At 35.4% G+C, this 72089-nt stretch overlaps 3 protein-coding genes and 2 non-coding genes across 5 annotated transcripts; 3 read left to right on the top strand and 2 right to left on the bottom strand.

The window, feature by feature from the left end:
- The first annotated feature begins 1838 nt into the window (after positions 1–1838).
- LOC133034427 (uncharacterized) lies at positions 1839–2459 on the top strand. Its single transcript, XM_061109512.1, has one exon. It carries the CDS (start codon positions 1839–1841, stop codon positions 2457–2459), a length of 621 nt encoding a protein of 206 aa, XP_060965495.1.
- A 12149-nt stretch (positions 2460–14608) lies between these two features.
- Positions 14609–15721, bottom strand: LOC133034428 (uncharacterized). Its single transcript, XM_061109513.1, has 2 exons — positions 15481–15721; positions 14609–15408 (listed from the first exon to the last, which is right to left on the bottom strand). The coding sequence occupies exon 2, from the start codon at positions 15404–15406 to the stop codon at positions 14609–14611; it is 798 nt and encodes a 265-aa protein (XP_060965496.1). The 5' UTR covers positions 15407–15408; positions 15481–15721.
- A 48568-nt stretch (positions 15722–64289) lies between these two features.
- Positions 64290–64601, bottom strand: LOC133034429 (uncharacterized). The gene has a single exon (XM_061109514.1). It carries the CDS (start codon positions 64599–64601, stop codon positions 64290–64292), a length of 312 nt encoding a protein of 103 aa, XP_060965497.1.
- Positions 64602–65606: 1005 nt separating this feature from the next.
- Positions 65607–65713, top strand: LOC115721547 (small nucleolar RNA R71). The gene has a single exon (XR_004012562.2). It is a non-coding gene; the product is annotated as a small nucleolar RNA R71 (small nucleolar RNA).
- Positions 65714–68662: 2949 nt separating this feature from the next.
- On the top strand, positions 68663–68769 carry LOC115721556 (small nucleolar RNA R71). The gene has a single exon (XR_004012571.2). It is a non-coding gene; the product is annotated as a small nucleolar RNA R71 (small nucleolar RNA).
- The last annotated feature ends 3320 nt before the right edge of the window (positions 68770–72089 follow it).

A 72089-nucleotide genomic window follows, 5' to 3' on the forward strand; every position in this document is an offset into this window, starting at 1 on the left:
CGGCTGGGTATGTATGTGCAAGAAGTTGAATTTTTCCTTTGATCTTCAAGCTATTTCTCTTCCAATCTAAGCAGTCTTCAAGCTAGGTTAGCTCCTCTTCTTTGTTTCTTTAAAAATATGGTGAATTTATGATGAAATAGTTGATGCATGCATGATTGTTAGTTGTTGTTGCTGCTGTGAATTTGTTCTTAATTTCATAGGTTTAAAGCTTGTTAGATTAGGGTTATTTAAGTTGTTTTGAAGCATGATAGTTAAGTTGAGTAAAGCTTTGGTTTTTCTATGTAAAATATGTGATTTTTGAAGGAAATGGTTATGTTTTGTTGCTGTGATGTTGTGGAAGTTTGTTTGTGTTTCCAGAGGTTATTCTAAGCTTGTTTATGTAAGTTTAGATGGATTTGATTGCATGCTAGCTAAGTTTGCTCAAGTTTGAGTTTAGAACTCAAAGCTTGAGCTCTAATGGTGATTTTTGAATTTGTGCAATCTGGGTGGTTTTGATGCCTTAGAAATGTTCTAGGGGTTATATGGAATAGGTCTGGAAAGTTTGAGGTAATTTGGAGTTGATTTGAGCAAGATATGAAAATTTGATTGTTGCTGCCTGCGAGGAACCGGAATTCCGGTTGTGCATCCGGAATTCCGGATGGGGGTCCTGAATTTTCCAGAACCGGAATTCCGGTTGGGCAACCGGTCTACCGGTTGGGGAATTTTCAGAAACCCTAGTTTTCCTCGTTTTTATGTTTTAGGGGGTATTGCCATGCTTTTTATCGATAGGGAAACTTTTAGTTCCTAGTTTAAGTCCCCGGGAAGTGATTTAGCGTGTCACTTATAGTGTTGTGATTTTTATGGTTTAGGAGCCTGTAATCCGCCGCTCAGCTAAAGTTCCAGTCAGGTTGACCGGCACACCTAAATTCGGAATCCAGGTAAGATTAGTATAACAGTATGCATATGTAGAATACATGTTTAGCGTGCATGTTCGAAGCCTGTTAGATTACATTAGTTATGTATGTTGGCTTCGAACCATCCAACCCTGTCACGTCGGTACAGGCTGGAGTATGACCAGCAGCCGGAGTATGACCGGTTCGACCGATCAGGCTGACACTTGGTTGGTGGTTCCGTACTATTGACGTATCCCGTCGGTACAGGCTGGAGTATGATTAGCAGCCGGAGTATGACCGGTTCGACCGATCAGGAGGATATAGTAACACGTCGGTACAGGCTGAAGTATGACCAGCAGCCGGAGTATGACCGGTTCGACCGATCAGGTTGTTACGTGTCAATAGTACCGTCCCTATGAACGTTCAGAACTCAGTACCATGTTGGACATGGCAGTAGTGGCTCAGTACTGTGTTGGACACGGTAGTAGCGGGACTCAGTATCGTGTTGGACACGGCAGTTAGGGTTATGATCAGGGGTATGGGCGTCTGATCATGACCGGGATTATGTATGAGTATTATTATGCTTTTCTTACTGAGTCTGTCGACTCACAGTTCTACGTTTATGTGTAGGTAAAGGCAAGGCTAGAGCTGATGGACCGTGAGCGAGCTTGTGAAGATTGTACATGTCGGGGCGGTTAGGCCTGGAGCGTACGATCATCGGGACAGCGAGGCTGATTTTGTAGCTGGTCGCTAGGCGACATTATTTTGTATAAACAGTTGAAACTTTTTGTAAATAATTTTGTAATCGGGATCCCGAGTCTTTTGTAATATTATTTTCTAAGTTTAATTAAAAAGCAAAAATTTTAATTAATCACGTTTTTCCATAAACCTCGTTGATTAGCAACGAGCTGCACAGCATGTTTAAAAATCACGTAATACGCCTATGTTAGTTAGGGTGTTACAAAGATGTACCAGGTGGTCTCTAAACTTAAATCTCTTAAACCGGTCCTAAAAGAGATTAACAAAGCTGGTTTTTCTAATATGCATACGGCTGTACAGAGAGCTAACGGTGAATTAGAAAGTGTGCAACAACAACTACAGCAAGACCCTCTTGATGTTGTGAAGATTGATGGAGAAATAGCTGCTAGAGCTAAGTTAATTCAAGTGCAGCAGAACTATACAGCTTTTTTACAGCAGAAGGCTAAGGTCACTTGGATACAAAATGGTGATTTAAATACTGCAATTTTTCATGCAAGTATTAAGCAAAGAGCAAGACAAAATCAGATTTTCTCCATAGAAAGCAAGCATGGCACTAGAATCACTGATCCAAATCTGATCTCAGCAGCCTTTGTTGATTACTATAAGGAACTGCTGGGAACAAGCTTGACTAACAGAAGACCAGTGCTAAAGAAGCTTGTGAGCAGAGGAGCGGTTTTGTCCACACAGCAAGCTGAGAACCTGATGATGCAATTTACTAAAGATGAGGTTAAAGGTGCACTATTTGACATTCCTGGGAACAAAGCTCTAGGCCCGGATGGTTATTCGAGTTTCTTTTTTTCAAGATTGTTGGGAGATAGTGGGAGATGACATTTTTCAGGTAGTGACATCCTTTCTGGAATCAGGTAATCTCCTTAAAGAGATTAATGCTACAATCTTGACATTAGTGCCTAAAATGAAATGTCTTAACACAGTTAAAGATTTTAGACCAATAGCTTGTTGCAATGTGATTTATAAGATTGCAACAAAGCTTTTGTGCTCTAGAATCAAACTCATTCTCCCTAATTTAGTTTCCTTGAATCAAGGAGGCTTTATTAAAGGGAGATTCATAGGACATAATAATGATTTTCCAGGATTTGCTGAGACACTATGGGAGGAAGAATAATAAGCCTTCTCGTATTATCAAGTTAGATCTGCAGAAGGCTTATGACACTATAGAATGGGATTTCATTGAGGAAATGTTGCAGGGCCTCTTATTTCCATCTAAGTTCATTAATCTGGTCATGAATTGTGTGAGAACCCCTCGATTTTCTCTGATGTTTAATGGTACTTTGCATGGATATTTTGAGTCAAAAAGAGGCCTTAGGCAGGGGGATCCAATGTCTCCTCTTTTATTCGTGTTGGGAATGGAATACCTTACTCGAATAATGGGGAGAATAGGAGACAAAGCAGACTTCCACTATCATGATAGATGTGCAGCCATCTCACTAAATCATCTTGCATTTGCAGATGATGTGTTACTCTTCTGCAATGGGGATGCCAAGAGTGTTTATTACTTACTACAGGGCCTTAAGCTTTTCTCTGAGACATCTGGATTGAATCTAAATGCTACAAAATCGGCCATGTACACAAGTAATATGCCTGATGATCAAGTTAGGAGAATTATGTCTATATCTGGCTTCCAGCATCAATCCTTGCCTTTCACTTACTTGGGAGTTCCAATTGGTGCAAAAAAAATATCAGGGAAAGACTGTGAGATCCTGGCTGAGAAAATGACAGCAAGAATCAAAATGTGGAGTTCTAGAAACCTCTCCTTTGCGGGGAGAGTGGTTCTCATCAACTCAGTATTGATGGCCATTCACTCTTATTGGTGTCAAGTACTAATTTTGCCTAAAAAAGTTGTGTCCAATATTGAAGCAATTTGCAGGAACTTCCTATGGAATGCCAAAGCTGAGTATTATGGGCCAGGTGCAATTTCTTGGGACTTTATATGTCAACCAAAAGCTGCTGGGGGCATAGGTTTCAAGAATATTGGTGCTTGGAATAAAGCGGCAATGGGGAAGTATATTTGGGCGATTGCTAACAAAGAAGACAGCTTCTGGATGAGATGGATCAATAGTGTTTACCTTCATGATGGTGATTGGTGGGCCTATGAAACACCAAGCCAAACCAGCTGGTATTGGAGGTGTTTAGTGAGGCTCAAGGACCAATTCAAAGCAAATAATCAGTCCATTGTACTACAACAATACAACATCTCTGCAGGGTACAAGATTTTGGTACAAACCCCATCTAAACTTCAATGGACAAGGCAAGTTAGGAGCCGTTTTAATGCTCCAAAATATTGTTTTATTCTCTGGCTTGCAATGCACCAAAGACTCAAGACCAGAGACCGATTATGCAAAATGAAGATCATCACCGATCCAATTTGCTTGCTTTGCTGTGACAAGGCTGAAACTCCAGAGCACCTTTTCTTTGATTGTCTGAGAACTAAGGAATGTTTACAGGAAATCAAGAGGTGGCTGGGTTGGAGAACAATACACACAGGTCTCACTAACATCATCAAATGGCTAGGAAGATCAAAGGAGTCAAAGTCCAAGCTGCTAGTGTACACAACTGCTGTAGCCGGTCTGGTTTACAGCATATGGCAGCTCAGAAACAAGGTTTTATGGACCAAAGAGGAGCAATTAATCCCAGCCCTACTCAAGGAGTTAAAAGCTAATTTGAAACTTAGAATTGAGATGTTTTGGCCAAAAAAAGTTTCAAAGAGAGATACACAATGGTTCCAAAGTCTGTAAATATATTATCAATGTATAGTTGTTCTTTATTTTAGGCCCTTTATTGGGTGCTATTTGGGTGTAATCAATTGTTTTTGAGCTAATACAATTCCTGATTCATCAAAAAAAAAAAATATTGATCGAGGTTTTCGGCAACCAATATAATAATAATTAAGAAAGCTATAAGGAATTAATGAGAGAGATTTTTACGTGGTTGGGGCACTAATGAGCCTTAGTCCACGAGTCTGTATATTTATGATAGTATTTATTACATAGAATGTTCTTGGTGGTTTTTCCTCTCTAGTTCTTATGAAACCCAGAATTCTCGACCCCTGCTTTAATGAGTTTGGGGGGTATTTATAGTGTTTTTGTGGGGTGATCCCTAGAATTGAGGTACATGTCTTTTAGCAATTCTCAGTAAAGGCACACATTCCCGATGGATACATCATAGGAAATGCATGGTCTAATCCCTAGGCTTTGTAGGGGTTTAGTGGACGTAGTCCTTTATCCTTCTTGACTGATGTGATTCCTCATAAAGTAGTCGTCACTAGGCTTACTAATCATAGCGTAGTAGCTGCAGAAAGGGGGTTACGCCGTCAGACTTTAAGACATATGGCAGTTTCAATACGCCTTCTCCCATGCGTCATTAAATGCGAGGTGACTGTTCAGATAGGATCTGACACCTCCCGGAGAGGCTTTGTCGTAGCTTTGCTCTCCGGGAGCATGTGAGACTCACACGTCTTCTCCGGGAGACACGTCTAAGGCTGATCCCTTTGGCTAAAGAGACTTAGCAGAATTATCTTAACATTAAACCCCCTTCAGTCTACGTGTCATCATCCGGTTGGTCCACGTATTTTGGACAAAATCAGGGCAACAACCATAATCTATAATAATAATAATAACATTAAAAAAAAAATAATAAACTAAATAATATGCTACAATATGTTTACCCATATAATATTATTAATATACATATAATACTATTCACAAATAATTAAATATTAAATTATCTCCAATATAGTTTAATTATTTATCTAACATTATACGTACACAGCCTCAAAATAAAAGAAATTTTATTGTCACTAAAAAGAAATCTCATACTACACTAAACTCATAAATATTCAAGATGATAAATTATCTCCATTAGCAAACAAAATAAACTAAGTATATAAAAAAAAAATTAATTACCCTACAAGAAAATAGGATATTACAATGAGGCCTTGATTGGTGATAGGGCTGAGAACATTCTGTTGCAGCCGTTGGTTAGCACCAAGCCCCCGTGTATAATTTATCAAAGATGCTTTATCGATATCTTTAGAGTAAGTGCTTTGTCTTGTCTTCTTCTAGCTTAACTTTCTTTTGTTGTATCATCACCTGAAATTGTTTCTTTTGTCTTTAGGCTTGTGTTGGTTATGCCTACACCATGGATAACAAACACAAGAAGGTGGTGAAGCTTGTTGAGAAGCATGGGGTTGCAGAAGACTAAGATATCGCTGCTGAAGACCGTGTGACTATTCTGAAGGAGAAAGTTGCTTCTCTTGAGAATGAGATGACCAAGCTTCGAGAAGTGGCTAATGGTGCCAAAACTCGAGAAAGCACTTTGAAGAAAAACTTAGTGGCTGCTCAGAAGAAAGCTTCTCATCTTGAAGACTCTTCTCGTGATGCTTTGAAGAAGCAGGCTATTATGACTGATTATCTAAGAGACCAGGTCAAGGTCTTGGAGAAAAAAGTGACTACTCAAGAAAGTCAGGCTCCATGCGAACACTGACCCTCCTATCAGCATGCGAGAAGAAATGTAACTATCTTTGGGCGAGTAATTCACGCATCCTTGGTTGTGCGGTATACCTCCAGAAACGGCTGGGCGTGTCACAGTGACTCAAGAAGTATGCATTTTCGAGCATAACCCTGAAGTTACTGCGAGACACCCACCGTTTCGAGACAACCTACCAACCAAAGAGCACGATCATTCGAGTATTAACGCACGTCAACAAATGGCTGGGTGTATCTCAGTATCTCAAGGGACATATATTCGCATATATAGCCATTAGAATACTGTGACACACCCACCATTTGGAATGGCAATTAATGCTCTCACCACTCAGCCCGCGGCATGTAAAGATTCTAAAAAGTCTAGTCAACAGTTAAAGCGGAAATAAGTCCTGGAAATATGCGATTATTCAAGCTGTTCAACCGAATACCCGCGAACAATCAAATTGTTCATCCGAATGTCCGCGAGCATTCGAGACGTGAATCAGTGCCTATGAATTGTATACGGTTATGTCAGTTTACAGGTCCTACACTATGAATGTTACCCAGTTTCATAGACCCAGAACACATAAATACCCACTAGCATACACTCCTAAAAGTTTTCAAAAACATCCTAACCCAGAAAACAAAGCACATTATCTCCAAAAACAGAAAGCGAAAATGCAGTGATTTAGAAGCTAACCTTTAGTTTTGATTCCTGCGGTTATTCTCGATCACTTCTGAGAATGAAAATGTTATGGAAAGTGGCAGAAAATCTGGGAGTGGATTTTGTCTGAAGTATATGCACTGGAGGGAAGTTAAGAGAAAAGAGGGAAAAATGGGAAATTTGATTCGTATCAAAGCGTTTAAATACCCATAACCCTTATTAATTGGGATCGTGACACGTGGCAGTCAGAATGCCTAAGGTCGCCCAATCTAACGGCCAATTATGGCCACGCCTACACGAAAACCGAAGGGTTTTGTGACGTGGCATCCTAGAGATAATGAAAATTAATCATTACAGCCGTCATTTTTCGAAACCCTCGATGGGACAACCAAAAGGTCACCTCCTCGTGACAACCTTTCACCTGTCTCTCGAGCAATAGTTTCCCTCAGTGACCGCTCTAGTCACGTCGCGAAACTAGGGGCATGTGTTATAGTGAGATTTCTCTCACCTAGAAACTCGAGACCAGACTCCTCTTTAAAAGGACACGTGTATTCAGATTCCCAATGAAAGCTGAAATGTCCGTGAGAGACTTCTCGAAGTTTAGACCTCGCCCAGGATAAAACCAGCGAGATATTGCGGGTGCGACCCAATTCACACCGCATAACCATAATCCTCATCATGCAGGGTAGACCCAACTCGCATATGTCAGAACATGTGCGAGTGCCTCCCTCTATACCTCCGCGACGAGTATGGAGACCGATGCCCTATGAGGTAGTTTTGGTCTCAGCGACCCAACAGCCCTAACAGACCAGTATAAGTTCGCATGTCCAGATGTTACCAGTTTCAATATGCGACGTCTACAACGGGCGATTACTTAAGGACGCAGACGTTCCAAACGTATGTGCGATCCTGCGAGCTCAACAGACGGTACATGAACGGTCAACTCGCAGATGCGAAAGACGCATACGTTGATGAATTCAGTAACTGTCATACATTTATTAATGTTAACGTTGTTTGAGTTTAGTCATTGCAATTCAATGTGTAAATAATGGATTAACAATAAATGTGATCCTCATGTAACCGATTGGGCACCTGCTTTGTATATAAAGGGGTGATCCACCGTGAAAATGCACCTACGAATCCCTTGCTACAGTGGACTAAGCAGAACGAAATCTGACTGAACCACTATAATTCACCGTCTCATTTATTTTTCCAGCTTTGTTGTTTACTCTCGCATTCCTATTCGAGTACTCGCCATTCTAGGTTGAATACTCGCATTTGTCATCTCTCAAATTATTCTCTCTTTTTCCAGTTAAATTGTACTTTTTGGTGTTGCGAAATATCAGTAACAACATTTGGCGCCGTCTGTGGGAACCCGACTGTAAGATTCTATTCGCTTCAAAGAACATCACTCAACATGGCTGGAAATCACGCTAACGGAGCTAACAATGAATCCATCAACATTGGAACGATGAGCGTACCATTGCCTGGAACCGGAGTGCCACCTGTAGACGTCATCAACGGCGGGGTAGGGAGGAGCAACATCAGACCACTCAACCTATTTCCAGAAACGACTGGTCCTCAAGTTGGAGGCACGTCCACACCACCAGCAACCATGCACTTTCCCCCTGTCACCCCGGCGGTCGTGTCCGAAGGAGTGGTCCAGCTCACGACTGATCAATACGCCGCAATCCAGGATCAGCTGCGAGCACTACAAGCCGAGGTGGATGGACAGAGCCGAGCTCGACGCCCTCCTCGGGTCCCTGCCGTTCGTAACGAAAACCCTCAGGTAACGGTTTCTCGACGTCAAACTAACCATGCACGCAGGGAACGACGAACTGATCCTGAAGTCTTGGACTTGAATCACCCGACGTCAAGAGACCAATACGCAAGGTTGCCTAACCAGAGCGCACAAACCGACGAGGATCCTGAGCGCCGCAACCCTCGCAGTCGTCACCCTCGGGATAACGACGCAGAGTCAGCCTCTTCATCCTCGCATGACCGTACTCCAAGCAGGTATACGAGGTCTGGCTCTGTGCAAACACAGCAAGGAGGACGCTACCGCGTGCAGGGGTGATCTGCGTGATCATCTCAATGCAGTCTTTAGGGCGCGCTCCCGCGGCCCGCATAACACGGAGACGCTCCATGATCCCCATACGGGCGATCAGGGTGTCAACACAGTTAACAACCCGCCCATCGCGCCGATCGCGACCACTGGGATTAATATCCCTTCGAACCTTGCCGCAGTGGCTGCAAGCCCCACTGTTATAGCAACTCCGCCTCCTGCGACAGGAGGAATCGACCAAAGTATGCTTCTGCAAGCTTTGAAGATGCTCGAGCAGCAGCGTAAGCCCATATACAAGCTGCACGGCACCTTGCCCTTTACCGCAGAAGTGCGGCAGGCCCAACTTCCAAAGGGGTTCCGTTTATCCGAATCCCTCAAATATAAAGGTACTTCTAACCCGTTAGACTACCTAGAAAAGTTTAACACCATAATGGAAGTGGACCAGGTGCCGCAACTCGCGAAGTGTCGCATTCTCGCGGCCACACTCGAGGAGAATGCCCATGATTGGTTCACCCAATTACCAGAGGCATCGATATCGACATGGGAGAACTTCGTCGATCTATTCCTCACACATTTCCAGGCCACGATGACGTATAGGCCACCCTATACGACTTTGGCGAACATCAAGCAAGAACCTGGTGAGTCTTTGCAGAATTATTTCAAGCGTTTTAACGCTGAAGTAACAAAAGTTGAGAAGGCCCCCGAGTCTTCGCTTGTTTGTATGTTAATAATAGGTGTCTTGCCAAGAACCGACTTTTGGAAAGAGCTACAGGCCCGAAGGCCAGAATCCTTGGTAGAATTCTTCGCCATGGCCGAACCTCATAAGAGAATCGAGAACTCCTTGGCGGAATTGGAGAAGGGCAAGAACAAGCGGCGATCACCCATACTGCGGTCGCGGTCCCGCAGTCCGCGAGGAAAGAATTCCAGGGGCCGAAGCCCCAGAAGACGCAGCCCACGCAAACCGCGGAGCCCGAAGTTGGCCAAGTCGCCTCCAAAAAGGAGTCCTCGCCCAAAGAAAAGGAGGACCTCGCTTCGTCAATTATACTTAGAACTTCTTGCCGTACCTCGAGACCACATCTATGCGGTTGAGGAAAGGAACGGCGTCTTCAAGCCGCCCCCATCGGGGAAATCGCGACCGAAGAGACCCCAAAGTTACGTAAGTACCACAAGGATATCGGCCACACTACCCTTGAGTGTTGGGTCTTGCAGGACGAAATTGAAGAATTGATCAGAAGGGGAAAATTCGACAAGTATAAAAGGAGGGAGGAAAGTCACTCCCGAGCGAATGACAAGGAAGAAAACCAGAATGCGAGTGGCTCCAGAGCACCTCGCAATATCCTGACTATAATCGGAGGACCACACATCACAGGCGACTCTCGCAAATCACAAGAACGATATGCCAGAGAAGCCAAAGAGAAGCCGCTTACCAATGTGAACAATCTTGGTGAACGGCCAGAGAAGCTCTTCAAGAGAGAATGTGAGGACATTGTCTTTATGGAGAGCGATGCGAGATGGGTCCACCACCCGCATTCTGACGCACTTGTGATAGTCGCCAATATAGGTGGAGACAATGTCCATCGCATATTGGTCGACAATGGAAGTTCAGTGAATTTACTGAACTTCCAAGCCTTCAAGCAAATGGGGCTACAAGAAAAAGATTTGCGGCCAATGACATCGAGCATCTACGGTTTCACGGGAGATGTCATAGCTATCAAAGGGATGATCAAACTCCCAATCACTTTGGGAACCGCCCCAATAACTGCCAAGTCGATGGCCGACTTCGCAGTAATTGATCAATACTCAGCATATAACGCCGTAATTGGACGGCCAATTCTGAAGGAGATGAAGATCGTAACTTCGATCTATCATCTAACAATGAAGTTCCCTACTCCCTCTGGAGTAGGATCAGTGAGGGGAGTCCAATCTGACTCTCGAGAATGTTACAATGCAGCTGTCAAGCTCGCGGAAAAAAGGACAGTGAATGTTATCCACCTTTTGGACGCACCACCACCTCGCCAGGAGATCCTCAGGATCGAGGAGGTACCGCACATAGACAAACCGGACTTGGATCCGAGAATCCTTGATCACACCGCCGCAGCCCAAGCCACGGAAGATACAATCGAGGTACCTATAGATCCTGTAGATAATAACAAGGTTTTAAAAATTGGTTCTAGATTAAACATACAGTTGCGAGAACAATTAACAACTTTTCTGAAACAAAATCTTGATATCTTTGCCTGGAAACATTCAGATATGGTCGGGATATCTCCACAGGTCATGTGTCATCGCTTGAACATTGACCCTGAAGTGCGAGGTGTCCGACAAAAGCGCCGCAAAATGGACCCCGCGAGGTACCAAGCGCTGAAAGAAGAAGTTGACCGCCTCCTTGCCTGCGGCTTTATACGGGAGTCATTTTACCCCGACTGGTTAGCCAATCCGGTACTCGTGCCAAAGCCCAATGGCTCATGGCGTACATGCGTTGACTTTACAGATTTGAACAAAGCCTGTCCCAAAGACAGCTTTCCTCTTCCTAGCATCGACCAGCTTGTCGATGCCCTTTGCGAGCCACGCACTTTTAAGCTTCATGGATGCATACTCGGGATACAATCAAATCCCGATGTACGAACCAGACCAAGAACATACCTCGTTCATTACTGATCGAGGATTATACTGTTACAAGGTCATGCCTTTTGGTTTAATAAACGCAAGTGCGACTTATCAAAGGCTAGTGAATATGATGTTCGCAGATTTGATTGGAAAGACAATGGAGGTATATGTTGACGATATGCTCGTAAAGTCGCAACATGCGGAGGATCATATCACGCATTTGCAGGCCATGTTCGACATATTGCGACGATATAAGATGCGTCTAAACCCCTTAAAATGCGTCTTTGGGGTGGGTTCCGGAAAATTCCTCGGTTTTATGGTGAATCAGCGAGGAATAGAAGCCAATCCTGCGAAGATTAGAGCGTTGGTAGAAATGCCGTCTCCGACTAAGCCAAAGGAGGTTCAGAGCCTCACAGGTAAAGTCGCGGCCTTAAACCGCTTCATATCCAGATCCTCTGACAAGTGTAAAGAGTTTTTTCAGATCCTGAAGGGTAACAAGAGGTTTCAATGGGATGAGAAATGCGAGAAGGCTTTTCAAGCGTTAAAAACGCATCTGGGGCAACCTCCGATTCTTTCAAAACCGTTGCCCAGAGAGGTCTTGTCTATTTATTTAGCAGTCTCCGAGTATGCGATCAGTTCAGTACTTGTTCGCGAGGACCAAGGACGTCAGCACCCAGTGTACTACGTCAGTAAGCGATTATTGGACGCCGAGACGCGTTACCCTCAGATGGAGAAACTAGCTTTTGCCTTGATAATATCCTCAAGAAAATTGCGACCTTATTTCCAGGCTCACAGCATTGAAGTTTTGACAAACTTCCCCTTAAGACAGGTTTTGGCAAAGCCAGAGGCATCGGGGAGATTATTAAAGTGGGCTATGGAGTTGAGTCAGTTCGACATCAAGTATAAACCAAGAACCACGATCAAGGGGCAAGCCCTAGCAGATTTTATACTTGAGTTCCCGAGCACAGAGGTAGCGGTTGTAGAGGGTGGAAATGACATCGCCATGATAGACAAAGAGGTATGGACATTGTATGTCGATGGGGCCTCAAATAATGAAGGTTACGCGGATGGGATATTGTTAATCAGTCCCAATAATTTCAAGGTACACGCTGCTCTACGTTTCGAATTCTCTGCATCTAACAATGAAGCCGAGTATGAGGCTTTAATCGCAGGTCTGAAATTGGCTCTTGAGATGAAAGTCGAATACCTACAAGCATTTAGCGACTCTCAAATCGTGGTATGTCAAGTAAGTGGAGAATACCTAGCGAGAGGCGGAAGATTGGTTAAATACTTAGCCATCGTTCGCGAAATCATGCAGAAATTCAAACATGTAGTTGTGTCTCGAGTACCGCGTACTCAAAATGCCCATGCAGACGCCTTGGCCCGACTGGCCTCCACTAGAGAAGCCGAATTACTCGATGTAATTCCGGTAGACGTATTGTCTCATCCAACCATAGATCGAGAAACAATCACGGAGATCGATGACGTTCAGGAGGTTACCTGGATGACCCCTATCCTCGCATACCTTGACAAGGGGCTCTTACCTAATGATAAAATAGAAGCAAGGAAATTGCGACAACGAGCAGCCCGCTATGTGATATATGACCAGAGCTTGTATCGCAGAAGTTTTAGTCAACCACTTCTCAAATGTATCAGTGGAGAAGATTGCGGTTACATACTGCGTGAAGTACACGAGGGAATTTGTGGCAATCATACTGGAGGTAATTCCCTTGCCTTAAAAATTATGCGGCAAGGGTATTACTGGCCAACATTGCGACAAGATGCCCTCGCATTTGCAAAAAGGTGTGATAGATGCCAGCGAATAGCCACTTACACACACCAGCCCCCGAGTAACCTCCATTTTATCACGAGTCCCTGGCCCTTTGCAATATGGGGAATTGATTTAATTGGCGAGTTACCCAGGGGAAAAGGCGGAGTCAAATATGCTGTAGTCGCGGTTGACTATTTCACAAAGTGGGCTGAAGCGAAAGCACTCGTGACCATCACAGCAACGAAGTTGCGCGAGTTCGTCTACACTTCCATCATCTGTCGTTTTGGCATTTCGCACAAGCTCATTTCAGATAATGGGAAACAGTTTGACTGTAAAGAGATGCGACAGCTATGCGATGATTTAGGAATTAAAAAAGCCTTTTCTGCAGTCGCTTACCGCGAGCAATGGGCGGTGAAGCGATCCAACAAAATAATTAAGCACACCATAAAGGGAAAATTAGAAAACCGCAAAGGGGCATGGCCAGATGAATTACCGCAAGTCCTATGGTCTTACAATACAACCCCTCGATCTACAACTGGCGAAACACCCTTCTCACTTTCTTATGGGTGCGAGGCCATGTTACCAGTAGAAGTTGGGGCAGGATCCTTGCGTAGAGATGCTTTCGATATCTCGCAGAACAGCGAGAATCAGTTGTTTTGCCTTGATCTTTTAGAAGAAAAGCGTGATAAAGCGCAACTACAAAACGCGGCTTATCAACAACGAACAGCAAGGTACTTTAACTCGAAAGTAAAGATAAAACCTCTGCGAGTAGGAGACTTGGTCCTTAGAAAAGTAATGCCAAATACCAAAGTCCCAGCCCACGGAGTCTTTGGAGACAATTGGGAAGGACCATACAAAATCGCAGATCAAATTGGTGATGCCACTTATCGACTCGCAACACTCGATGGAACCGCGATTCCACGAGCATGGAATAGCGAGAGCTTGAAATTTTATTATCAGTAATATTCGCGTTATTCAGTTATGATAATTCGAGTACTTATACTTAGATATTTTTTGTTCCAAATACTTCCTAAGTATAGGGGCATGGTACCCGCATGTATTACTGATTGCTTGAATAAAATCACTTATTAAGTTTTTCGAGTAATTTGATTTACCGAGTTTTTCCTACTTTATTACACCAAGCTGTAATTAAAATCGCATATAATTGCATTCACACCAAGCTGTGATCAAAGTTAAATATATATAAAATCGCAAGTACCCGTGTACTGCGTAAATATTAAAATGTAAGCTATCCCTGCGAGGATAGAAATTTGTCCAAAAAGTAAGATAAAATTCTCTAAGTACAGAAGTGCGAGTACCCGTGTACCGCATATATATAAAAAAAAAGAGTAAGAGTGAAATTAAACAACAACATAAGATAGAAGATAATCAAACGCCTGGAGCGATGGGAGTAGTCTCATCAGGAGCAGCCTCGTCTGCAATCTTGCTCACGACTTCATTCTCGACCTCTTCAGCCTGTACTCCCTCGGTTTCATCAGGAAGGTTACCCTGAGTCTGGGTAGGAGACATCGCGCGAAAGGCTTCAGCCATTTCTGCAGCTTCGGCTCCAAGCAGTGAGAAGTCGAAGTCAGGGACCTTGGAAAGAGTAGTGTAAATGTAGTCAGACACAGCCTGATCGTACTGTTTCTTCCCACTCTCTTTCTCAGCCTCCAAGTCGCGAGCCATCTCAGCGATCGTGTCCTGCGACTTCTTGAGCTCGAGCTCCACCTGTTCTTTTGCCCTGTTGACTTCCTCGAGCTCCTTCTCCTTGGCCTTGTTAAGCTCCTCCATCCTCGCCACCTCCTGCTTCAGCTTCTTTATGTTCTCTTGAAAATGGACGTTCTGCCTCTTCAGCGAATCAGTTTCCTTCGAAGGAGTAGCCGCGGCTTTCATGAACAAAGCCATGGATTGCACGGCCAGTTCAGTAGATCGAGAAGCAAGATCCTCGTAAGGAATCTCAGCCAGTAATTTTTCCTGCATGGCCAGAAAATCGCGAGCACGAACAGGAGAGTCGATGACGACTTTCTTCCCCTTGTCCTGAGTAGTCTTAGCCAACTTCTTGGAGGAATCTGCAGCAAGCGAAGTCATCACATCGCTCTTCCTCTTCTGGGCAACGACCGGCGAAGTCGCTGGTGTTCCACCCTTTTGCTTGATCTTCAGGACAGGGGCAGACTTCAAGAAAGTCATGTCTACAAGCACAAAGAACAGATAAGTAAAAATCACAATCCTACCCGTCAATTTATAGCAAAAGGACGAATTACCTGAAGTTTGTCGAGGAGTTTGCTTAGAAAGACGTTTATCTATCCGCTCCTGCTGTTTCTCAGATGGTTCTTTATATACTGGCTCCCGTTGAAGACTCGCGTTCTCAGGGATCAGTTTGTGTTCTCGCAATTTGGCAGTCGTACACAGTAATCGCCAGTCGCGATCTTGTACCGGAAGACTCCCAAGAATTTCAGCTACCCCCTTCTTATTCGCGTCAAGCGTTGGTCGAGCTGGTCTATCTGCGATGACAACAAAAAAAAACGAGTTAGCAAAAGATCTCGAAAAACAAAGTAACAGATTTTATCTAAGTCAACAAATATGCGACATACTGGGTCTGCGATTAAAGTCGGTCCTGATCCCAGGAACCTTAAAAACATAAAACCATTTCGACTTCCAGTCGCCCATGTTCGAGACCATCCCCTCAACACTGTTTATTTCAGAAGTCGCCCATTTACTAAAGCAAAAGAAGCCATTATGAAGACCCACGCTCTTTATGTCATAGAAGTAACTAAACTCCTCTACTGACGGAGCCCTATGGGCGTACTCCATGTACATCGCATAGAATGCTAGAACAGTGCGATAGCTGTTGGGTGTTAGCTGAAAAGGCGATACGTCATAACGTCTGAGAATGGCTGCGACGAAAGGATGAAACGGGACTGATACACCACATCGAAGAATGGGTATTGAGATGACCACGTCCTCTGTAGGGATGATCGCAGGGTTGGTGAACGGAAGATGCGCTCTCTGAGAGGGTTTGGGACTTTGAAACGCGAGTCGCAACAAATTCAACCTGACGAAGGTAGTGAAGTCAGATTTGACAACTCTCGAGACTAGGTCTTCGCATGAGAAAGGTTCGTTCAATTGGGAGTCGTCGACCGAGTCCGTCCCGCTCCCTTCCGCTTCCTCTTCTTCCTCACCTGATTCGCGGACCGGAGTAGTCCATTCCTCCTCCACCTCCTCGACCTCGATGTCGGGAGCGTGTCTCGTATGGATGAGGTAGTCGCGTGCTGACACTGTGGATTCGCTATCTCGGATATCGATTGTCCCAGGTTCAGCGAGCTCCTGTACCATCCTCTCGATGTCCACAGAAGACATCGGACCTAACTCTATCTCCGCAGCCTCCATTTCGGAGATGTCCGTAGGGAGAAAACTGTCTCTCTCTTGTGACGACTCCCCGTCAAAAGCGCGACCTCCTGAGCCGAGCTGCTGGCTGTCCGATAGATCGCTCATCTGAAAGATAGAAGATCTTTTCAGCGTGATGGATGTGTGAAAAAATAAAGGTAAGTGATCTCACCCGCAGTAGAGTATAAAAGTCGCATTCTACAAGAAAGTCAGGCTCCATGCGAACACTGACCCTCCTATCAGCATGCGAGAAGAAATGTAACTATCTTTGGGCGAGTAATTCACGCATCCTTGGTTGTGCGGTATACCTCCAGAAACGGCTGGGCGTGTCACAGTGACTCAAGAAGTATGCATTTTCGAGCATAACCCTGAAGTTACTGCGAGACACCCACCGTTTCGAGACAACCTACCAACCAAAGAGCACGATCATTCGAGTATTAACGCACGTCAACAAATGGCTGGGTGTATCTCAGTATCTCAAGGGACATATATTCGCATATATAGCCATTAGAATACTGTGACACACCCACCATTTGGAATGGCAATTAATGCTCTCACCACTCAGCCCGCGGCATGTAAAGATTCTAAAAAGTCTAGTCAACAGTTAAAGCGGAAATAAGTCCTGGAAATATGCGATTATTCAAGCTGTTCAACCGAATACCCGCGAACATTCAAATTGTTCATCCGAATGTCCGCGAGCATTCGAGACGTGAATCAGTGCCTATGAATTGTATACGGTTATGTCAGTTTACAGGTCCTACACTATGAATGTTACCCAGTTTCATGGACCCAGAACACATAAATACCCACTAGCATACACTCCTAAAAGTTTTCAAAAACATCCTAACCCAGAAAACAAAGCACATTATCTCCAAAAACAGAAAGCGAAAATGCAGTGATTTAGAAGCTAACCTTTAGTTTTGATTCCTGCGGTTATTCTCGATCACTTCTGAGAATGAAAATGTTATGGAAAGTGGCAGAAAATCTGGGAGTGGATTTTGTCTGAAGTATATGCACTGGAGGGAAGTTAAGAGAAAAGAGGGAAAAATGGGAAATTTGATTCGTATCAAAGCGTTTAAATACCCATAACCCTTATTAATTGGGATCGTGACACGTGGCAGTCAGAATGCCTAAGGTCGCCCAATCTAACGGCCAATTATGGCCACGCCTACACGAAAACCGAAGGGTTTTGTGACGTGGCATCCTAGAGATAATGAAAATTAATCATTACAGCCGTCATTTTTCGAAACCCTCGATGGGACAACCAAAAGGTCACCTCCTCGTGACAACCTTTCACCTGTCTCTCGAGCAATAGTTTCCCTCAGTGACCGCTCTAGTCACGTCGCGAAACTAGGGGCATGTGTTATAGTGAGATTTCTCTCACCTAGAAACTCGAGACCAGACTCCTCTTTAAAAGGACACGTGTATTCAGATTCCCAATGAAAGCTGAAATGTCCGTGAGAGACTTCTCGAAGTTTAGACCTCGCCCAGGATAAAACCAGCGAGATATTGCGGGTGCGACCCAATTCACACCGCATAACCATAATCCTCATCATGCAGGGTAGACCCAACTCGCATATGTCAGAACATGTGCGAGTGCCTCCCTCTATACCTCCGCGACGAGTATGGAGACCGATGCCCTATGAGGTAGTTTTGGTCTCAGCGACCCAACAGCCCTAACAGACCAGTATAAGTTCGCATGTCCAGATGTTACCAGTTTCAATATGCGACGTCTACAACGGGCGATTACTTAAGGACGCAGACGTTCCAAACGTATGTGCGATCCTGCGAGCTCAACAGACGGTACATGAACGGTCAACTCGCAGATGCGAAAGACGCATACGTTGATGAATTCAGTAACTGTCATACATTTATTAATGTTAACGTTGTTTGAGTTTAGTCATTGCAATTCAATGTGTAAATAATGGATTAACAATAAATGTGATCCTCATGTAACCGATTGGGCACCTGCTTTGTATATAAAGGGGTGATCCACCGTGAAAATGCACCTACGAATCCCTTGCTACAGTGGACTAAGCAGAACGAAATCTGACTGAACCACTATAATTCACCGTCTCATTTATTTTTCCAGCTTTGTTGTTTACTCTCGCATTCCTATTCGAGTACTCGCCATTCTAGGTTGAATACTCGCATTTGTCATCTCTCAAATTATTCTCTCTTTTTCCAGTTAAATTGTACTTTTTGGTGTTGCGAAATATCAGTAACAACATATCTCCATTAGCAAACAAAATAAACTAAGTATATATAAAAAAAATTAATTACCCTACAAGAAAATAGGATATTACAATGAGGCCTTGATTGGTGATAGGGCTGAGAACATTCTGTTGCAGCCGTTGGTTAGCACCAAGCCCCCGTGTATAATTTATCAAAGATGCTTTATCGATATCTTTAGAGTAAGTGCTTTGTCTTGTCTTCTTCTAGCTTAACTTTCTTTTGTTGTATCATCACCTGAAATTGTTTCTTTTGTCTTTAGGCTTGTGTTGGTTATGCCTACACCATGGATAACAAACACAAGAAGGTGGTGAAGCTTGTTGAGAAGCATGGGGTTGCAGAAGACTAAGATATCGCTGCTGAAGACCGTGTGACTATTCTGAAGGAGAAAGTTGCTTCTCTTGAGAATGAGATGACCAAGCTTCGAGAAGTGGCTAATGGTGCCAAAACTCGAGAAAGCACTTTGAAGAAAAACTTAGTGGCTGCTCAGAAGAAAGCTTCTCATCTTGAAGACTCTTCTCGTGATGCTTTGAAGAAGCAGGCTATTATGACTGATTATCTAAGAGACCAGGTCAAGGTCTTGGAGAAAAAAGTGACTACTCTTGAAGATCAGACCCTTCTCGATGTAATCTACTACAATGGCTTGTGCTTTAATGCCATTTATAAGGCTTGGGCTGCAAATGGTGGAGCCAAGTCGTTTAACTAGGAAGGTTTCCCAGACGATGGTGTGCCAAACTTCATCAGGCAATGTGAGCAGCGATTTGATGCAAAAAATCTCGAAGAAATAGACTTCAATATGAATGGTAGTGAACTAGTTGTCAGAGAAGCTTCAGGAGTTGAAGGCTACAACCCTCCTTCTGTTGGTGAGGTGCCTCCTGGGAGTAACGTCACTAATTTCTTAAAATTATCATTACCATGAGAGTACTTACACAAATGTGCAATTTTTTTTTTTTTGAATGCTCATGTAACAAATGGCTCTCGTATACCATAACATAACCTATGTGCCCCCCAAATGATCAAAGAAGTGCCTTCATTGGTCACTTTCCATACCAAATCTCCCTGGGGCTTCTTGATCATGAATCTTGAGTGGTGTCACATGTGTATCGCTCTCCAATTATCTAAGGATTCATGGGTAGCAGTGTTTAACTCACTTAAAAAACAACTGAAATTATCTCAAGACCAACTCACAGCTTTACTCAGCACTTAGAGAGCGTCGCCAGGTTTGTGAGTTGTAATTGATTAATTTAAATGAAGTACCAAAAAAAATTTACTTATGCTTTTTCTCATTAAATTAAATACAATTACATTACTGTGAGCTAAGTTGAAAGAAGAAATAATACACTTTGAAGTAGTAGGTGCATAATTTCTTCTTCATCCAAGCTTAGTTTAAGTGATCCTCACTAAGCTAATTCCCTGTTTGACTTTTAGCATAGGAGCCATACCTTAACAATGGACCTCTTAACCTAAGGACAACTTTGTATCATCCTATCAGTCAAGGGGCGATTGATTCACTTACACGAAGTAAGGTGAATCTCATTATGAAGTGAGCTATTTTGGAGACAGTTGCTTTTATTGGTACTACCATCGTAGATGCACCCTGTTCCAATACCTTAGTACTGACACTAGATTCAAGTTGTAGTCATAACGTCTTAACTTGTAATTTTCGGGTTCAAGTGCTTCAACCCTGACATATGGTCCTTCCAAATTAGGCCCGAGTACTCCTACAACTGTGTCTTTCATATTCAGGAATACCCATCGTAGCACCATGTCTCCAGGCTTAAATTTCCTATCTTTAACCTTGGAGTTGTAGTGTTTTGCGACCTTTTAGTGATACGCCACCTTTCTAAGCTTAGAACTTTCTCTTATCTATTCCATTCCATCTAGGGATTTGACCAGCAGCTGATGATTGCTTTGCTTGTCGTATGTAAGCCTTCGATGGGCTGGAGGTTTGAGCTCTATGTGTATTATGGCTTTGTACCCATACGGTTAGAGCGAAGGGAGTGTTACCTATTGTTGTTTCTTCTATAGTGCAATATGCCCATAGTACTTCGGGCAGTTGTTCGGGCTAATTCCCTTTTGCTTGCTCTAAGAACTTCTTTAGCGTATCCTTAATATGACTGCTTCAACTTTTCCATTTTCTTCTATAGTGTGATGGTGGCTAAGGGCTCTGCTTTGGCCCACTTGGTGAAGTAGTCGACTGCTACCACGGCATAGTGAACTCTGCCTTTCCCCTTAGGTAGTGAGCCTATGAGGTCGATTCCCTAGACAGTAAATGGCCAGGGTGTTTGCATACTTTTGAGTTCATTTGTGACAGCTCTGGGTATTTTGGAGAACCTTTAACATTTGTCACACTTTTTAACATAGCCCATTGAGTCTTCTGTCATTGTTGACCAAAAGTACCCTTGTCTCAAGATCTTCTTTGAGAGGCTTTGCCCCCTAGCATGGTTGCCAAAAAGGCCTCATGTACCTCAACCATGAGGAGTCCAACTTCTTCCTTCGTGACACACCTTAGAAGTGGCATTTAGAAGCTTCCTCTGTACATTACTTCATCCATGATGATGAAGCGAGCTACTTTCCTCATTGGTCTCTTAGCTTCGTTCTGGTCAGTTGAAGGAATACCTTGTTTTAAATATTGTGTAACCAAGATCATCCATGATGGAGTGTTGTCAATCATTAGGATATGCTTTGAGTCCTCATTAATACTCCATTTGGGGAGGTATTTAACGGGAACAACACTAAGAGTGTCAAAATCTGTAGTGCTAACCAGCTTGGCTAGTGAGTCTGCATTGGCATTTTGCTCACGCGACACTTGTTTGATGGAGTAGTGCTTGTACTGGGCTAGTATCTTTAGCTTTACTCAAGTATGTAATCATGTCTGACCCTCGAGCTTGAAACTCACCAAGAATTTGATTAACAACTAGATGTGAATCATTGTAGATCTTTAGTGATTCGACTTTGATTGCTAGTGCTAACCGTAGTCATGCTAGGAGTGCCTCATACTATGCTTCATTGTTGGTTGCAATGAACTCAAACCCCATAGCACTATAAGTTCAAAATCATTTTAGAGTCACTAAGATGAGTCCAGCACTAGAACCGTGCTCGTGGGAGGAGCCCTCTACATATAATTTCTATTAAGGTTCAGTGTCCCTCTAAGCTGCAGTCTCAAGCGTATGGACCTGGTCTTCACATACCATGGGATCATCTTTGTCAAGGCCTTTGCATTCAGTAATGAAGTCTACTAATGCCCGCCCTTTGATTGATGTTCGAGGCTAGTAGGTGATCTAATACTGACCTAGTTCAACTGCCCACTTGAGTAGGTGCCTTGATGCTTCTGGTTTCATCAGAACTTGCCTTAGTGGTTGGTCAATAATCACCTTCACAGTGCGAGCTTGGAAATGTGGCCTTAGTATTATGGAGGCACAGACCAAGCAGTAGGCTAACTTCTTAATGGGGGATACCTTGACTCGGCCCTAATGAGACACTTGCTGATGTAGTAGACAGGGTTTTATATTCCTTCATCTTCACGCACCAAAGCAGCACTGGCTGCATGCTCGGTGATTGCCAAGTAGACGTATATTTCTTCACCATCTATTAGCTTTGATAGGATAGGAGGCTTGGCTAGATGATGTTTGAAAGCTTGGAAGGCTTGCTTGCATTCATCAGTCTATTCAAATCCCTTGTTGCTTCCTTTAAGTAGATTAAAGAAGGAAACAAGCTTGTCTGCTGACTTTGAGACGAACTTGCTAAGCGCGACAATTTGTCCTATGAGGCTTTGCATGTCTTTTATTCACGACGGTGACTTCATGTCTTGTAAGGCCTTGACATTTTTCGAATTCACTTCAATACCTCTTCAGTTGACAATGAATCCAAGAAACTTTCTTGATTGGACGTCGAAGGCATATTTTAGAGGGTTGATCATCATTTTATATTACCATAGTATATTAAAGCACTCCTCTAGATCTTTGATGTGGTCTTCAGATCTTTTTAACTTTACCAGCATATCATCAACGTAGGCCTTTATATTGTTCCCAATTTGGTTATGGAACATATAATTGACTAGTCTCTGATAAGTTGCACCTGCATTCTTGAGTCTGAAGGGCATTTCTTTGTAGCAATAAAGCTTGATGCCAGTTTGGAAATTCATCTGTTCTTTGTCTGGTGCGTGCATACTAATCTGGTTGTAACTAGAATATGCATCCACGAATGTGAGGGTTTCATGGCCGGCTATCGTGTCCACTAGTTGATCAATTCTTGGTATTGTGAAACAATCTTTAGGGCATGCTTTGTTGAGGTTGGCAAAGGCGGCGCAGGTCCTCCACTTTTCATTAGGTTTAGGCACCAAAATAGGGTTGGATACCCAAATTGGGTAGAAAGCTTCCCTAATGAAGTTTTTCTCCCGTAGTCTTTCAACTTCTTCCTTGAGAGCTTTGGAGCGCTTTTTGTTAAGGAGCCTGCATTTCTGTTGTACAGGTTTGAAGTTGACTTTGTCTATGTTGAGGGCATGACAGATGACCTGGGGGTCGATATCGATCATGTCCTCATGCGACCAAGAGAAGATGTCTTGATTTCTCTTGAGGTAAGCCATGAGAATCTCACTTAAGACCTCCGTCAGGTTTGTTCTAATCTTGACAACCTTGGTTGGGTCCAATGTGTTGAGAGGAAGTTCTCTGAGTTCCTCGGTCGGACCAACGCCTGAGTTAATTTCCTCAAAATAGGGGTCAATATTGTCCCTGTCTTGGGCGCACCTTCAAGTGGCTTTAGGTGTCGTCTCTGCCTTCTTTGTAGTTTGATCTCCAAAGGTCTTTGTTGTATCTTCTGATTTTGTAAGAGAGGCCTTGTTGGGTTTTGTGCCTTAAATAAAATCCATTTCAATATAACCAGATTTACTAATTAATAAAAGATCAAAAATCGCTTTTATGTTGCATAGTTCACATAATTTATTTCATGATTATGTTTAATGTATAAATTCTATTAAGTCCAGAACATATATAAATATATAAATATTTGTTCATGATTATAGTGTCGTCAGGACAGTGGAATATAATCATGATTTTATGTTCAAAAGTTTGATTCTCATGATTTGGCAGTTCACTGGATTTAGACTGACATGATAATCAATGATAAGGTATACTTACACCTTGGATAAGTGTTATGTCCTTTCTAGGGCATTGTATTATTTATGTTCTTTGAGGTGTTCATGGAAGCTAACAAATGGTTTTGGTAGATATTTAAATCTTGAAAACGTGGTGGTTCAATTGAGTGGGAGCGCTGATCATAGATATGGAATCTATAGCTTCTATAAGTATTTAGAAATGAAACGATGATTTCCTTCGGGCTTGGTTGAATAGAGATAAATGATTGAGGCCTCATTTCAATAATTATATTAGTTTACTGAAGTATCATTTATAGGCAGCTAAGTGTTTCATGGATAAAATACATTGAAGGGTAGAACGGTAAATTTGTTCTTATTCAGTGTAGATCATCTATAGAGGATCTTTGACTATTAGGATTGTAATAATAGATAATCATAACGAATCTATATCGTGGTACATATAGATCGTTCTATATAATTGAGAGTGCTATTCAATTCCAAATCTATAATGGCGCAAGGCGAAATTAATAAGTTAGAGAATTTACTTGGTGAACTCTAGATCTACTTATTGAAAGCTTGGTTATATAGGCCCATGGTCCCCTCACTAGTTGAGATAATACTGCTTGCAGACTCAGTTAATTGATTTTAATTAATCAATTTTAATTCTAAAATTAGACTATGTCTTATTATGAATATTCACTAAGCAAGGGCTTAATTGTGAAAAAAAGAGGTTTTGGGGTCTATTTATTAATTTAAGAGACTTTGTATGGTCTAATTAATAAATAATGTAAATGGTAATTTTATTTGATAATTAATTATAATTATTAAATAAATAGTTTTGGCATTTATATGATTGAATTAGAAAATATGGTATTATTGAAAGAAGAATAACTGGTTGAAATAAAGTGGCAAAATTGTAACTAGATAATGGTCCCTTTATGGCCGACCCTTAGTGTGATTTTTTGTCCAATATTTTATTCTTTTTTAATCCATATAATTCAACCCTAAGCTCTAGTTGAAACATTATAAAAAGAACATGATACTCTCATCTCATCCAACAGAACACTTACCATCAACCAAATCAAATCTAGTTTTCTATGTTAGACAACTAGTAGATGAGAGAGTTCCTTCTATAGTGATTTCGCCTTATTCATTATATTTCATACTCGAACCCTTAGTGATAGAATGTCATGCCCACACATAGCAAGTCAAGTACTCAATCATAGTGAGTAAGACGGTGGTAACCAACCCGAAGGAGAGAAAGAGATCCAAGCTCAGATCTTGATAATACTCTGTGACAGAAAGGAACAAGAGTTAGAGATCTGAGCGGAAGTAGTCATTATATTCTGCTGCAACCAATTTAAGGTTTTCTAAACTCTTAAGTGTTTAATTTCATTATTTTAGAGATATTCATATTTAGGATGTTAATTAACATACTTGTTAGAAAATCTAGATCCTGGTAAAATATTCCCAACAATTGGCCTCAAAGCCATGGTAATGATTTACTTTCTTGAAAATATAGATTTAAAACAATGAATATTTTTTATTGTGTTGATTTAAATGTATTCATGTTAGTTTATGTGTTATTTGATGAATGCATGTGATTTACGAAATTTTTCCATGAAAATAATTTCATTCTGACTCTAAAAATATTTTATTTGGATTCCTTGTGAAAAATTAAGCAATTTTGGTTTTTACGGAACTCGATTTTGATAAAAATTGAAGAAGTTAGGGTGTTTTGAAGTTTCAGGTTGAATGGGTGTCGAGATGCTCAATAGCACGCGCGCGCAGGGCTTTGGACAAGGTGATCCTGCCGAGAAAACTCGGTGCAACACCTTGCAGCATCCCTTCCCCGCGCGCGTAGGAGGCTGCATGCAGCCTCCTCGTGGGTAGTTTGCATGATTGCACCCAAAAATTCGATTTTTTGGGGATTTTTCACCCAATTTTGGATTTTTCAATTTTCAAACCCTAATATTTAAATAAAATATTGTTTCAAATATTTAAACTTAAAAATCAAATTTACAAATTAATAATATTTAATTATTTTAATATATTATTATTAATTTTTGATATTTTGAGGTTTAAATTTAAAAATTAATTATTTTTTTTTTAAATTATGGTCAGATTTTAAAATTTTATTGATTTCTATAATATTTATATATTATTTAATTATAAGATAAGATATTTTAATATTGGGTATATTTTAAATTAAATGATAGCATTATCCTTTTAATTTGAAATATTATATTAAAATTATCTTATATGATAAATTAAATAATTAATAATTTTAAAATTAACCTAGATATTTTTATAGACATTCTAACCATAATATTTTCAAAATTCAAAAATAGGTTATTTTGTGAATACTTAATTGTTTATAAATCATAAGTTAGAAAAATGATATTTATATCATTTCACCATCGTACTGTATTGCTTCTTCGATCTAAACAGTGAAATCAAGTAAATATTTAGTATTTATAATTTATTATAAACAAAATTTGAACCTACAAATAATTACTACAAACAATCCAGAATAATACAAAATAATCATAGGTCTCATGTAACAATACATAATTCACCACCTTTTCAAAAGTTGTACACATTTAATTTCATAACCTAATTCACTATGAATGAATATTTAAGATATTCAAACTCTTTTAACAAACATATTCTCCATTCGTCGCAACGACAATCCTAGCTAATTTAATTTGCACCTTATAATATTAAACATTCAATTTTAATACTATACTAAACAGTGTTGTAGCTAAAATCAAAATATTATTTGCTAACTTTAGACACATTATTTAATTTGCACCTTATAATATTTTCGAATTAATATTTTTAGCACTACTGCTCCTTTTTTGAGCATCGTCGCTAGTTTTTTGTGCACTAACCCAAAAATTCGAACCCCTATATCACCAATACTAAAAAAATATACAAATATAAAAATAATACAATATAAGCTAATATACATAAATAAAGTGATTTATACCGCAATGCAAGCTAAAAGGCACTCTTAAAATCCTCAAAATCATTGTTCTTCTAAAATCCTTAAAGCCATCGACCTAAAAGTCCTACATTTACCCAATCAATCAATATATATATATATATATATATATATATATATATATATATATAAATGAAGGTTTTAAGGAGTTTATGTGGCATGCTTAAGTTTCTTCTTTTTCCAAATACTTATTTTTCTAATTTTCTAATTTCTTTTAAAAAAAAATTAGTATGTAATTAATAACTAACACTAAATTAATACCTACTAATTAAAATAAATCAAACGAAAGACCTATAGTATTCTAAAATAATTACCATGTATACTAAATTAAAAGAAATCATTAAAAAAATCAAACTAAGGACTTATAGTATTCTAAAATAATTAACACCTAATTTATTATTATAAACATACATAATATAATACAAAATAATTAGAAAAAAAAAAAAACAAAATTGGCCATGTGTCATCACACATAGTTTTCTTTTACCTTTTCTATTTTCTCAATTTTTTTATTTATTTCTATTATTATATTAAAACTATTTGTATTCTTTAAACTAAAATAAATAGTTATATTATTTATGTATGGCTCTTATCATTTATATTTATATTAATGTCCTATTATTATGATAAAACTATTTGTATTCTTTAATTAAAAAAAGTCTATTTGTATTCTTATGTAACTCTTATTATTTATGTGTATATTAATATTCTATGATGATATTAAAACTATTTGTATTCTTTAATTGAAAAAAAAAATTAAAAATTATTTTGTATTATTTATGTATGGCTCTTATCATTTATATTTATATTAATGTCCTATTATTATGATAAAACTATTTGTATTCTTTAATTAAAAAAAATCTATTTGTATTCTTATGTAACTCTTATTATTTATGTGTATATTAATATTCTATTATGATATTAAAACTATTTGTATTCTTTAATTGAAAAAAATATTTATTGTATTCTTCCACTATAAAGAACCTAACCTATATATAATGTCCAAGATTAAGTAAAACTTTATAGAATTTTTGTTATGTTAATTTTTTTTCCATCTAATTTTTAATGTTGATCTATTTTTATTACTTAGCAATATATATTTATTTATTTTTTTTTTTTGAAGTTTTTGTTATGTTTTTTTTTTTAAATTCTTGATGTTCTATATTTTCAGATTTCGAAGAAGATCAATCATTGAAAAATTATTCTCCAATGGATACTTTGCAGCAAAATTATTAGGTAATTTTTTCTCTTGCTATAAAAGATTATATTACTTTTATTTTTATTTGGTTTTTAGTTACAAATTTTTTTGTCAAAGTTTTTTAAGTTTTTCTTTAATAGATTTTTTAGTAACAAAGTCCACTCATAATTTTGAAGTTTTTGTTATATTAATTTTATTTCTTTTTAATTCTTGATGTTGATTATTTTCACTACTTCGTAATGTATGTTCATTTTTTTTTAAGTTTTTATTATGTTTTTTCTTATTTTTTGATATTTTATATTTTCAGATTACTTAAAAAAGACTATTCATTCATATTATTATTCCCCAATAGATATTTTGTAATAAAATTATTGGACAATTTTTTCTCTTTTTTTAAAAAATTATATTACTTTGATATATATATATATTATTACTTTGATATATATATATATGAGTATCAAGTTCTTCTCTAATAGATTTTTTTACAACAAAGTTATTAATAATTTTTTCTACTTTAAAATTCTATATTAATTTGACTTTTATTTAGTTTTTAATTACAAAGTATATTAAAATAATAAATTTCTATCTCTCTCCATAAAATTTATATATATTATAATAGACATATATATATGTATATCTAAGAAAACCTAAAAAAAAATTCTATAAGAGTTAATATGATTTTTGTTTTAATTTCTTTTTATAAATTTTCATAATGAATAATTAAAATTTTATTATATTTCTTTCCTTCAATCATGAGTTTTAAATTTTTATTATGTTAACTATTTTGTAATAAATTATATACATTTATATTAATTTTAGTGATGCCTTTTGATTTTTTTAATAATTTACACTATATAATTAATGTATTGACGATAATATTTTAGCATTTTTTTTATTAATTTTAATCATTTAACTTTATAAAAAAAAAAACATCACAATACATTTATATTAATTTTTTATAATTTACACCATATAATTAATATATTGAAAATGATATATGTAGTATATATTTTTTGATTAATTTTAATTATTTAACTTTCTAAAAAAATTATTAATTTAAGAAATTTTTTTGGTTATTGATAAACTTAATTTTGAATTATTAATATTTAATTTTAAGTTGTCTTCTAATCAATCTATTTATCTATATATTTTTATATCTACATATAAATCTGAAAGAAAAATAAGTGTGGTGACTTCATCTCCTTTTAATTTTCTATTTGACCTAATTTGCAATTTTTTTTTTTTATAATTTTTTACATTTAATAACATTAAGAAAAAGTATATAACAACCCGATTAAATATATACTCAGATCTTACTACTTCTTCATTTATACAATTAACTACCCTTACATATTGTACTTCCACTGAAATCAATGAGAAATTTATTGACTACTGTTTATATTTCTCCGTCCATTAAATTCCTACAATTTTTTCTTTTTTCCAATTATTTATTTTTTAATAAATATTTTTAAACTTTTAATCATGCAAAGTAGTATGTATATAAATAGAGAACAACACCAATCAATCTTATATTAAAAGTAAGTATTCTTGATCACTATTTTTTATTTGTTATATATATAAACAATTCTCTCTTATATATTTTTTAAATAGATTTTCATTTTATTTGAATATACACATAGAGATTCATGCAAAAAATAAATAAATAAATAAATAAATAATACATTCAGGAAATAAGGACTAAATTCTCTATTAGAAACAAAGTTTAACTTAATTGTTAATTGTGGTGCTCCTTTAATAAGGAAATAATATATATATGAAAAATTAGTGATTTTTTTGCTATTTATATGTACTTTTCATATTTAAAATATTTTTAGTATTAAGTTGTAATTCTATTATTTTTATGTGTAATAAAAAAAAAATTGTATTTTGTTGTCCTAACAAAAAAAAATATATATTTTTAGTGTGAATAAAATTTTTAAAATTATTATACATGCCGCACGAAGTGCGGCTTTGTTCACTAGTTATAAAATAAATAAATTTTTATAGTGTATATGTGTTTTTGGGCGAGAAATCTAAGATTTAAAAAAAATGAGAGAAAATAATGATATATGGAGAAATGAAGATTAAGTGGTGATGGTTCGTTGATTTTTGTTTGAGAGATAGAAAAGAAGAAAGAAGAAAAAGAGAGTTTTTGATATGAAGTATTAAAGACCTATTGTCTTCTAAATAAAACTAAAGACATATACTATTTTCAAGTAGTGTTAGTTCATATGTTATGTACACATGAACAATTTTTATTGACATTCAACAATAATAACTAACTAACGAGAGGTACTTTAAATTTGCTAATGTAAAAGTAGATTATGAGGTAATTGTGCATTTTTTTTTTTAAAAAAAAAATTAAAGTTAACTTTTAAAAAATATAAAAAATAAAAATTTAGCCGTCAATAACTCTTATTTTTTTTTTAATATTTTTTTTTTTGAACCATTGTTTTTAATATTAAATCATAATACTCTTGAAATATTAAATTTATTTTAATTTATAAATTGGGCAAGTACTACTAGCAATATTTGTTTTTCTTTTTTTATTTAGAAAAATGAAAAAAAAAAAAGTACATCCTAAACATTGAAATAGCTTTTAATTTTTGTTTAGTTATCATAATTTATTGTTAGCACCACTTATTTTCATTTTATTTTATGATTTTCGATTTTTTATTTTAATCAGAAAAAACAAAAAATAGAAAACACAATAATATAATTTTAGTTGAAAAAAAAAATATACATGCTTTAAAAGAAAAAACATTTGGTAATTGGTACTAATGTTAAAACATCTCAACAAAAATGCTTATTTACACTACTACTCTAAAATTCTTGTCCTATATGAGGTGTGTGAAACCAAGTGAGGAACTTCATAAGTTCTATATGATGTATCATACAAGTGCTATGCACGTGGAACAAAATATTTATAAAAAAATATAATTGGTACTCAATACTACTACAAGATATTATATATATCGCTATATAATATAATATACATCGTTATCGTATTTTAAGCATGTAATAAGTTTTCGTTCTATTATTTTTATATGATAGTGCACACTTTGATTATTTACATTTTATATTTTTTTTAAAAAATCTAAATAATCTCAATAAGACATAATTTTGTTACACTTATACTTGTTATTTTTAATAATTTGTAAAACAAATTATTTAAATATTATTTTAAAAATATAAATTACTTTAAATTCTAAACACAAAATTATAAAATTATTTAAATGAATATATAATATAAGTAATTATTTATAAAAATAATATCATACCTATATAAATACAATAAAGACGTAGATGCGCCTATTTTTAATTTTTGGTATAATAAATTATTCAAAATTTATCAAAAGATTGCATAGCATTGAAAATATGTATTTTTAGTTTCACCTCTCTTCATTATCAAATGTGAAAAATGTAGGTTTGTAGTAAATCTTATGATTTAAATCTATTAAAATTAAAATAAAAATTAGATAATACAAACCTATTAAAATTAAATTATTTAAATCTTATAAAATAATAAAAAAAAATGTAGGAACTCTATAAATTAGGATATACATTATGTTTCTTTTCATTTTTTTAAAATTTCTTTCTTCAAATAAATATACATAGGTTTGTATTATCAAATGTGGAATATATATATTACAAAATGATATTATTAAAAAAAATATTACAAACAGATAATGATAAAAAAATATAGCTCATTAATCTATGTCCTATAGCTCATTAATCTATGTCCTATAGTCTTCTCTTTGTGTAAACAAAATATATTTAAAGAAACTATAATTCTCATCCCATTAAATAGAGAGGAAATTACACTCTATACTATCTTTATATTATCCTCTTTTTTAAATTCTATTATTTTTACCTCTTTTTTAAAACATTGTACTAATTTTGCCCCTGTCACTTCAAGATACTCTCCATGTGACTCTCTTATGTCAGGATATTTTGGGTACAATACATATAAAAAGAGGTATATTTTAAATAAATATAAAATTAGAGACAAATTTGATTAATCGATTAATAAAAGGGGTATTTTTTAACTTACCCCTTAAATAGAAGGATTTAATTCTCTCTCTCTCTCAAAAAAAAAAAAAATAGAAGAATTTAATAATAATTAATCAAGAAAATCAATGACATTTTTGTCATTTACTTTAAGAAAGCCCAAAAACAACATTTTCTCTTTTAATAGAGTTATAGATATACCACTTATTCTTATTCCAATGTTTTGTTATTATTATTAACTTTTAGTGGGACTTTTTGTTTCATAAAATATCACATTTTACAATAATACCATATTTCACATATTACAATAATATCACTTTTTTGTTTCATAAAATATTACATTTTACAATAATACTACGTATATCTTACTATACCATTACAAAAAAATTGTTACCTTTAATTACAACCTTTTAGTCACAATATAATTTTTTTATGACTAAATGTAATTTTTAGTTACAACAAAATATTACTTGTGAATAAAACATATTATTTAGATACAAGTTGTTACTAATTTAGTTTTAGTCAGAACAGGTATGATGACTAAAAATACATTTAGTCACAAAAAAAATTATAATTTTTATAATTAATGTCTTTAGTCACGGACCTTTTAGTCACAACATAAGAATGATGATTTATAATTAGTCACAATTTTTTCACTTTTAGTCACAAGTTTTGTTATGACTAAAACTAAAATTTTGTGTAGTTTACCCTAAGAGTGTATATGCCCTTTCAGTGAAAAATTCGTATAAATATTTTAGTTAATTCCACTGATATTTTTTTTTTTTTGTCTTTTGTAGTGTTAGTCTCTATTTTTAATTAACATTCTATATTTTATGTGTGTAACTGTATATATTTAATAAACAGAAATAGTAAAATGACATTTATTGATATTAGTACAATTCAATATTCTTACTTATTTTATTTTAATAAATAATATAGAAAATAGCCAACCAATTATAAAGTAATATTTTATCGTGGTACTAAACAATATAACTGACACTAACAATGTTCATTAATAAATAATCTATGATTATTTTTCTCCTTATTTTTTATAGTGTCCGAAGATTTTTTTTTCTATAGTTTTTTTTTTTTTTTTTTGAAAAAAGAGGATGCTTTATAACTTGAGAAAAAGAATACAACACAACAAGAAACCTCAGGAAAGCTAGGAAGGCAAACAGCCATTCCAACTATACTCACCATCTAATCCTAAACCTGCCCTAACACAATTGTGAGCCAATTTATTTTCTATAGTTATATATATATTTTTGTAGTTATATTTATATATTTTTAATAACTTTCTGTAGTTATATATAGACTACAAAAATATATTTTAGGATATCATTTAGACTCTACAATAAACTCAGCATGTAATTATTTCTCATTCATTATTTTTCATTATATTTAATATGCGCATAAAATTTGTTAAAAAGTTAATCAATATTTTGTATTAATGTTTTTTTCTAAATCACTTACAAATAATTATTTACAGTACTAATACTATATCACATTCAATTTAGCATGAAAAAGATTAAAATAGTAAAATTTTAATACTAGATGTATTTTGTATTAAAAAAATTTAGTAAATCACCTAATAACTTTTTTTATTTATAAGAATAAATAATATCTTAGCAAATATTTATTTAGAGAACAAAATAAAGGTGAATATTATTTTAGATTTAATATTTTGTAAAAGTTACATATCAAATTTTTTATTTATTAAATGATAATTCAGACTATTTATTTTTAGAATGGTATAAAATAATATAATGAACTTATTTTTTTGTCAAAATAGAACATAATAATAACCTAATTTAGAGGTGTTCTAACCAGACTAATGCTATTTTTTTGTATACATTTGAGCTAAAAATTAGGATTACGTTTTTTTCAAAATAATAATAAAAAAATTAGTATTAGGTTGATTATATTTAAAAAATAACTAACAAAAATTTTGTTCATGATATTATTCTCTACCATTTTAAAAAAAGAAGGTTTACTTGTCATTTAATACAATTGAAAGTTCATGTCAAAAAAAAAAAAAATAATAAATAAAATAAAATTGAAAGTTTGATCGGTAACTTTTGTAAAACATAAAATTCAAAATGATATTTACCCAAATAATAATAATAATTATTATTATGTGAATTTAAATTATTTTATAATTATGAAAAGAAATAATTTTATTTTTTTTAACTATCATTTTTTTTAATTCTCTTTGATTTAAGTTTTTCTTTTGTATCCAAATTCTATTTTTTAAATTGTTAAATTAATTAAGCAATAAGTTTGAAGCTGTTAGAGCTTAATTTTAATATCATATATTCTTTCTTCTGTTTTTAAATTATTTAACCACACAATTTTAGTGATTACATAATAATAATAATTAAATTTTGTTAGTTATAAATTTTTAATTTTTTCTTTTTTTAAAAAAAAATAATTGAAAATAATAAATTTATTAAAAGTTGAAAAATAAAATAAAATAAAAAAATGGCAGCACATCCCATGAATGTGCTTTGCAACTAGTCTATATTATAAGTTTTATCAGTAAACATAAACGAAAACAAAAATGAACAAACGAAACTCTCGTTCTCCTCTTTTCGACAAAATCTTCTCCCTCTATATTTTTCTTCGATTTTTAACCCGAAACCTAGCGATCTAAGCTCTGATAGTAGCAGGATAGAAAATTCTTGAAGAGAGAAAGCTTAAGGTATGGTTTAATTTCGTTTTAAGTTTAAAAACAATTAGTTTTGTATAAGAGTTTTGTGAATTAGAATAGTTATGAAGGTTCTGACCTTATGGGATTGTTCTCGGGTAGTCATAGGACTAATTTTGATATTTTCTTGCTAAAACTGAGGTGATTTTGAGTTAGAAATTTAGTTTGGAATATTTTAAAGCTTAGTCCGAACGTTGATGGTGTTTTTCATTTAAAGGCTCAATTTTAATTTTTGTTACATAAAGATGGTAATATTTATGGTATATATGTGCCTTGTGAAGTTTGGAGTAATTTGGATAAGTTTTGGTAGTGTTGTAGTGTATTTATGCCACGAGATTTGGTAGAAAACCCTAGATTGTCTTATGTGAGTATTAAGTAGTGTTTTGGGATAAACTCTTATTGGTTTACCGTTATTGTGGCATAGGGCCGAGATCATCGGGGATAGTTCTCCACTTGGGTTGGCCGACATGTATGAACTTGGATTAAAGGCAAGAAAAGTATATTGTACTGTGTTATATTATTTTATTATATAATAAGTGTAGATTAAAATGTAGTAATATATATTATTATGTGAATAATATGTATTAGGTGTTTGGTAAATAAATTGTGTAACATATAATTTATTTAACCTAAAATTGTAACCTACACTTTATAACATGGAGAAGAGTTACAAAATTAATTGCTTTTGTAACTTCTTTTGGTTGATCATAATATTGTGTAATAAAAGAGATGTTACACAATTTGATGATAGGATTCAAATGGTTTGAAATATAGTTGTTACAAACTATATTAATGCTCATTTTATGAGAGAAATGAGATGGTGTGCTTGAATCGTAAGAGTGATCACCTAAACACTATATAAAGGAGTCTAATGTGCTCATTGAGAGATGAAGTTTTCTATCAAGAAAGCACTTTGCTAGAAAACCCTAAAAGGCTTGATAATTCCCAAAGCTATTTCCTATAGAGTTCCCTTAGTGCTTAGAGATAGGGGGAAATAAGCTTTTGGACAAAGGTGTAATACCTTGTTCAAGTCATGGTGATCCCCACTAATCTACACTCAAGGTTGTGAGTGAGTGTATATATATATTATTCTCTTATTATATATACATATTTTATATTGCACGTGTTCTTATCTTCTTCTATATTTCTTATATATAATATATATAGTGTATATATATTGTATATTATGTTGTTGTAACATTTATTTAATCTCTTTGTTGGTCCTTGTATTGTATTACAATAGAGTTGTAATATTTTGATTTTCTTCCATTGTAATAATATCTCTAACAATCAAAAGCTTATTTCTTTTCAATGGAAGAGGTGATAAATCAATATTGTGAGAACACAAGGATAAGAGATTTTATGTGAAAACCATTCATGGGTGAGCATGGTGGTGTATATTATGTGATTTACTATATTTTATATGATAGTAATATATATGATATATATGAGTTATATATATGTGACATATATGGGATTATGTGTTTGTATCATATTAATATATATAGTAGTATATAATATGATATTTAAATTTATATCATGTTATTATATGTATATATGAGATATATAATATATAGCATGAATATGAGTTATGTGTATTATATATATGATGAGATGTAATATAATATACATATATATTGCGAGATTAAATATGTAGAAATACTTATTTTCTATGTATTTATATGAGATATTATATATATTATATATTATGTGTATATAATATATATCATGCATGTATATTAAAGTGTATAAATGTTATATATGTGTGAGGTATGTAACATATATAGTTGTGTAATTAATGTATATATTATGTGTGTATGATATATATATGTATATTATAGTATATATGTTATATATATATGAGATATGTAACTTATATATTATGAATTTAATATTGATATTATGTGTATGTTACATATGAGATGTGATTAGTAACATACATATTATATTAATATATGAGTTACATAGCATGATAATAATAAAATAGTGTTTATTACTATTGTGAGAATTATTATCATCTATTTTGTGAATAAAGAATATTTTAAATTCTTTTTCAATTTGGTGGTGAACATCTCACTTTATGAGATAATAAAAGATGGTTTTTGAGAAGTTACATCTTTTATTGGATTATAAGAGATAATCATCTCATATTATGAGATAAGAAAAGTGAACTATATGAGAGTTACACTTATGAGAATTGTCTTGTCGTAGCAAGAACAATAGATTAAATGTGGATCCAAACTTGTAAAATGAGCCATAAATTAGAAGAGCAATTTTGGACTCAAAAGTAAATGAATCAATGTGGATTCAAAAAATAGTGAAGCAATTTGGAATCTTAAATAATCAAAGTTGTGAACAAAATTGATGAGAATTTTGTTAACTTTGGTATAATTTTGGGCTAATCTCAATGAGGAGATAGCTTTAAAATTATGGTAAAAATAATCACATTATTTTATGAGTAGTAATGTGAGTTTGACATTTTAGATTTATTGAGAAAACTAAAAATGTCAAATGATATTTTTTAAGGTGACATTAAAAAGTCATTTCAAGAGGAAATACACAAAAGTGATATTTTATATACACTATGCTAGAAATGTGGGGGTGAGCCACAATGTGTTGAGACATTGTTGATTAATTTATTTGATTTTGAATTCAAATTCTAAATCAAGTTTGGCTATGAGCATAAGTGAAAATATTGACATATTTGGTGTCAAATTTTTGGTAAAAATAATTTCAAGAAGGAAATTAAATTTAAGAAAAATTATAGAGACAAAGTGGTCTTCTATATTTTAAAATCAAGATATTATCTTGATAGTGAAATGTGAAAGTGTGGGGGTGATACTCCAATATGAAAAGTTTAAGACATGTTTGATGTCTTAAAATAAAGTATAATTTAGACATGTTTGGTGTCTAAATTAGTGTTTAATTTTGATATGCGTGGTATCAAAATTATTGAGAATTTGAGTTGTGTGAAAATTTATCTTTTATGATTAAATTTTCAAAGCTTAAGTACTTAAGGAGAAAAGTGGTCACAAAGTGAACACTATATTTCTGGCATGCATGATTCACACGGAATCAATAGTGAGAGGTTATAACAAATCGCTTAATCTCCGTACAAGATTAAAGCATGAATTTTCGAGGGATGAGACCTAAACTCCCTTAGCGTTTTGCTCATTGATGGTAACCTATCTTAACACTAGTAAAAATCTAGTCTTAAGTTCAATAGGTAATAACAAGTCAATAGAGTGAATCCGGTACTTAATTGTCCCATCTATGGACGAGTACATGTTGTAAAATTGAGGGTTAAAACCAAAAGGTTTTTTAATGGAGCTTAAGCTTAAGAAGTGTCTAACGAGTGGTGAGACACTAAAACTCCACCTATATGGACTAGAGGTGGTGCCGCCTCTTATGAGAATTGGGAGTATTCTCTAGAGAGTCTATGAATTGGAATTTTGCACATGGCCATTAACGGTGCAAGAGCGAGACATGCGGTCTCAAGTGAGCATTAGCGAGGGTGTGTGTGTTATCACCGGTTTGTACTAAAGAAATAGTGGTTCAATGCTACGGCAACCAAAATTTCATCAAACTTTGTGGTAACTACACTAAGGTAAAATTCAAGTCGAAAGACATTTTACCTAATGCACCTAAGCAAGACTTCTTTGAAAGTGTGTATTTATTCAATCAAAGTGGGAGAATGTTATATTTTGATATAGTATTTTGATTGATTAAATAAATGTTACAAGTGTGTTACACATTTTAATCTAGTGGGGGATTGTTATATTATTTTATAATATAATAAGTGTAGATTAAAATGTAGTAATATATATTATTATGTGAATAATATGTATTAGGTGTTTGGTAAATAAATTGTGTAACATATAATTTATTTAACCTAAAATTGTAACCTACACTTTATAACATGGAGAAGAGTTACAAAGTTAATTGCTTTTGTAACTTCTTTTGGTTGATCATAATATTGTGTAATAAAAGAGATGTTACACAATTTGATGATAGGATTCAAATGGTTTGAAATATAGTTGTTACAAACTATATTAATGCTCATTTTATGAGAGAAATGAGATGGTGTGTTTGAATCCTAAGAGTGATCACCTAAACACTATATAAAGGAGTCTAATGTGCTCATTGAGAGATGAAGTTTTCTATCAAGAAAGCACTTTGCTAGAAAACCCTAAAAGGCTTGATAATTCCCAAAGCTATTTCCTATAGAGTTCCCTTAGTGCTTAGAGATAGGGGAAATAAGCTTTTGGACAAAGGTGTAATACCTTGTTCAAGTCATGGTGATCCCCACTAATCTACACTTAAGGTTGTGAGTGAGTGTATATATATATTATTCTCTTATTATATATACATATTTTATATTGCATGTGTTCTTATCTTCTTCTATATTTCTTATATATAATATATAGTGTATATATATTGTATATTATGTTGTTGTAACATTTATTTAATCTCTTTGTTGGTCCTTGTATTGTATTACAATAGAATTGTAATATTTTGATTTTCTTCCATTGTAATAATATCTCTAATATACTGCATAGTACGTTGTATGTAATACAATTAGGATTATTATAAATTGATTAATATTGAGATATAGTTAATATTGTTATATAATGAAAAGATTGATTGGTTGAGTATCGATAATGTAATGATATTATGCATGTGATATATGGGCTCACCTGATTAGGTGATGCGATTTTCTTGGCGACGTATTGAGAGTAGTACAAGCGTCAGTGATATATGATAAGTACCGAGCGTAGGTACGGGCTAACCTGATTAGGTGATGCAATTTTTCCTGGCGACGTATCGAGTGTAGGTATGGGCATCAGTGATATATGATGAGTACCAAGCATAGGTACGGGCTCACCTAATTAGGTGATGTAATTTTCCTGGCAACGTATCGAGCATAGGTACGGGTGTCAGTGATATAAAAATGCCTGGTTATGGCATAGATCGAAACCATTGTTGGGTTTCTTCCTAGCGACGTATGGGGCGTAGGTACGGGCGTCAGTAACATATGATAAGTATCAAGCGTAGGTACGGGCTCATCTAATTAGACGATGTGATATATTTGTTCCAGGTTGAGGCACAGGCTCACCTGATTAGGTCATGCAATTATATGATATATGTGTGCAGGTTTTTGGCACGAGCTCACCTGATTAGGTGATGTAGTTATGCCATATATGAGTGCGAGGCTATGGCACGAGCTTGCCTGATTAGGCAATGCAAATCAGGATTATCAGATTAAAGCATTGACTCACCTGATTAGGCAACGTGATGTAATGAAGATGGTTACTTGATGATGTAACATATATATATAATTTATATGATTAGATGAATATGAATTCTATTATTGGTATAATGGTTTTATATTACTAAATATCTATATACTGATGTTTATTCGTGGTAGATGCAGCAGTGATTTGAATTTCATCTTATGAACAATGCGTGATGGTTTGATTCTGATTGTGTATAAATGACAATATTCGAATAATAAACTACATGATTATTATTATTACTTTTCTTGCTGAGTCATTGAGACTCACGGGTGTTATGTGGTGCAGGTAAAGGCAAGGAAAAGCTAGATCACCCATGAGGTGACACTCTTCTCCAGCAATGTACATATTGACCTTGCCGACCTGCGTGTCGGGTTGCCAAGAGTTGTTTTGGGTTGTATCTATTGTGTATTTTAGTTTTATGTTTTTGAGGCATCATCGTGTATAGTTTTTTTGTAAAACTCTTTATAACAGGGATCCCCGAAACATGCTTTTTATGTCGTTATAATGTTCGTTTTTAGTGTTTCTATTTAGTCAAGTTTTTAATATTATCACGGTTTTTAAAAATTAATTAATCTATTAGTATTAAACTAGTTTATAAAATCACACACGTGACGTCCCTATAGATTAGGGTGTTATAAGAACTTTCATAGAGAAACTTTTTTCCTAAAAGTGAATGGATCATAGTCAAAAATTGGCTCGAAGCTTTAGATTTTATTTTCGATCACAAATAGAGCACGTTGAACATCCAAAACTTAGATTTTTTTTTATTTATTTTTGGAAAGTGATCACTCTTGACCCTAGACCACGAAATTTTGAGCTAAAAATGCAATCTTTGACCTATTTTAGGCAATAGGAAATCAATCCAAGCTAAAAGAAGTTTCCTCTCTTTATTATATTTTTTATTTTTACTTAAAAAAGCTTGCAGAATACCAAAATTACCAAAATTGAAGATCTCTAATATTTTTCCTAAAAAACAAATAGAAAATAAAACCAAGCATAATTCTACACAATAAAATAATAAAAATATTAAAACACACATTGAAATAGACTCTAAAATGCATAAAAATAAACTTAATACATTTCCCCAAACTTGACATTTACTCACACTCGAGTAACGACCAAGTTAAGCTAACAAAAAAAACACACACAAAATTAAGCCACCATTGCTATCGATAATACATTGCATTTTCCATGAAATCTCAATTATAATTTTCAACCAGATTTTTAGCTCAATTGCCTCGAAATTCAACCTTAAAATTTAATTAGAGAAATAAATAATATGATTGATAAATGACCTCAATATTTAGACTCCACCATATGAGCTCAACTCATACAAAATAATTTCACAAATCAATTTTTTAAATGCTTGCATCATTTAACTTTCTCCACTAATGTCAAAAATAAATATTTTAAAATCAAAAGGACTTTAACAGGTTATAATGTTAGACTTAGGTAAGGGTAGATTATTTAGGCTCAACTATACTATAAGCTTTTTACATTCCAAGAACCTCACTTTTTATTACAAAATTATTCCAATCCCAACTTAATACACTACACGAGAGAGATTTATATTGTTACAATCCACACTGAGCTTTTTTTATTCACTTTTCTGTTAGGTTTTATGCCCTAAATAAAACTCCATTTCAATGTAATCTATTTTATTCAACATCAATAAAGAAACAGAAGTATTTTTCATTCATTTGTGTATGTTTTGGCTCACTTTATCAATTGCTTGTCTAATTGATTTATAAATTCATCTTAAACCCTTTTTACATACTTGATCATGTTTATTGTGCTGTCATCACATTGGAAAGTAAACATGACTATGTGAATAAAGTTTCCTAGATTTATCAGACACAGGGTTTTACTGATATGATAATCTACAACAAGAGTTTACTTGTATTTGGAGAAATACTATGTTCTTTCCAGAACATTAGTTAAAGTAAAGCTCAGGTTGGATGCATGGAGTATGCATCGGAAGGGACCGATATTGAACTTTGATTTAGATTTAATTAAACTTACCGTAAAATCTATTCAAGTCAATATCGCCAAGTTGATCCTAGATCAAATGATCTTAATCCTGTTATGATTAGGCTCAATCTTGAAAGGCTATTCGTGTTCTTTGATTTGTTAGTTAAGCCTACTTTTAGGTCAGGGTGATACGTACATTTTGGGAACACGGTAGTGAAAATGAGTGGGAGCGCTAGCATAAACATGGAATCTATAGCTTCTATCTGGCGAATAGTAAGCAAAGGATGATTTCCTTCGAGCTTGACCAAACGAAAATAAATGGTGGAGATTTCATTTCACATAAGCTGAAATATCATTTATACGGGGTCAAGTGTTTTAAGGATAAAATACATAGTAGGGTGTTACGGTAATTTAATCCCTTTACTGTGTAGATCATTCATATAGAGGATCATTGATCACATTAGGATTATAACAATGGATAACTAATGATGTGTCTATATGGTGGAACATATAGAGCATTCTATATACTGAGAGTGCAATTCTAAGTTCTATGCGTGGATTCAACGAAGAATTAATAAGTTAGTGAATTTTAGTGCTAAATTCTTGATCTACTTATTGGAAGCTCGGTTATATAGACCCATGGTCCCCCCACTAGTTGAGATAATATTGTTTGTAAGACTCATGTAATTGGTTTTGATTAATCAATTATAATTCACGAATTAGACTATGTCTATTTGTGAAATTTTCACTAAGTGAGGGCGAAATTGTAAAGAAAGAGTTTTAGGGGCATATTTGTTAATTATTATACTTTGTATGGTTCAATTAATAAATATGATAAATGACAATATTATTTAATAATTATTTATAGTTATTAAGTAGTTAGAATTGGCATTTAAATGATTGAATTAGGAAATTGGTATTTTTGAGAAAATCAGATACAAAAGGTGTTAAAATTGCAAAATTGCAAAAAGCAAGGCCCAATCCACTAAGCCATGGCCGGCCACCTTTATAGGTATTTTAAGTTGATTTTTTCATTATTTTAATGCCATATAATTCAAATCTAACCCTAGTGGAATGCTATAAATAGATAGTGAAGGCTTCAGGAAAATTACACTTTCTGAATCAGAAAAACCTAAGCCTCCACTCTCTCTTCTCTAGCCGTCACTCTCTCTCTTGCTTCTTCCTTTGGATTTCGAAATTACCTTAGTGATTAGAGTAGTTCCCACACACATCAAGCAATACCTCAATCATAGTGAGGAAGATCGTGAAGAAAGATCATCAGCAAAGGAGATTCAGCATCAAGGATTCAGAGAAAGAGATCCAGGTTCAGATCTTGATAATACTCTGCTACAGAAAGGATTCAAGGGTTAGAGATCTGGACGGAAGGAGTCATTTAATTCCGTTGCACCCAATGTAAGGTTTCTTGAACTTTATATGTGTTTAATTTATCGTTTTAGAAAGTTCTTATTTAGGATGTCAATAAACATACTTGTGAGTAGATCTAAGATCCTGGTGAAATAATTTCCAACAACTGGCCTCAGAGCCATGGTAATTGATTTACTTGCAAGAAATTTGGACTTTAAAACGATTGTTTGTATGTTCTTTGGATGGTATCATGTTGTATTGAGTGTTATTTGATGATTGATTGATGTTTGTGAAATTTTCGTGAAAAATAATTGCGATTTTATCTCTGGAATTATTTTTATTGGATAGTATGGAAAAAATTAAGCAAGTTAGCCTTTTACAGAACTTAATTTGGATTTTATTTGAATTAGTTATGATTTTTTGAAGATTTAAAAAAAAAAATCGGGCTGTGCTGATATTTTCCTGCGATCGCAAATCTGTCCGTACAATTTCGAATTTTTTTGTTTTTCTTCGATTTTTCATGCTTTTTCATGGAATTAACTTCCAATTTTTTGTATAGTTTTGTATTTATACTATTACTATTCCTAATTCAATTCTAATTATCATTTTGAATTAATTTAATATTTTTTAAATTTAATTCAAGATATTAGTGTAATTTGAATTTGAATAGAATTAGTATCTATCTTCTTACTTAAAAATCTATCTTATTTTTAAATTTGATTATATCTTATTTTTTTTAAATTTAAGGTCAGATTTTATAAGATATTTATAAAATTTTTTAAGATATTTTTAAGATATCTTATCTTTTAAGATATTTTTAATTATATCTTATCTTTTAAGATTTTTTTTTAAATTAAATCTTTTTAGATATTTTGACCTTATTTAAATTTGAAATAAGATATTTATAATCATGTAATTTTAAATAGATGTAAGATATTTTGCTAACTTTTAAATTTTGTTATTTTATTTATTTAAATTAAATTTAAAATCTGAAAAGATATTTCATTTATCTTTTCTAATTTTTTATTTAATTTTTATTTTTAAAATAACATTTAATTTTTTAAAAGTAGTTAGCAAATTTTGAAATGATATTTAGGTTGGTTGAAACCTAATTTTTCAAAAAGTAGGTTTAATTTTAAATATTTTTTTTTAAATTTCAAAATTTAAATTTTATTTCCGAAATTAAATTTTTTTTTAAATTTTATTTTATTTTTCGAATATTAAAATATTTTTTAATTATTTATTTTTCGAAATTATTTATTTAAAATTAAATAAATCCTACTTCCAACTATCCAGCTAACCTTGTTGTAGGAGTATGTGGTTTTAGCTTGTATGTAAGTTTTTAAAACCTATTATTACTTGATTGCAAATAGCCATGGTTACCTTTTGCCAGATCTAATGATCTGATGGCTCCCTTGGTCAAGATAATAATTTGTAACAGGTATATTTACAATCTTCTTTCATCTGTGTATGACCTAGCAACATGATAGGACCCATCCAAAGTGTGCCTGTGTGAGCCTATGTGTTTAATTTTATTATAGATGCATATAGGTTAATGTTGCTAAAATAAATTATCATAGTTCTTGATAGAATTTATTTAGGCGCATTTAGTTTTTGGGCCTATTCAATTAATAACAGTTGTTCTTATTAAGGTTAAATTCCTCTCTTTTGGGCCTTGTGTGAGAGTTGGGAGTCATAGAAGTGGGTACGACATACTGAACCCAGCACCCCCTCACATGAACCACCCCAATTGTGAAGGCCCATTTGCCTGATTTGAATGACTGTACTAGGTTAATTACACTAGTTTAACCTAATTAAAATTGATTAGCAACATAATTAATTTCATTTATTTTGAAATTAATTTAGAAAATCATAGTTTAAAGAATTTTATATTCTAAGCTAAACTATATGTATTTTCTTGTATTTAATTAAATATAGAATAATAACCATCTAGATTCTTTCTGAAACTTAATTTAAATTTTTTCATTAAATATTCCTATTTAAGTTGATATTTAGTTATCTACAACTAACTAACTTAAATCTGAATATCTTTTGAATTCAAAATTTCAAAATTAAGTTGAGGAATTTTAGGCATTGGTTATTAAGATTCTTTAGATATTTTTTAAGTTAATATCTTTTCAAATATTAACTTAAAATGGAATATTTTAGATATTTTTAGGTTAATATCTTTTCGAATATTAACTTAAAATGGAATATCTTCAAAATTAAGTGGTTACAACTTAATTTTAAATTTAATTAAATCTGATTTGAAAGATATTTAAGTTGATTTTTTAGATTCTTCTAAAACAACTTAAACAAGATATTTTCAAATTTGTTCCATTTTTATTCAAATTTATTTTTTGAATTTAATTGATAATTGAAAATTAATTAAAGTTGATTTTTTATTTAAATCAATTTTGATTTGTAATTTTTCATTATTATATTATGGAACTTGTTCGATATTTATTTGAATTTTTTTTTCAATTTAAATAATAATTGAAAATTAATTAAAGTTGATTTTTTATTTAAACCAACTTTAGTTTGTAATTTTTCATTATTATAATATCGAATTTAAATGATTATACAAAATACATATATTTTTTTTTTTAAATAATGAGCTTTTAATCAAGAGACATTCGATCTCCATTGTGGGTTTTACACCGCGTTTGTTTTAGTGAGTAATCCTCCCTAATGGAGGAACGTTCATTAGCAATTTCGCACCGTTTAACCTCGCATGATAAGTAATTTGTAAGTGTTTTGTATGGTATAGATCACCCTAATGGTGGCGACCATACTTGACTTGCAAGTTATGAAACAATGGTGGAAGCTCATAAGATAGAATTGCCTTGACTCTCGCCTAAACGGGACAACGCTGAATTCCAATCTTGATCGAATAAAAGGTTGCTAGAATGGTTATCATTTTAGATGAGCTGACAACTCTATTCAATGGATGATGCTTTGACTCTCGCCTAAACGGGACACTGTATCAGTTTGTTGAAATACCTTGGAAAATAAACTATGTTAGATTTAGTATTTCTATAACATATGTCATTACTTGTTATTTTCTAAATTGTGTATGAATTTATGAGCCAAAACCTTACTTCTGTTTTATTGATGTGTTGTAGTGTCATTATGAATAACCCTCACCCCGATCCTCTCTTAGTTACTATCTTAGCAAAAGAACTCTATAGTGTGAAAATGCATCCTGGTAGTTGCATTAACTCGCACCTGTTGATGATGAATCTGAAGTTCCAAAAGGCAAATCTACTAGGAATTGATTTATCAAGAGAACAATGGGTCCAACTTATCCTTAATAGTCTTCCTCCGGAGTATAATGAATTTGTTATCTCTTACATGATCAACAATTCTAACTCCTCCGACATGGACAAGCTCGAAGCAGAATTACGAGCCCATGAACGGAACTTGATTGCAATGGGTCCCCCTGGGTTTGCAATCAATAATCGAAGGAAAAGGACTAGGTATGAAGGATCTAGCAAAGCTGCTTCTTCAAGTACAATTATCAGACATAATCTTCTATGTTCGAATTGTAATGGAAAGGGTCATCATGAAGAACGATGTCCTAGGCTTCTAAACAATTCAAACGAAGGTAATGCTTTTGTCTTTGAATCATGTGTTTTAGAGAACGACAAATCCATCTGGATTGTTGATTCTGGGTCTACTAACCATGTATGTTCTTCACTGCAGTTGCTTGAAACTTGGGAAAATCAGCTTCTGGAGAGTTACAGCTTAAAGTTGGCAATGGCGAATTAGTATCGGTCAAAGCTAGAGGAAAAGCCCGCATCAAGTTTCAACAAAGATTTTTAATTTTAGAAAATGTTTTATTTATTCCAAACTTTAGTAGAAACTTGATTAGTGTCTCATGTTTGCAAACACAATCTTATATATTGAATTTTTCGAGTACAAATTGTTCAATTTCTCGTAATGGATTTCAAATATGTGTTGCTATAATGGAACAAGGGCTTTATGTTTTAAGACCGAGTACTCAAATCTCACTAAATATGGAACTTTTCAGTGTAGCTAGACCTAGAAACCTAAAAAGAAAAGAGATTGATAATGATGATCAAACTTATCTATGGCATTTACGTTTAGGTCATATAGGCTTTGATAGACTCAATAGGCTCACCAAAGACGGTCCATTGAAAAATGTCGTCTTAGGTGAACTGCCAGTATGCGAGTCCTGCCTAGAAGGAAAAATGACTAAACGTTCTTTCTCTGCAAAGGGAGAGCGTGCCAAAATCCCTCTAGGGTTAGTGCATTCCGATGTCTGCGGACCTTTGAATGTCAAAGCCCGAGGTGGTTATGAGTATTTTGTCACTTTCATTGACGATTTCTCTAGATATAGTTTTCTTTACCTAATGCAAAAGAAATCTGAAACGTTTGAAAAGTTTCAGGAGTTTCATGCTTTGGCCCAAAACCAATTAGGTAAATCATTAAAGATCTTGCGAACTGATAGGGGTGGAGAATATATGGATATGCAGTTCAAAGATCATTTAATTGAACTTGGAATTGAATCCCAATACACTGCCCCAGCCACTCCACAACAAAATGGAGTTGCAGAAAGAAGAAATCGCACTCTTTTGGAAATGGTTAGGTCTATGCTGAGTTATTCAACTCTGTCTACGTCCTTCTGGGGATATGCTATACAGATGGCAAATGACATTCTAAATGTTGTTCCACCTAAATCAGTCCCTAAGACACCCGTCGAACTTTAGAATGGTCGAACACCTAGTTTACGCCATTACAGAATTTGGGGGTGCCCTGCTCATGTCTTAAGAAAGAAAGAAGGCAAACTTGAATCACGTACCGAAGTATGCATGTTGGTTGGAAATTCTAAACAGACTAGGGGTGGACTATTTTATAGTCACAAGGATAATAAAGTGTTTGTTTCTACAAATGCTACTTTCCTTGAAGAGAACTATATTAAAGACTACAAACCGAAAAGTAAAGTTGTTCTAGAGGAATTGCTATCAGATATAAGTCCTTCCAATGTTCCGTCCTCTTCCACTCGTGAAGAAGACGATCCCACTCCCTCAGTTGAACAAACTGAGAAATCTACTACTAAAGTTTTTGTTCAGAAGACAACCGTACCTCGTCGTAGTGGGAGGGTTTCAACAAAACCTGCTCGTTATGGCTTGGATGGTGAAATCAATATGGTCGTAGGTGACGGTATTGATGACGATCCATTAACCTATAAACATGCAATGGCTAGTCAGCAACGGAAACGATGGTCAGCCGGCATGGATTCAGAATTGGATTCCATGAAAAAGAACAAAGTCTGGGAATATGTAGACGCACCTGACGACTATCATCCGATAGGATGCAAGTGGGTTTACAAGAAGAAAAGAGGAGCTGGAGGCGAAGTCGAAACTTTTAAAGCTAGACTTGTAGCCAAGGGTTATGCCCAAAGAGAAGGCGTGGACTATGAGGAAACTTTTAGTCCTGTACCCATGCTCAAATCCATCCGAATTCTTCTCTCCATAGCTGCTGCTTTCGATTATGAAATCTGGCAAATGGATGTCAAGACCGCCTTCCTTAATGGGGTACTTGAAGAAACCATCTATATGGAGCAACCAGAAGGTTATGTTCTTCACAGGCGGGGAAAAGAAAGTTTGCAAGTTAAACAGGTCCATCTATGGACTTAAGCAAGCTTCTCGCTCATGGAACAAGAGGTTTGATGAAATCATCAAGACCTACGGCTTTCTTCAGAATGAAGATGAACCTTGTGTTCACCAACTCAAGGAAGACCAAATAATAGTATTCCTGGTCCTTTATGTTGATGACATTTTGATCATTGGAAACAATGTCAAGAAAATGACTCACATTAAGGAATGGCTCAACACTCAATTCGATATGAAAGATTTGGGTGAAGCAGCCTATGTTCTTGGTATTCGGATTATCAGAAACCGGAAGAACAGATCTCTTGCTCTCTCTCAAACAACCTACATAGACAAAGTCTTAGAGAGATTCTCCATGAACAACACCAATGGGGCAAACATGCCTTCTAGATATGGTATTCGTCTATCTAAGGAACAGTCACCGATCGATCCTCGAGATAGAGGACATGGCGAAAATTCCCTATGCCTCTGCGGTTGGAAGTCTAATGTATGCAATGTTATGCACTAGACACGACATCCGTTATGCTTTGTTGGAATCGTGAGCGGTATCGGTCTAATCCGGGACAAGAACATTGGAATGCGATTAAGTATATTCTGAAATACTTAAAGAGTACAAGGAATCTTGTGTTAGTCTACAAGGGTGGTGCTTTAAATCCCATAGGCTACACTGATTCAGATTTCCAGGCAAGTCTTGAAGACAGGAAATCAACATCTGGGATGGTGTTTACTCTTGGGGGTGGAGCAGTGGTTTGGAGAAGTGCTAAACAAACTGCGATATCGGACTCAACTATGGAAGCTGAATACATAGCGACGGCGAAGCTGCTAAAGAACTTGTCTGGCTAAGAAAGTTCTTCACCAGCATAGGTGTTGTTCCTGGAATGGAAAAGCCTCTGGTACTACTCTGTGATAACAATGGAGCAATAACAAACAGAAAAGAACCTCGAAGCCACAAGAGAAGCAAACACATTGAAAGGAAGTATCACATTATCAGAGAATACGTGGCAAGAGGGGATGTACTAGTTGAGAAAGTTGACACAGAGGACAACCTAGCTGATCCATTTACCAAAGTCCTGGCCGTGACAGCCTTTGAAAAGCACCGTCAGAATTTAGGATTAATTGATATGTACTAATTAGTTTTATATTAGTGCAAGTGGGAGTTTGTTAGGTTTTATGCCCTAAATAAAACTCCATTTCAATGTAATCTATTTTATTCAACATCAATAAGAAAACAGAAGTATTTTTCATTCATTTGTGTATGTTTTGGCTCACTTTATCAATTGCTTGTCTAATTGATTTATAAATTCATCTTAAACCCTTTTCACATACTTGATCATGTTTATTGTGCTGTCATCACATTGGAAAGTAAACATGACTATGTGAATAAAGTTTCCTAGATTTATCAGACACAGGGTTTTACTGATATGATAATCTACAACAAGAGTTTACTTGTATTTGGAGAAATACTATGTTCTTTCCAGAACATTAGTTAAAGTAAAGCTCAGGTTGGATGCATGGAGTATGCATCGGAAGGGACCGATATTGAACTTTAATTTAGATTTAATTAAACTTACCGTAAAATCTATTCAAGTCAATATCGCCAAGTTGATCCTAGATCAAATGATCTTAATCCTGTTATGATTAGGCTCAATCTTGAAAGGCTATTCATGTTCTTTGATTTGTTAGTTAAGCCTACTTTTAGGTCAGGGTGATACGTACATTTTGGGAACACGGTAGTGCAATTGAGTGGGAGCGCTAGCATAAACATGGAATCTATAGCTTCTATCTGGCGAATAGTAAGCAAAGGATGATTTCTTTCGAGCTTGACCAAACGAAAATAAACGATGGAGATCTCATTTCACATAAGCTGAAATATCATTTATACGGGGTCAAGTGTTTTAAGGATAAAATACATAGTAGGGTGTTACGGTAATTTAATCCCTTTACTGTGTAGATCATTCATATAGAGGATCATTGATCACATTAGGATTATAACAATGGATAACTAATGATGTGTCTATATGGTGGAACATATAGAGCATTCTATATACTGAGAGTGCAATTCTAAGTTCTATGCGTGGATTCAACAAAGAATTAATAAGTTAGTGAATTTTAGTGCTAAATTCTTGATCTACTTATTGGAAGGTCGGTTATATAGACCCATGGTCCCCCCACTAGTTGAGATAATATTGTTTGTAAGACTCATGTAATTGGTTTGTTTAATCAATTATAATTCACGAATTAGACTATGTCTATTTGTGAAATTTTCACTAAGTAAGGGCGAAATTGTAAAGAAAGAGTTAATAGGGGCATATTTGTTAATTATGATACTTTGTATGGTTCAATTAATAAATATGATAAATGACAATATTATTTAATAATTATTTATAGTTATTAAGTAGTTAGAATTGGCATTTAAATGATTGAATTAGGAAATTGGTATTTTTGAGAAAATCAGATACAAAAGGTGTTAAAATTGCAAAATTGCAAAAAGCAAGGCCCAATCCACTAAGCCATGGCCGGCCACCTTTATAGGTATTTTAAGTTGATTTTTTCATTATTTTAATGCCATATAATTCAAATCTAACCCTAGTGGAATGCTATAAATAGATAGTGAAGGCTTCAGGAAAATTACACTTTCTGAATCAGAAAAACCTAAGCCTCCACTCTCTCTTCTCTAGCCGCCACTCTCTCTCTTGCTTCTTCCTTTGGATTTCGAAATTACCTTAGTGATTAGAGTAGTGCCCACACACATCAAGCAATACCTCAATCATAGTGAGGAAGATCGTGAAGAAAGATCATCAGCAAAGGAGATTCAGCATCAAGGATTCAGAGAAAGAGATCCAGGTTCAGATCTTGATAATACTATGCTACAGAAAGGATTCAAGGGTTAGAGATCTGAACGGAAGGAGTCATTTAATTCCGCTGCACCCAATGTAAGGTTTCTTGAACTTTATATGTGTTTAATTTATCGTTTTAGAAAGTTCTTATTTAGGATGTTAATAAACATACTTGTGAGTAGATCTAAGATCCTGGTAAAATAATTTCCAACATTTTCTTCTTTTTTTTTTTTTTGAAGAACAGGATTGCAACATATAAAACATTCTCTCTCATTATTTTTAAGCTTTCTCAAAACACAATACCCAATTATAATTTCTCTCAAACTTATTTGAAACTCATGGTATAGTTAAGACAAAGGAAAATAATAAATGGGTCAATTTATTTTTTTTAGCTCCAAAAGTATGTATTAAAAAAATTTATTTTAAGGCTCAAAAAGGGTAAACTAGGAATAATCACAAAATAGCTTAGCTTGAAAGACACAAACATTCTAAAGAAATTGCCTAAATCATTTTTCAAAATATAAGTTATTAAGGATCTCACCTCAAAGGCCAAATAATGCAAGTTCTATCAAATTCAAACTATCATACCACCAACCATAGTCAAGCATATATAGCAAAATCTAAAAATATAAAGCAATTGTGAAACATATTAAAAATTTCTCATAAAACTTTTTAATTAAACTCAAAAATAGTTGAACCAAGCACACGAACATTAGCAATTTCCTTTTTACTAGAAAAAAAATAATGCAATATAGATAAATACAATGGCTTAACAAACAAACACTAACGTAAACAACAAAAATAACAAACAAAAATTTAAAATTTTGTAAATCCCTCCCCCAAACTAAAGACTCACATTGTTTCCAATGTGACTATTAAAATAAAGAAAGAAAATTTACTTTAGAGACTTGCCACATTAGCATGGCAGAAGTTGTAACGCCCTAATGCTAAGGCACGCTACAGTGCTTTTTCAATAATTATGCAATCTTTGCTAATCAAAGAAATTTCTCGAAAAACGTGTCAAATTAAAACTTTTGCATTAAATACTAAACTTTGTAATTTAATAAAATATTTACAAGTGTCGGGATCCCGATTTTTAAAACTTTACAAACTTTACTTTTCTAGCATACAATCCAAAATATACAGATTTACAGGTCGCACAGCGACTTTCAAAATACAACTCCCAGATGTCCCGAGACCGAACACTCCAGGTCGCGCTGCTTGACATGTACAATCTCACCCGAGCTCAGGTTCACTCCTGTTCAGCCTTCGCCTTTCCTTTACCTACACATGGAAGCAGAAACTGTGAGTCAACAGACTCAGTAAGAAATGCATATAACATATCATATAATTTCCGACCTGTAAATAGGCGCCCATACACCTATTTACAGAGCTTAACAGATGAGTATGAACGTTCAATACCAGGGTACAACCACTATACCACATACACATCGTACCTCGCTGTACGAGTGTTGGTAGGGTTTATCCCGATCACTGAGTAACACTGAGTGATGTACCACACACCTTAGCATTTTCCTATGCTTGTGTTGGTATCACTGTATCGTACTCAAATCAACAACAATCACTGTACCAATACACTCTATAACTTAATCATACAAGTGTTGGTAGTGTTTAACATAATTCAAGCATGCATATATAAACACATATACACACATTCAGATAATCACATCATACATTATACCCAGTTCTTACCTGTTTTCCGAATTCAAGTGTCTTTGGCCAGGCACGAACGGAATTCACGTGCTAGATGGATGCCCTAATCACAATAACGGTAATACAGATGAGTGACTCGCTAAATCACTTTCCGGGACTTAAAACTTGAAACTAAAAGTTTCCCTATCGATAAACCTCATGGCAATACCCTAAATATCTCAAAATTGGCCAAAACTAGGGTTCTGGAGAATCCCCCAACAGGTCAACCGGTTCCCAACCGGCATCCCGGTTCTGGGTCACCAACCGGTCGACCGGTTGGTACAGACCACCCAGAACCGGAATTCCGGTTCATCTGCTGGGAACCAAAAAATTATCCCCCTTAATTCAATTCAATCCCAAACTTTACCAAACTCTCCAGTATACCTATACAATGCATACACAATGATTTCCAGGCAGTAATTCACAGAATAAACCATTACAACTCAAGTTGCCATTAATGAGTAAAGCTTTGAACTTTAAACCTAAAATTGCATAAAAACCATCTACACCATTAAAACCAGCAGCTAGAACTTAGAATCAACTCAACTAAACCCTAAAATTCGAACCTTAAACACCTTGAAACCTAACAGCCACTTACTCCCAAAATCACATGCTCAAACTAAGAAAAAAGCTCAAAATTAACATAAGCAAGAGTTCTAGGGCTTACCTTAGATAAAACCACTTTGAATCCTAGCTTAGATTCAAGGAAATGGAAGAAAAAATTCAGGTTTGATCCTTGGTTTGCCTCAGCCGAATAGAAAGAGAGAGAGAGTTCAAGAGGAAAATGCTTTCTTCTAATTTCTTTTCTTTGATTTTCCAAATTGGGAAAAGGATTAACTAACCCTTGGCTGAAAGTATTCTTGCTAGGTGTCAATCAACCAAAAAGCCACCTATCTCTTATCCCTTTAAAATGACAAAAATGCCCTTAGACTTAAACTAAGGTATTTCTTTGAAACTAGGGGTAAAATGGTCAATTTCCATAACCCCGCTCAATCCCGATAATTTATTTCCTCTAAAATATTCCCCACTATGAAATAGGGTTCTAAACTTACTCATGTGATTATCTAGCCATCCATCGCATTTTCCGTTGTCGCCGAGCAAAAATTACAAAATTAACATATTTCACATATAAGCTAAATAATACCCCTAGAGTTTAATAAAATCTCCGGAATTGAGAAATTATAACTCTAACATTTATTTCTAAATATTGGGGTCCACAAATAAATTAATTCACAAATAATAATAAAATAATAAAAATTAGTGCTAATTGCCTTTTCTAATCCACATTACTAGAGCGGTCATTACAATTATCCCCCCGTTAATAGGATTTCGTCCCCGAAATCTAACCTGAATAGCTCTGGATGTTGAGTCCTCATATCGGACTCTGATTCCCAGGTGGCTTCTTCCACCTTACTGTTCCTCCAGAGCACCTTAACTAGTGCAATAGTCTTGTTGCGAAGAACTTTTTCTTTTCTATCCAGAATCTGAACAGGTTGCTCTTCATAGGATAAGTCTGGTTGTAGTTCAAGGGCTTCATAACTCAAGACATGAGTCGGGTCTGACACGTATTTCCTTAACATAGAGATGTGAAATACGTCATGAACAGCTGATAATGCTGGTGGTAAGGCTAGCCGATACGCTACCTGCCCGACCTTCTCGAGTATCTGAAATGGCCCAATGAACCTAGGGCTTAACTTACCCTTCTTCCCGAAGCGCCGAATACCCTTCATGGGTGAAACTCGCAGGAAAACATGTTCCCCTGTCTGAAATGTGACATCTCTGCGCTTCGGATCAGCATAACTTTTCTGCCTGCTTTGAGAAGCAAGCATCCGAGCCTTGATCTTATCAATAGCTTCATTGGTCTTTTGCACCAACTCTGGACCCAGGTACTTCCTTTCTCCTGTCTCGTCCCAATGAATAGGAGAACGACATTTTCTACCGTATAACATCTCATAGGGAGCCATCCCTATTGTACTTTGGTAGCTGTTGTTGTAGGAGAATTCAATTAAAGGCAAGTACTTACTCCATGAACCCTCAAAGTCCATAACACAGGCTCGCAGTAGGTCTTCCAAAATCTGGATAGTTCTTTCTGACTGACCATCAGTCTGAGGGTGAAAGGCTGTACTAAACTTTAACTTGGTACCCATAGCCTTCTGAAGACTCACCCAAAACTTCGATGTAAACTTTGGATCCCTATCTGACACAATAGATTTAGGGGCTCCATGGAGACGAACTATCTCCTTCACATACAATTCAGCATACTGATCCACTGAATAGGTAACTTTCACTGATAGAAAGTGAGCCGACTTTGTAAATCTATCCACAATGACCCATACAGAATCATACATCCCTGTAGTTCTAGGTAACCCAGTTACAAAGTGCATTGCGATGTCCTCCCACTTCCATTCTGGAAGGATTAAAGGTTGCAATAACCACTGTAGGTCTCTGATGTTCAGCCTTAATCTGCTGGCAGGTTAAACACTTGGACACATAGTCCACTACATCTCTTTTCATCCCATACCACCAGAAGTAGGGTTTCAAATCCTGATACATCTTGGTGGTTCCCGGATGCAACGAATAAGGCGTGGTGTGAGCTTCATCAAGTATCTCTTTCTTAAGCTCATCAACACTAGGAACACAAACTCGAGCTTTATATAACAACATTCCACTGCTCGAGATTGAAAAACCTCTAGGCCGACCAGCCGCTACTTCATCTCGAACTTTAACTAGCTCGGGATCTTCCAGTTGTGCCTTTCTGATTCTCTCCAACAGATCAGATTGGAGTGTTAAATTATGTAATTTCCCGACCACGAACTCAATTCCCGCACTAACCATTTCTGAGGCTAGTTGAGGAGCTATCATAACCGTAGTACACACTTGACCGGGACCTTTTCTGCTCAGAGCATCGGCCACAACATTGGCTTTCCCGGGGTGATAAAGTATTTCACAGTCGTAGTCTTTAACTAACTCCAACCACCTTCTCTGCCTCATATTCAAATCTTTTTGGGTGAAAAAGTATTTAAGACTTTTATGATCGGTATAAATCTCACACTTTTCACCATAAAGATAATGTCGCCAAATCTTTAAAGCAAAAACCACAGCAGCGAGCTCTAAATCATGAGTTGGGTAACGCTGCTCATAATCCTTCAGTTGACGAGAGGCATAAGCTATGACTCTGTCAGCTTGCATCAGAACACATCCCAGACCCTGTCTGGATGCATCACAATAAACAACAAATTTCTCTTGATCTGATGGCAAAGCTAACACCGGAGCTGTTATCAATCGCTGCTTCAACTCCTGAAAGCTTGATTCACACTTATCTGACCACACAAATCTCTGATTTTTCTTGGTCAATTCGGTTAGGGGCATAGAAAGTTTAGAAAATCCTTCGACGAAACGTCGATAATACCCTGCTAACCCGAGAAAACTTCTAATTTCTGTTACAGACTTGGGTCTCGGCCAATTCTTCACTGATTCTATCTTGTTTGGATCAACCATAATTCCATTTTTCCCAACTATGTGACCCAGAAAGGACACCTCGGACAACCAGAATTCGCACTTTTTGAACTTGGCATACAGCTTGTGATCCCTAAGTCGCTGTAACACCATTCGAAGATGATGCTCGTGCTCCTCTTCTGACTGAGAGTACACAAGAATGTCATCGATAAACACTATAACGCAGTTATCGAGGAAATCCTTGAATACCCTATTCATGAGATCCATAAAGGCCGCAGGAGCATTAGTCAATCCGAATGACATTACCAGAAACTCATAGTGCCCGTATCTGGTTCTAAAGGCAGTCTTCGGTATGTCCTCCTCCCGAATTCTGAGTTGATGATAACCAGACCGTAAATCAATCTTCGAAAACACTGCCTTTCCCTGAAGCTGATCGAACAGATCATCGATCCTAGGCAACGGGTACTTGTTCTTAATCGTCAGCTTGTTTAGTTCCCGATAATCAATACACATTCTGAGGGAACCATCTTTCTTTTTCACAAAAAGAACCGGAGCTCCCCAGGGCGATACACTGGGTCGAATAAACCCAATATCAAGCATCCCCTGAAGTTGTAACTTAAGCTCCTTGAGTTCTGCTGGAGCCATCCTATATGGAGCTTTAGAAACAGGTTCGACTCCAGGTGCCAAATCAATTACAAAGTCAATCTCTCGCTGTGGCGGCAATCCCGGCAATTCCTCGGGGAACACATCAAGAAAATCTTTCACCACCCGGACTACCTCAGGCCCAAATGTTTCAGGTCTGCTGGAGTCAAAAACTACCGCTAGAAATCCTACACAACCATTGCATAGTAAATCCCTAGCTCTCAACACAGAAATAACTGGGATCCGAGACCCCTGAACCGATCCAACATAAACAAATGGATCTTCACCTTCCGGCTGAAAAATCACCATTTTACGCCTACAATCTATACTGGCCGAATACTTGGATAGAAAATCCATTCCCAGTATAATATCAAATTCAGTTAATTTCAATTCTATAAGGTCAGTACTCAATTCCCTATCTTCGATCCTAATCGGCATAGACCTAATGCGCCTATTAGAGATAACCAATTCCCCGCTAGGCATTAGGGTTCCAAACCCTCTTTCTAAAATATCACAAGGCCTACCCAGAAGATCAATCACTCTTGTAGCTACATATGAACGTGTAGCTCCTGAGTCAAATAATACCGTAAATAACAAGTTGTTGACGGGAAGCTGACCTGTCACAACAGAAGGACTGGCTGCAGCATCAGCTTGGGTAATGGCAAACACACGAGCAGGAACCGGTTTCACCTCAGCTTTCGGCTCCTCTTTCTTTGCCTAGGGGCAATCTTTCTTGAAATGCCCCACCATGCCACACAGGAAGCATGTCTTCCGGTTACACTCTCCCGGATGATGTTTCTTGCACCTTGGACACTCAGGATAAGAGTAACCCTGACGTCCTCCTCTGCCTTGGTTCCCACAGAACCGCTTGCTTTGCCCCAAGCCACCAGAAGCTGGAACAACTTTTCTTTTCTGCTCAATGGTGGAGTCACCACCATCCCTACCATAAACAGGAGTAGGAACAGTGGGGGTTCCACCAACACTCGGAGTCACCCGGGGCTCCTGAAGAAATTTTACTGCACCCTCGGCTCTCAAAGCCTTCTCAACCATATCTGCATATGTGGTTGCTTCGGTAGTGGTAATAACCAAATCATGCCGGATCTTTGCACTCAAACCCGCTAAGTATTTTTCTTTCTTACTGAAGTCCGTGGGCACAATTCCTGCCGCCAGCTTAGCCAACCGATCAAACTTCGTTGTGTACTCAGTGACTGACATACCCTCAGTCTGAACTAGATCAGTGAACTCTTTCCGCTTTGCACTGCGGACCGCTTCATTGTAATACTTGGAGTTAAATAACTCCCTAAATTCTTCCCGTGTCATCAGCGTGACGTCCCGAGTGAGGGTTATCAATTCCCACCACACGAGGGCATCTTCCTGAAACTGGAAAGTGGCGCAGGTCACCCGGTCATTTCCAACCACTCCCATGAAGTTGAGAATACGCTCAATCATCGAAAGCCATTGCTCGGCCTTCATCACATCAGGGCCTCCCAGAAACACTGGAGGTGCCTGTTTTCGAAATCTTTCGTACAACGGTTCCATACGGTTGCCAACAACAGGTTGTTCTGCTGGCACCGCTGGAACTGCAACGGCCTGAACTTCTTGAGGAGGCACGGCAGGAGGACCCTGCTGCCTCAATCTTTGGATCTCTTCATCTTGCTGACGAATTCTCTCTTGCATTTCAGCAAATCTTTGCTCCCAATCAGGAGGAGCTTGAGGTGGATTTACAGGGCGACCACCCTGCAGGCTGCCACGGCCACGGCCGCGACCACGAGGATTTTGAGGATTCCCCTGACCGCCTCCGGTCTCAACCATGCCACCCTGACTTCTTGTATTTCGCGGGGCGTCCATTTAATAGGACTTAGCCTGCGAACCATAAGCCAGGCAGGTTAGACAGCGATCAAAATTAACACCGCTCTTAATAACTTAAGGCAACACACTTTCTTTTCTTTTTAAAGAAATATATTTAATTTAAATCTAATATGCTTCCTAACATGCTTTCTCATTCACATTTATTTAAAATACTAAACAAGTACGGGCTTACTGAACCGTGAACCGAGCTTTCTCTGATGAAGATTGTACATGTCATAGCAAGCTTCGGTAGACAAACCTGGCGGCTCTGATACCAAAATTGTAACGCCCTAATGCTAAGGCACGCTACAGTGCTTTTTCAATAATTATGCAATCTTTGCTAATCAAAGAAATTTCTCGAAAAACGTGTCAAATTAAAACTTTTGCATTAAATACTAAACTTTGTAATTTAATAAAATATTTACAAGTGTCGGGATCCCGATTTTTAAAACTTTACAAACTTTACTTTTCTAGCATACAATCCAAAATATACAGATTTACAGGTCGCACAGCGACTTTCAAAATACAACTCCCAGATGTCCCGAGACCGAACACTCCTGTGTCGCGCCGCTTGACATGTACAATCTCACCCGAGCTCGGTGTTCACTCCTGTTCGGCCTTCGCCTTTCCTTTACCTACACATGGAAGCGAAGCGTGAGTCAACAGACTCAGTAAGAAATGCATATAACATATCACATAATTTCCGACCTGTAAATAGGCGCCCATACACCTATTTACAGAGCTTAACAGATGAGTATGAACGTTCAATACCAGGGTACAACCACTATACCCCATACACATCGTACCTCGCTGTACGAGTGTTGGTAGGGTTTATCCCGATCACTGAGTAACACTGAGTGATGTACCACACACCTTAGCATTTTCCTATGCTTGTGTTGGTATCACTGTATCGTACTCAAATCAACAACAATCACTGTACCAATACACTCTATAACTTAATCATACAAGTGTTGGTAGTGTTTAACATAATTCAAGCATGCATATATAAACACATATACACACATTCAGATAATCACATCATACATTATACCCAGTTCTTACCTGTTTTCCGAATTCAAGTGTGCTGGCCGACCTGAACGGAATTCACGTGCTAGATGGATGCCCTAATCACAATAACGGTAATACAGATGAGTGACTCGCTAAATCACTTTCCGGGACTTAAAACTTGAAACTAAAAGTTTCCCTATCGATAAACCTCATGGCAATACCCTAAATATCTCAAAATTGGCCAAAACTAGGGTTCTGGAGAATCCCCCAACAGGTCAACCGGTTCCCAGCATCCGGTCCCAGGTCACCAACCGGTCGACCGGTTGGTACAGACCACCCAGAACCGGAATTTCGGTTCATCTGCTGGGAACCAAAAAATTATCCTCCTTAATTCAATTCAATCCCAAACTTTACCAAACTCTCCAGTATACCTATACAATGCATACACAATGATTTCCAGGCAGTAATTCACAGAATAAACCATTACAACTCAAGTTGCCATTAATGAGTAAAGCTTTGAACTTTAAACCTAAAATTGCATAAAAACCATCTACACCATTAAAACCAGCAGCTAGAACTTAGAATCAACTCAACTAAACCCTAAAATTCGAACCTTAAACACCTTGAAACCTAACAGCCACTTACTCCCAAAATCACATGCTCAAACTAAGAAAAAAGCTCAAAATTAACATAAGCAAGAGTTCTAGGGCTTACCTTAGATAAAACCACTTTGAATCCTAGCTTAGATTCAAGGAAATGGAAGAAAAAATTCAGGTTTGATCCTTGGTTTGCCTCAGCCGAATAGAAAGAGAGAGAGAGTTCAAGAGGAAAATGCTTTCTTCTAATTTCTTTTCTTTGATTTTCCAAATTGGGAAAAGAATTAACTAACCCTTGGCTGAAAGTATTCTTGCTAGGTGTCAATCAACCAAAAAGCCACCTATCTCTTATCCCTTTAAAATGACAAAAATGCCCTTAGACTTAAACTAAGGTATTTCTTTGAAACTAGGGGTAAAATGGTCAATTTCCATAACCCCGCTCAATCCCGATAATTTATTTCCTCTAAAATATTCCCCACTATGAAATAGGGTTCTAAACTTACTCATGTGATTATCTAGCCATCCATCGCATTTTCCGTTGTCGCCGAGCAAAAATTACAAAATTAACATATTTCACATATAAGCTAAATAATACCCCTAGAGTTTAATAAAATCTCCGGAATTGAGAAATTATAACTCTAACATTTATTTCTAAATATTGGGGTCCACAAATAAATTAATTCACAAATAATAATAAAATAATAAAAATTAGTGCTAATTGCCTTTTCTAATCCACATTACTAGAGCGGTCATTACAGAAGTGGTGGTGGCCACTGACACTTTGTGTACTGCGTTGGGTAAGTGAAAAAATTCTCCACATAAGGGCTCACCACTAGCCTCTGAACCAACTCATTTAGGTTATCTAACTGAATCCTCTCATATTTGTTCACTATAGGTTGCTTGGCCTTTTATGACTTTGAACGAAATAGGGTTGTTTCTTGGTCTTCTTCTTTCTCCTTTTCACTCTTTGACCATCATCCACCACATTGAATCTACAACAAGTGGAAATATTAGTTGTTGTAAAACATTAAATGTTTCCTCTTTGTTTTGCACTCGTGGCTTCAATTTTCCCTTTTGTACATCAATCATCGCTCTCCATGTGGATAAGAATGGCCTCCTTAGTATAGGTGGGATATATCTGTTGGACTTTGTGCCCTAAATAAAACCCATTTCAATACAATCAGATTTACTAATTAATAAAGATCAGAAATTGTTTTATGTTGCATGGTTCACATGATTTATTTCATGATTATATTTAATGTATAAATTCTATTAAGTCTAAAACATATATAAATATGTATTTATTTGTTCATGATTATAGTGTCGTCAACACAGTGGAATATAATCATAATTATATGTTCAAAAGTTTAATTCCCATGATTTTTTAATTCACTAGATTTAGACTGGCATGATAATCAACGATAAGGTATACTTACACCTTGGATAAGTATTATGTCCTTTCTAGGGCATTGGCAAAGTTTACCAGTATCAAATGTATGGAGTATACATTGGAAGGGACCGATATTGATCTTAGATAAGATATCATAAACTTACCGCTGTATCTTTCTAACTCAATATCATTAGTTGATCTTAGGTGTATGGATCTTAATCCTGATATGGTTAGGTTCAATTTACTTGTATTATTTATGTTCTTATGTTCGTGGAAGCTAACTTTTGGTTCTGGTGGATACTTACATCTTGGAAACATGTTAGTTCAATTGAGTGGGAGCATTGATCATAGATATGGAATCTATAGCTTCTATAAGTATTTAGAAGTGAAATAATGATTTCCTTTAAGCTTGGCTGAATAGAGATAAATGATTGAGATCTCATTTCAGTTTTATATTAGTTTACTGAAATATCATTTATAGGTTGCTAAGTGTTTTAAGGATAAAATACATTGAAGGGTAGAACGGTAAATTTATCCCTATTCAGTGTAGATCATCTATAGAGGATCCTTGACTATTAGGATTGTAACAATGGATAATCATAACGTATCTATATCGTGGCACATATAGAGCGTTCTATATAACTGAGAGTGCTATTCAATTCCAAATCTATAGTGATGCAAGGAGGAATTAATAAGTTGAGAATTTACTTGGTGGATTCTATATCTACTTATTAAAAGCTCGGTTATATAGGCCCATGGTCCCCTCACTAGTTGAGATAATACTGCTTGCAGACTCAGTTAATTGATTTTAATTAATCAATTATAATTCTAAAATTAGACTATGTCTTATTTATGAATTTTTACTAAGCAAGGGCTTAATTGTGAAGAAAAGAGGTTTTAGGGTCAATTTATTAATTAAGATACTTTGCATGGTCTAATTAATAAATTACATAAATGACAATTTTATCTAGTAATTAATTATAATTATTAAATAAATAGTTTTGGCATTTATAGGATTGAATTAGAAAATATGGTATTATTGAAAAGAAGAATAAGTGGTTGAAATAAAGTGGCAAAAATCTAACTAGAAATTGGTCATTTAAAGTGTACGGCCATGATGTTATTTTTGCCCAATATTTTATTCTTTTTTAATCCATATAATTCAGCCCTAAGCCCTAGTTGAAACACTATACAAGGAACATGAGACTCTCACTCATCCAACTAATGTCATCTTGACTATTCAACCAACCTAGATGGGAGAGTTCATTCCTTAGTGATTTCAGCATCCTTCATTGTTCTTCACATTTGAAACCAATAGTGAATGAGTGTCGTGCTTCACATAGCAAGTCAAGTACTCAATCATAGTGAGTAAGACGGTGGTAACCAAACCCGAATGAGAGAAAGGGATCCAAGTTCAGATCTTGATAATGCTCTGCTACAGAAAGGAATCAAGGGCTAGAGATCTTGAACGAAAGGAGTCATGATATTCCGCTGCAATCAATGTAAGGTTTTCTTAAACCCATATGTATTTATTTTCATTGTTTTAGGGAATTCATATTTAGGATGTTAATCAACATACTTGTTAGTAAATCTAGATCTTGGTAAAATATTCCCAACAATATCTTCCTCCATATCAAGAGTGATGAAATCAGCAGGAAAGATGAATTTACCCACCTTGACCTAGACATCCTCAATCATTCCCCTACGATGCATAATAGAGTGATCCGCCATTTGTAAGGAGACATTTGTTGGATGAGCTTCTCCCAATTTCAGCTTTTGAAAGACTGATAGAGGCATTAAATTCACACTAGCCCCCAAATCACCTAAAGTCTTTGTTTCAACCGAACCTCCTATAGAGCATGAAATCTTAAAACTACCTAGATCTTTGAGCTTTGGGGGTAGTTTCTTTTGCAAGATAGCACTGCACTCCTCAATAAGTGCTACAATCTCATAATCTTCCAATCTCTTTTTCTTTGATAAGATTTTCTTCATAAGCTTCACATAACTTGTAATTTGTTTAGGTGCCTCAACAAAAGGTATGTTTATGTGAAACTTTCGGAAAATATCAAGAAACTTCAAAAACTGCTTGTCAAGTTTCTTCTTTTGAAGTCGTTGAGGATATGGAATTTGGATGTGGTGGTCATAATTAATTGGTGGCTACTGTTTCTAAAGGTTCTTCGTAAACTTTTCTTCCTTTAAACCATCTTTCTCAATCTCAATCTTTGGTGCAAGAATAGGATTCTTGACTGGCTCTTCTAACTTTTTACCACTCCTTAGAGTGATTGCACAGCAATTTTTTTTAGGATTTACCTTTGTGTTACTTGGCAAATTTCCTTGAGGTCTGTTAAGAAGCATATTAGCCAGTTGCCCTAGTTGTGTTTCAAGATTTCTAATGGATGCTCTTGTATCAGTCATGAACTGAGTTTGTAAATTGGTGAGAGTAAGAACAAAAACTTGCAGATCATTTGTTTGAGCAGGTGGAGTTTGAGGATTTTACTACTGAGAAGTAGAAGCTTGGCTTTAAAATTGAGGTTACTGCCTTTGATTATTTTCCCATCCATTATTAAATGAGTTGAAGAAAGTTTTATTGAATTTCCTCTGAAAATTGGCTATGGCTTGCACTTGAGAAGGAGTCACCACAACATCTTCAGTTGATTCACTCTGGTCAAAAGTGTGTGGTCCTCCACCAATCTCACACCCAATTGAGGCTTAAACAACTTGGACAACTTCAGTTGTCTTTTGTAACTGTTTATTGAGAGTGGCAACTTGAGCTGTCAAAGCAGTAATGGCATCAATTCATGAATACAAGCTTTTTTCTTCCTAGTGGCTCTTTTATCAGACCATTGACGGTTGTTCATAACCATATCTTCAAGAAATTCATAAGCTCCAGTTGCATCACTTTTTCTCATGAATGTTCCTCCAGATGCAACATCAGTAATGGTCCTAGTAGTAGGACATAAACCAGTATAAAAGTTTTGAACCACCATCCACTTCTCCATACCATGGTGAGGACATCTTCTCAATAGATCTTTAAATTGCTCCCAAGCTTCATACAAATATTCACCATCATTCTAACAAAAGTTATTTATTTCTCCCCTCAGTGAGCAACTTTTGAAGGAGGGAAGAAAATAGATAAAAACTTTTGAGCCTGATCTTGCCAAGTGACTATTGAGTTTGATTGTAGAGAATTCAACCAGCTTTTTTGCTCTTTCCTTTAGGGAGAATGGAAAAAGCCTCAGTTTGATAGCATTATCACTCAATCCATTGTATTTAAAAGTACCACAAAGCTCCAAAAAATTAGCCAAGTGAGTGTGAGGATCTTCAGAAGGCAATCCACTAAATTGGAGAGTGGACTGCACCATTTGTAAGATAGTTATCTTGATCTCAAAGTTGTTAGCTTCCACTGCTGGTGGTGTTATACAATTTTGTACCTCCGTCAAAGTAGAGAGTACATAGTCTTGCATGCTCCTTTTAGAATTAGGGTGAGTCTGATCTCCTTGCATAGCTCCAAGAATTAGATCATTCCCTTTGTTATGCTCCATCTTCTCTCTTGCTCTTTCTATTTTGATTGCAAGATTTCTCAATCTTAGGATATAAAGGAATAAGGCTCTCTGCACGTCTTCTATTGCGCATATAAGATTCACCTGAGATATGTAAAAAATATCAACCAAATAGGTTAGAAACAAGAGGAAACAAAAATCAAATTAGAATAAAAATTAACTAAACTGATATTGATAAATTCAATCCCCTACAACGGTGCCAAAAACTTAGTCGGTAAAATTGATACGCAAGTATACGCAATCGAAACAAGTAATATAATGATAAATAAAATATCGTTCCCTCGAGAATTAATTATCAATTACCAATTAATTAATTCTTTAGTTCTATTTAATGAATAACAATTATTGGATAAAAAGTAAATAAAAAACAAAGAATAATTAAAATTTTGAAAAATAACAATAATAAAGACAAAGATTGTTGTGATCCCCAACTATCCTTTATTTTACTTCATAATATAATTACCCAATTTCTTTTCTTTCTATTCATTTGATAAGTTTGGTTAAGAAGATTATAATTTGGTTAAGACTTATAAGCCCAATCTATATAAAAACTTTGTATATTTCTATGGTAAGTTTAATCACAAAGATTGCATAAAGATAGCAACTAGTAAAAATCATACAAGTATTCTAGATACTCCCATCCTAAATTGATTTTCATCCATTAAAATCATAGCATATTTAAATCCCATCTTTCAGAATTTTGATTTAAATTCATAAATAACAATTAAGGTGATCAGTCAATAATTGCAAAAATAAAAAAGATTGTATGGAATTAAATAAAGAGAAGAAGAAGAAATTGAATAATCACATTAATCCATAAAATAAACTCAAGTGGTTCACATAAAAATCTTTAAGAGAACTTAGCTACTAAAGGACATTTTAAAGCAAAAGGAATGTAGCTAAAGACATAAAAGATAGAGTTGAAGAGATAGAATAATGTTGGAGTCCTCCACTGTGCCTTCTGCTCCTTGCTCTCCTTCTACACTCAGGATTCCTCTCAATTTTTGAATGGTGTCAAAGCTTTTCCATCAAGCCTCCTTTTATAATGCAAAAATCCAAGTTTCCTAAAAAAAACACCAAGGTCGCAGATTCCTCTTTTCTTTACTAATTTTTGTAGTTTTCCATTTTTAGTTTCCTATTGTGATGACCGATAGTATTTTGGTCATAACTCTCTTAATATAACTTAGAATTGGACGATTAAAGTTGTTTTGGAAAGATGACAGAGAGATCTAGAACTTTATTTTGAAAAGTTTTTCCCAAAAGTGAATGGATAATAGTCAAAAATTAGCTTGAAGCTTCAGACTTTACTTTCAAACATAAACAGAGCGTGTTGAACATCCAAAACTTAGAGTTTTTCAATTTATTTTTGGAAAATGATCACTCTTGACTCTAGAGCATGAATTTTGGAGCTAAAAATGCAATCTTTGACCCATTTTAGGCAATAAGAAATCAATCCAAGCTAAAAGAAGTTTCTTTTCTGTATTATATTTTCTCATTTTCGCTCAAAAAGGCTTGTAGAACACCAAAATTACCAAAATTGAGGATCTCCAAATACTTTTCCTAAAAAAAATAAAAAATAACACGAACCATAATTTTGCACAATAAAATAATAAAAATACTAAAACACACACTAAAATGAACTCTAAAAATGTATAAAAATAAACCTAACTCTCTTCTTTGGCTTCTATTGTGTCTTTAACCTCAATACCGATTTACTTGTCCCCCATCAAGTACTATGCCACTCCTCAGTGAGATAGCATTACGTTGTTCTTTTGGATTGACAACTATATCACTAGGGAAATTACTCTTTTTCTGTACAACACTCACAACATTGGCCAATTATCCCACTTGCACCGTTATGTTCTTCATGGAAGCAATAATATTAGACAAGTAAGTCTCCATGTTATCCAACCTTGTTTCATTCTTGTTAAACCTCTTGTTGGTCTTTATCATGAAAGTACCCAAAATGTCTTCTAAGGACTTCTTCTCTTCTTATTGTTTTTTATTAAACTCATGAGGAAGTTGCAAGTCATTTTCAGTGTTACCATAAGAAAAGTTTTCATGATTTCATAACCCCAGATGCTAGTAGTTAGGAATTAGAGCACCCCTGTAGTTGTTATTATGAAGTCTATTGGCCATGTACTGTGCTTATTCTATACTCATCTCAGGCCCTTGTGATGCGGATGCAGCAGCAACATTCTCTACAACAAATGTATTTTTCTCAGCAACTAGGCATCCACTTGATCAAATAAAGCGAAAATTTGGGCTGCTATATTTATCATAGGATCCACTTCATATAAACCAGCCACCTTTCTTGGAGTATTTTTTTTTCCATTAGGCCAATTCTAGCTATATGTGGCCATCTTTTATAGTAAATTAATGGCTTCAGTTGCAGCCTTAGACAATACTGCTCCTCCATAAACAACATCAATAATAGTCCTAGTTGGACTATTCAACCTATTGTAGAAAATTAAAACTTGCATCCAGTTCTCATAGCCATGTTGTGGGCAGTGACGTAATAAGTCTTTGAATTGCTCTCATGCTTCATATAGTTGTTTTGAATCAAACTGCCTGAACTTTCCAATCTCACTCCTCAACTGTGCAGACTTTGATGGAGAAAAGAATGTCACCATGAACTTTCTAGTAATTTCGTCCCTTGTAGTAATAGAACGTGGCTGCAGAGATTGCAACCAACTTCTTGCTCTCCCTTAAAGGGGAAGGAAAGAGTCGTAGTCTTATGACGTCATCAGTAACACAATTCATCTTCAGCATAACACATACCTCTAGAAATATGGCTAGATGAATATTAAGATCTTCAGTAACTATTTTTGGCCTTGAACAATCCTTGACAGACTCAATCTTTCCTGGATCAACCATGACCCATCCTCACTAACAATGTGCCCTAAAAAGGACACTCGAGACAGCAAAACTCACATTTCTTAAATTTGGTGTAAAGCTTATGTTCTCGTAATTGTTGTAGATGTTGCTCATGTTCTGCTTGTGACTGAGAGTACACAAGAATATCATTGATAAAACTATAACACATATATCGAGAAAATCCTTGAATACCCTATTCATCAAATCCATAAAAGCTACTGGTGCATTGGTTAATCCAAAAGACATAACCAGGAATTTGTAGTGACCATACCTAGTACGAAAAGCGATCTTTGGAATTTCTTCCTCTCAGATTCTCAACTAATGATAGCTCGAGCGGAGATCAATTTTGGAGAAGACTGTTTGTAACGTCCTACTCAAAGGAATGCCACGTGTCATAATTACAATCTATTAATCCCGTTAATGGGGGCCTATAAGCCAGATGATTTGAAGTAAATAAATAATAAACTTAATTAAATAAATAACTTGCAATTAACATACACATTTTACTTTAAACCAAAATAATTTAAAGTTACATAACTAGGATTCTGTAAAATTGTTTTCAAAATATTACAAGTTATTTTGTACAAGCCGACCTAAGCAGCAAAATAGAATTTCTATACAATTCTTGTTGGACCCAACCCTCGTGGTCTAGCTTGGCAAGAACATGTACAAGTCATTCGCAAACTCCTCGATCTCATGGCTGACCCAACACTGCTTTATCCTTGCCTGCACAATAGAGCATCCGTGAGCCAAGGCCTAGAAAAATAAAAAATAATACAGTGTGATAATTATAATAATAATTACATTTCATACAGTACGACATTGCATACATATTGTGCCATCGTACTAAATTACATTATTCTATATAATAATATCACTATAATTAATGTTTATGTAGCATAGACGTAAGTGTTACGCTCACACGTCTCTTTTAAATTTAAGGCCTTACTAGGATTTGTCTCGGTTATAATCATCGAGTATAACCTAGTTATGTCTTACACACATAACTCTGCTCACATATTCAATTAATAAATTATTGCACACTTATAACAATATGCACTTAGGGTAATAACCTTAGGTCTCAAATTCACATTAACAATCAAATATCGTAATATTGCGCCACTACGCTTATTCTATGTGCTTAGTTCACTATCTTACCTTATTTCCAATGTATGTAGAGAAATCCCGATCTTCTTGTGATTCTGACCAAGCACTGATAATCCTAGTCATAATTTCTAGGTTTTACAAACTAGGGTTAATCCCCCTGAAATCACATTCATGATATTCAAAATTAAGTCTCCAATATTGGAACAAATAATAGAGCTCAAAACAAGCTTTCTGACGATATATAGAATGTCCAAAATGGAGTTCAAAATCAAGAGTTATGTATAAAACAAAATAGCAAAGAAATAATTAAACTACCATTGCCATGGTCATGACCAGACTTGTGGTAGTCGCGACCAGAGCCTAAACAGGGCTCACCCTCTCTGGTTTTGAGCCAGGTCATGACCACCATAAATTGGTCGAGACTACTGGCTTTAAAAACCTTGAAAATGCCAAGAATATCATATTTAACCCAATGTGAACATTAACCAAATCAAACCCAAACTTGTTACTTAGGCAATTGATTTTTCAAATCAAAGTGTTTCTAAGCATCACAAACACCAAAATACATGCTCAAATACTTTAAACAAACAAGATTCAATTACACCAAACCATACTCTTTAAAAGCTCAAGAACACACAGCTAGAATCTTCATGCTCATCTAATATAGTGAGGTCTCTTTCAGTTAATATTGTGAGGTATTTTCTTTCAATACTGCGAGTACTATAATATTGTGAGCCACTTTAAATACCGCGAGTTCTCTATAGTCAAGTCCTTCTCGCATAGAGGGTAAATTTTTTCTAATAACACCTTTAATCCAGATTCTCGCATGTCATCCAACCCAAGTGGAGAAACATTCCCGATGATCTTAGCACTCAAACTTTTCTTCTTCAAAGATTACCGCCCAGCTTCTACTAGGGCTTAGAATACAAGTTTTTAGGCTGAAGATTGAAGAAAAAAATAGTGGTGGTGAGAGTTTTTGTCACACGAAAGAGAGAAAGGGAGAAGGTTATATTTTTTTCTTTTAAGTTTATATATAATCTGATTAAAATAATAATAATAATAATAATAACAATAATAATAATAATAATAATAATAATAATAACTTTAATAATAATAGTAAGGATAATGACAACATTAATAATAATAAAAATAATTATTTTATTATTCTATAGTCATTAAAAATCTTTAATCCTAGGGTATTTGGTCAACCCCGAGTATCCTGAAATACCCCGATAAGTCTATAAGTAACTTATCTTAATTATTCCATTAATATTACTAGCTAAACTCGTTGTGATATTTTTGGCCTTTGATCGGGTGTCTAGGATCGATGAACCTGAAAATATTTTTATTTTGCGAATAGCTTATATTATACCCACATGCTCTAAATATATCTCTGCAATTAATAAATTACACTTATTTATCTACTTATGGCAAAATTTATAATTTATGCTAAAATACGTTAGCACGATCATAATCCTACTCATTACTCTCTAATTAACTCATAATATATAATAAATTCTAATTATTCATAATTAGATTTCCGGGCTATTATAAGTAAGGATTCAACAAAACCAAAGGTAATGCTCGAAGAAAGAGAGTCAAATATTTGAGAAGGAACGCCTGGATTATCCATAAAAAGAATAGAACTTATCTTGGATTAGGTCAAGGAGGGTCGTAGCTCGGCCAAAATCAAGATGAATTATAAGTTAGACAGTTTTGAGAAAGATCATGTCTAAAACTATGCTGAGATAAGATTTAATCAAGTGATAACCGAGATACGATTACCTCAAATTCACTCAAAGTTAAGAGTAATTGTATTCACCATTATCTAAGATAGACTAGTTTGATACCATGCCAAGATAAAACCTATCTAGTTATCAGCTGAGACACAAATACCTTAGAATTAACAGATGTCATATGTACCCCGACTCAGGCA

The sequence above is a fragment of the Cannabis sativa genome, chromosome 2, assembly GCF_029168945.1.
Source record: "Cannabis sativa cultivar Pink pepper isolate KNU-18-1 chromosome 2, ASM2916894v1, whole genome shotgun sequence".
Taxonomy (NCBI): domain Eukaryota; kingdom Viridiplantae; phylum Streptophyta; class Magnoliopsida; order Rosales; family Cannabaceae; genus Cannabis; species Cannabis sativa.

Excerpts from the sequence above, each read along its gene's own strand:
- LOC133034428 (XM_061109513.1), bottom strand. The coding sequence starts at position 15,406 with ATGACTTTCTTGAAGTCTGCCCCTGTCCTGAAGATCAAGCAAAAGGGT.
- LOC133034427 (XM_061109512.1), top strand. The coding sequence starts at position 1,839 with ATGTACCAGGTGGTCTCTAAACTTAAATCTCTTAAACCGGTCCTAAAA.
- LOC133034429 (XM_061109514.1), bottom strand. The coding sequence starts at position 64,601 with ATGAAGAAAATCTTATCAAAGAAAAAGAGATTGGAAGATTATGAGATT.